General features: G+C 50.0%; 4 protein-coding genes across 4 annotated transcripts in view; 1 reads left to right on the forward strand and 3 right to left on the reverse strand.

Moving 5' to 3' along the window:
- NIPSNAP1 (nipsnap homolog 1) overlaps positions 1–1,093 on the reverse strand; it is a 2,468-nt gene extending 1,375 nt beyond the window's left edge. The window contains exons 1-3 of the mRNA XM_088532196.1: positions 1,025–1,093; positions 94–221; positions 1–6 (exon numbers count right to left, since the gene is read on the reverse strand). The exon at positions 1–6 is cut by the window's left edge and continues 40 nt beyond it. Coding sequence (XP_088388322.1) covers positions 1–6; positions 94–221; positions 1,025–1,092 — 202 coding nt within the window. The 5' untranslated portion in view covers position 1,093. The remainder of the gene's footprint in view (positions 7–93; positions 222–1,024) is intronic.
- Positions 1,094–3,784: 2,691 nt separating this feature from the next.
- Positions 3,785–14,604, reverse strand: MAJIN (membrane anchored junction protein). The gene is made up of 9 exons (XM_010222833.2): positions 14,504–14,604; positions 10,681–10,726; positions 10,261–10,336; positions 9,118–9,243; positions 6,757–6,788; positions 6,335–6,444; positions 4,810–4,864; positions 4,299–4,389; positions 3,785–3,936 (listed from the first exon to the last, which is right to left on the reverse strand). Exons 1-9 carry the CDS (start codon positions 14,602–14,604, stop codon positions 3,785–3,787), a joined length of 789 nt encoding a protein of 262 aa, XP_010221135.2.
- A 1,193-nt stretch (positions 14,605–15,797) lies between these two features.
- Positions 15,798–16,835, forward strand: LOC148593075 (apelin receptor A-like). The gene has a single exon (XM_088532197.1). It carries the CDS (start codon positions 15,807–15,809, stop codon positions 16,833–16,835), a length of 1,029 nt encoding a protein of 342 aa, XP_088388323.1. The 5' UTR covers positions 15,798–15,806.
- A 3,825-nt stretch (positions 16,836–20,660) lies between these two features.
- Positions 20,661–54,005, reverse strand: MORC2 (MORC family CW-type zinc finger 2). The gene is made up of 26 exons (XM_088532283.1): positions 53,894–54,005; positions 48,934–48,987; positions 48,334–48,368; positions 47,745–47,813; positions 43,914–44,004; positions 43,162–43,270; positions 42,294–42,453; positions 42,099–42,210; positions 40,351–40,476; positions 36,364–36,443; positions 34,784–34,866; positions 33,762–33,847; positions 30,425–30,565; positions 29,700–29,854; positions 29,392–29,520; positions 28,320–28,425; positions 26,217–26,349; positions 25,823–25,897; positions 25,331–25,717; positions 24,842–24,982; positions 24,694–24,748; positions 23,719–23,860; positions 23,202–23,393; positions 23,014–23,107; positions 21,766–21,954; positions 20,661–20,978 (listed from the first exon to the last, which is right to left on the reverse strand). Exons 1-26 carry the CDS (start codon positions 53,959–53,961, stop codon positions 20,910–20,912), a joined length of 3,081 nt encoding a protein of 1,026 aa, XP_088388409.1. The 5' UTR covers positions 53,962–54,005; the 3' UTR covers positions 20,661–20,909.
- Positions 54,006–60,948: the final 6,943 nt, after the last annotated feature.

Genomic DNA, 60,948 nt, shown 5'->3' on the forward strand with positions numbered 1-60,948 from the left:
TGTGAACTGCGCGATGGAGGGCGGCGGGTGAGGGGTGACAGGCAGCAGAGCCCCCCTCATCCCGTCCCTGTCCCCGTCCCCTCCAGGGCTCACACTGGATCTTGTAGAGGCTGCTGGTCTCCCTCTTGGCCAGGAGGTTAGAGTGCGCGTCCTTGCGGGGATCCACCTTGTGCACGAAGAGCGAGCGCAGCCAGCTGCCCTCGGCTGTCCCCGCATAGCCCCTGCGCCACGGCCGCCGCTGTCACCGCTGTCACTGCCGGCTCCCGGCGGGACGCGGGACGCGGCTGCGCTTGGCCCGTCGGGCGCGGAAGCAGCCATGGGCTGGGACAGGCAGCGCTGGGGGACAGCGTTGGTGGCAGCAGCCACCTCGGGCCCGCGGCTGGACCTTGGCCGGCCGCGCGGTGGCTGGTAACGCATTAACTGCGGCACCAGGGTAAACAACCTTCTCGAGGCCCGGCCGGGGGTCCCTGCGTGGGGACCTGGGGACAGGGAACATCGGCCCGCGGCAGGGAGCTGGTGGCGGGGGAGCTGCCCTGCACGAAGGAGGGACTTGGGGGAACTGGGATGGAGGGGACAGCAGGGAGGGTAAGACGGAGGGTTGGAAGGACAGCGGGACAATGAGATTGGGGACATGGGCATGGGGGACAAAGGGGACACAGGGCTGGAGGAAAGGAGTGCAAAGGGAAAAGAGGATGAGGGGACAGGGGATGGGGAGACAAGAGAATCTAGGGCATGCCGGACAAGTGGGATAAGGGACACGAGGGGACAGAGATGAGGGGCAAGGGGACGAGAGGCTGGGGAAAAGGGAGACAAGGAGACGATGAGATGGGGACAAGGGGGACGAGAGGACGAGGGGCAGGGGGTGAGGGACAAGAGGGAACGGAGAGACAAGGGGACAGAAGGACAATGAGATGGGGGACACGGCAGACAAGAGGATTAGGGACAAGGGCGGGCAGGGGCTGTCAAGGGAAGGGGCCAGGCCGTGGAGCGGCGGGTCGGTGCCGGTGCCGGTGCCGGCTCTCACCGGGCCGCGCCGCCCGCCCGCAGCCGCAGCCGCCGCTCCGCGCCCCGCGCCGCCCGCGCCGCCGCCATCGTCCCGCGGAGCACCGCCGCGCTGGCCACGCCCCCTCCCCATTCATCCCCCGACGGGCGGGGCGCCGATTGGCCGCTGGCCGGGATTGGCCACGCCCCCCCGCCGCTCCACCCGCGGGGGCCAAGGCCGCAGCCGTTCACCCCGCGCGCGGCGAGAGCCAATGAGCGCAGGGGGCGGAGCCTCCGCGCACCCGGCTCCATGGAACCCCGCCCTAAGGCGGGAGGCGCTGCCCATTGGTCGCTGCGTCGGAGAGGGGGCGGGGCTAGAGCAGGCCCCGCCCATGGGACAGAGAGGCGGGAGGGGAGGGGGCGGGGGCCCAGGCGTCCGGAGCTGCCCCCTCCTCCCCCCGAGGGACCCAGGAGTCCGGGCTGTACAGGGCCCCGCACGGATCCCAGCGCACATCCCGGCGCACATCTCGGACGCGGATCCCAGGGCAGGATCCGCCCCGCGCCGTTACCGCGGCAGGGCCAGCGCGAGGACCTGGCCTTGGACAAATCCCGTTGGCTACAATGTAAAGTGCAGGATTGACTGTGTAACAACGCCCTTAGGGCTCTCAAGCTAACAAAACCGTGTCCTTCCCGTGCCTCCACTTTATTCCTAACCATAAAAAGGCAGCAACGAAGAAATCAGGGAAAGGCCCTTTTTTACTCAGAACTTCAGGAACACTGGGAAATCCTCTTTTCCACATAACCGGAGCCACAGTGTTGTGCGCGTCCTTGTGCTTGGGGCCTCCTGTCAGGAGGGGCCTGGAGAAGGAGGTTTGCTCTAAATGCAAACACACTGGTCTCGTTTTTAATTGCAAACATAATGATCAGGTATAACAATACCTTAGGCTGTTGTGTAGGTATCAATAACTGAAGCAATGCAAGAATATAATGCAAAATATATTCAACTTCTTCACTTCTGCGAGGCATAGCATAGAAATACATCTAATTCCAAAAAAAAATTACTTCTTCTTGGATGGAAAGAGTAATTTCAGACTGCATAAGAATAAGGAAAAAAGAACACATGCTTCTGAGTTGATGTTTGTTTTATCAGAACCTCATATAATGTTTTTAACATGTAAATTCTATTTATCACATTTAAAGAACAAAAATGCAACATTTTTTACTCTTTTTTTTTTCCAAAACCAAGTAACATTGCATTTAATAGTTGAGACAAACAACGCGAAAAGATGAATTACAGAAGAAGAACAGGGACAACAAAGAAACAAGAACTGACATCCACACTACAAGGTTACCTCTGCACCACAATTAATACTTTGACGGTCACTTATTTCCACCAAAAAAACGCTGCAACGGAGAGAAGAATATTCTGTGGAAACAAAACCAGAAGAGCACATTACACACAAAATATTTTTTTCTGAGAAGCTTAAAAGCAATGTTATTTTTGCCTCCCTCAATGACACTGTTCCTGGCATAGCATAAGATAGAAAAAAAATGAAGAGAGGTAACATAAAGACTAACTCAAGCTACAACGGCATAGCCTTAATATTGGCATACAATACAGCCAATATGAATATTTATTTCTTAATAAAACCAAACTGCGACTCATCCACCAGTCACTGTAGTTGTTCATCCTGGTCAGCCCAAATTCATTCCTCAGGATAAGATGGAAATAGATATTGCTAAGGCCACGGCAAGCTGGGGTCAGAATGGGCTAATTGCAAATCTGAATGGGGATCATCTATGAATTTAATAACAAAAGGACTTGGGGGGGGGGGAAGTGTCCTTAAATATTTATGTGGCATCAGCTACAAGTAGCTCAGACTGGCCGACTGCAGAGGTGAGGCAGGAGACGAGCGCTGGGATGTCCCAGGAATCAGGAGATCTAAAGTATTTGGGCAAACTCCTATTGAAACGTGTGTCTGAGGCTGCCCCAGCTTGGTAAGAGCAACGGTGCCGATGGTAAGAACGGCCTGTGCAGTGGCAGGACGCTTCTGCTCAGCTTGCCCTTCTCTGTAATTTGTTGCAACATAAACTGCACAAACATCTCAAGTGGCAAGAAGGCTTGGAGGGTGTTAAGGCTATAAGGCAAAATGCCACCCTGCAGGGACTAAATAACCTCCCAGGAGGCTACTCCCAGCTCCTCCTGCCAAAGGACGTGGCTGGCAGGCTGCAGAGTGCGCAGTTAGGGACACTCTAGGGACATGGTTTGAGGAACTTGTCAGCAGGGAGGTGCTTCTGTGTTCAAGCCTCCTAATGCTGACAGCACTCACGTGATACAACCCATATGGATGTGAGGACCTCAGCCCTAAAGTGTTTTTTTCCCCAAAAACCACCGAGAATGGCACATTTATTAGGAATGGGCCTCTTACTGCAAGAAGAAAGGACATCGGTGAATGTTTTGTTAACATTTAGCAAAAGCCCTATCAACTCTTCAAGGTAATCACCTTGTAAAACCACCTGAACTGACCAGAACCACAACCAGACACGGTCCTGCCAGGTCAAGGGGCTTCTCAGGAGAGCGAATCAGCACCCAGGACATTCCCTGCTACCGCAGCTGAAGGGTCTCACTTGCACCCAAACTTGCTCATTTGACGTTTGCTTAAGGATGTCTGCTCTGCCCAGGAGTGGGTGAACAAACCACAGGAAGAGTTTTCCTTCAAAATTTGGTAAATAAGAAAGAAGGTGACACAAGCAGTTCTCAGCCCTAGCCAAGAGAAAGCCAGTGCTGCCCACGGCCGCAGCGTTAGCACCTTCTGCAGAACCCGGAGAAACTTCTGCCTTTCGATTCGGGATCTGCCTCGTTTCCGACTTGGTCGCTTTGCTGCGGTGGCTGCATTTCACCTGCAGCCGGACTGGTTTCTGCCTTTCTTTCTGTGTTGCATTCCATGGGGAACCCTGTAAGGAAGAGCAGCAAAACTAAGATACCAGCTCCCTCCCTGCACACCCCATGGCCACCCAGTGACAGAGCCCAAGAGCGGGCGACGTGGGCGAGCTCAGACTGGCACAAGGCCTGGCCACTTTTAAGGGAATCGTGACGGATACGGGTTGTGACTGGAACTCCCACCTAGCATGCAGCATGGGTTCTCAGCCTAGCAATGCGGGTGGAGAACTGTGATGCTGAACGAGGTTCTCAGCCCAAGTCATGGTGGTTACTGCATTACTGGGTTGAGATTCCTGCTCTGACGTGCAGCAGTCCCAGTGTGATCCTTGCTGCTTTCAATTTAATGTGACCAATTCAAACATAGTTGGTGAGAAACAATCCGCGATTTCCTTATGGGCATTCTTACGGTTACAGCCTATGGTAGGAGATGCTGGGCTATACTCACTCTCAGTTCCTTTGCAGTAGCTCTGAAAGGAAAAACAAAGAAAAAAAAAAGTGTTACATAAGGTCAAATTGTATTTGGCAAAAGATTTTTGTTTGCTTGCTTGCTTAAAGAACTAAAATGCAAGTCATACTCTCCCATGCCGTGATTTTTTGACTGCGACTATCAGGACTTTCCTCAGCAATATATTTCCAACTCTGCTCCGCTTCTCCTGACGCACTTTGTAAGTGGCAAAACACGTAGCCTGGCCCTTCATTCATTCAGACACCTCCAAGGTCCCCTGCTCCCTGGGTAAGTGCCTTAGCACCGTGTCATTACAACAACTTCCAGTGCATCCTCGTGACACACAAAAAAGATCCTCACACATTCCCCATGTCCTGCTACCTGCCAGCAGACGTTAAGGATCTAGAACTAAACAAATGCTGTTGAATCTTCTGTAACTTACCACTTCAGATCCAAGCTTTGCTTTGTTCGTGCTGTGAACACACCCAGCCCCTGTTCTAAAAAGAAGTCAGATAAATGAGAACTGAGTCTACAAAAAAAAAAAAAAAAAAAAAAAAACACAAGGAAGCAATACTTAAACAACTACCACAAACACTTAAAGATTTTTAGGACCTCTAGGCAATAAGATATACACCCCTAATATATATTCGTGACTCTTATTTCAAATTTTCATTAAAAAATGTACTTACATCAGATGTTAGATTTCTGCTCTTTCACTAAAACATGCAAGCAGTTAGAGGGAACAAAAATATTAATTGACATTGAAAAAGGGATGAGAAGCGTGTTGAGAAAGCTTGCAAAATGCTACAAAGTTATTCACATAAAGAGGAGGTAGATAGCAAAGAACTACAGAAGGACCCTACAAGACCTGAGAGAAAAAGCAGTAAAATAAAAATAGACAACCAGGAAAAACATATATTACACTAGCAGGAATATGAGATGCTTAAAAAAATCCAAGTGTCAAGGAGAGAGCAGAGAGACACTGAGCAGTCACTCCCTTTCCCAGCGCAAGAACCAGATAAACCCATTTGATTAAGTTAACAGCAAGTAGACTCAAAATGAAGAAAGAAGATTTTTCATTCCAACAGAAGGTGACCCAAAAAAGTTCAAAGGTCTTTTAAAAAGCTGTAAAAAAGGTACACGGCTGCCGAAGGAGGCTGGACAAACGCACATAGGAAAAGAGATGCTGGGAGGGTTATTCACTGGACAAACCACATTAACCTTAGCAAATCCTCTAAGCTGAAAGTAATTAGATGTTGGAAGAGTGCCTGGGAGCTCATAAATATTTGTCCTGTTTTTCACCTCTTCCTACAGGTAAAAGAAGAAGTGCTAGAGCAGGAGACTGGGCTAGATGGACCATTGGTCTGAACTACTCTGTTGGTCCTCACGTTAGAAATCGTTTATTTTTCTATTTTTTTTTAATCACATGTATTTTCACCCACAAAACATGAACCAAGTCATCATTTTTTCTTTCCAAACATTTAGCTAAGTCCAAACCTGGGGAAGTTGTGGCTTCTGTGAGAAATACCCTTAGTCTACATAGAGAACTGTGCATTTATTCAGGTAACAAGGTCCAAATTCTGTGGTACTTCTCTTTGCAGAGGAACTGGGAGACCAATAAGGGAGCAGAGCCCCTAGTCCTGGTGTCTACACTTTAGCCTGAAAACTGGATGCAGTTTGGAGAAATGCAGTACTTGAGGAAGGACTGCATGAAACAAATCTCTGCAAGCCTCCCTGTGACCCTCTCTGTACTATTAGCACAAGGAGCTGAACAGGACACTTATATCCTCTATATTACGGCACAGCAACCTGGAAGTATGCAATAACTTTTCTCCAAACATGGGTGATACTGCTTGAATTCTGTCTGGAGAAGAAGGGAGAGTGGGGCAAAGAACTACCCAGTAATGACATATGGGGAAGCTTCATGAGATACTGGAGTGACACATGTCCTGGGGCAATATCCTGACCTGTCCGTATCCGCCGCTGCCCACGAAGGCTCTGCTTCATCTTCCACTCTTCTCCTCTTCACTGATCCTACTGTCTCAGTACTTTGTGCTCTTTCATTTCTTCCCTTGACCTTCAAAACATTGCAGACCTGTTACCGATAACATTAGCTTGGGACTTCTGAGAAGTTTTCTATTTTATAACAAACTCCAGAGTTAATGCACATTAGTATTTAGCAAAAGTATTGATGTCTATATAATGGGAAATAAAATCAAAAGATGAACGTATGAAATAGTAGATTCTTTATTCAAACAGAAGATAAGCACTGAGAGGCCATCCAGAGAATTTTGCTCAAAAGTGATAACTGCATAGCATCACTAACCAAATAGTATCACTTTACATCATACCGTGCTTAAAAACTTAACTTTAAAAATACTCAACTTACAAGCTTGGAACTTCCCCTTTGTGCTTCTTTACCTGTAATTACAAAGTAAAATTTAAAAATGTTAATGTAAATTATAAACTTGGTGAATATTTTCAACAGATTTTCTCTAACAACATATATTTTAATGCTTTGCCTCAGTTTCAGAATATAAAATTTAGATTTTTTTTATATTTAGAAGCAATGCTGAGTTTGCATATGGCAAGTCCAAATTAAAACAAAAATCAGGAAATATAATTATTTCAAAATTAGAATTCTCACCTGTGAAAACATGTGGATGGAATGGCAACTTTGGCTTTTCTTGAAGGAGATGAAGGTTATATTAAAGGATACAGTAATGTATCCCAGGATACCAAATTGGTGGATATTTTGGAAGAGAAAAGGCACTGAAGAACTGCAAGCAACAGTCTGTCTTTTAGGCACCAGATGGAAGGTGTAAGGACAAGTCAAAAGCACCGTGTCTGTAGAATATGGAGCACCTAAACTCAGGTGCATGTGGCAGGTAGGTATTTTTCCAGAAGAAAAGGCCTTGTGAACAGCAAGCATTTTGACCTAATTTTGGAATAGAAATATCGTGTAAATAGCTGGGGAGGGCGATCAAATATCCTACCAAGGTCTCAGGGAAGTGAGTGATTCTCCACGTTTAGAAGTTTTTACATCAACACATGGTATGTGCAATAGGAGATGCCACAACACAAGCAAATGGATGAGACAAATTACTGGTAAGGAATTACATTTTATAGAGGAAAAAAGACTACAATATCTATTAAGTGGTCATAAAGCAAAGATTTCCTCAGGGATCAATAATCAGTTAAAACAGGAAATGGTAACAATAAACACCGAGTTTCCATGGCAGAGGAGGTCGGCTGTGGATCCTGCAGAGATCTCCACTGTAAATTCAGAGCAGACTTTGGAAATGAGATATGACTGGAGTGACAGTTGCTGCTTACACAAAAGACATTATTATCATCATTACTTAGAAAAAAATGGCATTTTTTCATTACAAAAATAGAAAAAAAAAGAGTGTGATGAAATGACAGGTGAAGTTCAATGCCAACAAACAGGTAGCAAAGCAGAAGCAAGGACAAAAATGAGCTTTACCTAAGCACACCTGGGCTCTAGCCCAGCTGCCGCAGTAAGGGATGGAAGTTGGAATCACTGGATGCTGCTTCACACAGGCTTCAAATAGCAGCCGAATGCTCAGCAGGGGTTGAAAAGGTAAATGGAAAATTTTGGAAAAGCGATGCAGAACACACTGCTATGCTCCCCTTCAGACCCATGGCACGTGGGAATAGGCTGGGAATTCAAGATGGTTGCTTGGAAGAGGAAGCTGAATCCTCACTCACTCCTGCTCCTAGGTAAGAGCAGGTAAGATTTGGGGATCTAGCAGCAGGTGTAAAGTAAACTGCGGATTCGTTTACACAATCCATCCTAAAACTCATCGTACATGATGCAAAACGGGCAGGGACGTTTCTGAAGCAGCTTCAGAGCTCCATGGAAGAACAGCACAGAGCAGCTCTCTCTTAGGAACTGCCTCAGGAAGGCAGGGAGCCACCCTGGAAAAGGTGTGAGGAGCAGGAGGCTGTGCTCTGCACTCCGCTGCCCAGGCTCCCCAGGCTGAGCCACAAAGGATCTTCCTGGGGCTTCGGAATTATTCCCTGGAGTCGGTGCTTCCAGAGAACCGGAGACAGAGCAGGTGGTTCCTGGCTTTTAGGGATGGGAAAGACCAGAGCTTTCCTTCAACACTGTGGCTGTTCTTTACAGTTCCTTCTTCAGAAAAGGACCTTCAGCCTCCCAGGGCTTTTTAAGTATGTTCCAAACCCTACTGGGAGTAAGATGGAAATTCATGGAAATTCACCGGTTTAGCCTCTCGTCATCTGCAAGTCCCAGGGTAGCAAAGATACTTTTTCTAAAAATCAGGCAGTGATGGCAGAGAGGAGGGGGGAAAGAAAAAAAAAAAAAAAAAAAAACCTGCAGCAGTAACTGGAGCAGTGCTATTATGGGAAGGTGAAAGTGAGAGGCAGCTTCCTAAGCCTTCTTGTCTGACAAAAGGGCTGAAGTGGAAACCATTAGTGAAGACAAAAGTGTTTATACTGGAGCCTGCCACAGGCAAGAGCTGCAGAGCATCTGTCTTCTTGCAGATGCTGCTGCTCTTAGAGGACTTCCTGGTCAGGTGCCTAGAAAGGGGCTGGAAAACGTGGATACGTGCAGGGTTGTAGCTGAAAGCAGCAGCAAAATGAATTCAGTGACAAAACTCACCTCAGAGCAGAAAACTGTTTTCTTCTCCACGAACAATAATGGCACCATGCTGGAAAACACTAGTTTGTTCTCAGGATTTATCCAGAAATGATGATGCAGACTTACCAAGAGCTATGTTCTGCTGAAATGAATTATCTTCTAGATATATAGTGCAAATGTAGGGATAAGGCGTGAGACACAAATCCCCATATCTGAACATCATTTTTGACACTTGCTCCCACCTGCTTAAATCTGAGCGCGATGTCAAGGCTCAAAGAGGCAGTGCGAACGTCTCAAAGGCCCGGGAGGCCTAGGGCTGCCTCCCTGCAAGGCTTCACAAACTGCACCATGCTAAATGCCTGTGCAAGGGACTAAACACACTCCGTGCGCATTAGCTGTGTGAAAAACACTAGGAACACTAGAAAAACCAAGTTCATTCCAATGGCACCCATAGCCTACGTTAAAGATGTGTTTTATTTCCCTTATCCTTATTGGGCTCTAGCCAAGACATCCTCCCTCTGGCAACAACACGCTGGGCTCTTCCAGTTCTACCAATAAAACTTTCCTGGCATTCCTTAGAGAAAAATCTCCGTACCCACATGGCACAAAGCTTTCACAGAGCTACAGCTAGGTGAAAGTTGAGGGAGGAAGGAAAAAATCTGAGCAGTGGTCCCAGAGGAGCAAGGTACTGCAAGCAAGATAAGGCCAATCGAAGAGATTTGTTTCGCTTCTATTTCTAGACCCTAGCGACTACATCAGAGATGTGACCGGGACAAGTAACTGCTCAGGGGCTCTGGGTGTTCAAGATCTTGTCTGGATCAGCTCAACTACCTCTCCATGTAAAAATCACTCTAGGGTGGTTTTCGCTTCTCCCAGTCATCTATGTATATAATTTTTATGCTACACTATACTACTTTTTATACTAGGGCAAAGTTGTTCAGTCTATAATTAAACATAAAACATTCCTTAACCTTTTTAAACAACATGCTAGTTTTGTTTCTTGCTGCTTTAGGTGGGTTTACTGTCACTCCCTATATACTCTGACTTGTTTTCTCTGACCAAATCTGCTTTGGACACTGAAAAACACTCTTTTAAAACAGTTCTTTGGCGGAGACAAGCAGAGGTGGCTCCTCAGCTAATGTAAACTGTAAAGCTCAAAGACAGTGGACTCTAGTGAAAGACCTGTACACTGCCAGATATGAAAATGGAATTAAGCAATGGAATGACGGAATTCATTGACTTTTTCATTTTACGAGTAAGAAAGGATACAGGGAAAGATAGTGAAGTGGTCTGTAGAAAACGGCTGCAAATCCTCAAGATTTCCAAGGATCACTCGAATTGCTTCCTGCAAACACCGAAAAAATAAATGACGAAAGAATATTAATAAGGCACCTACAATTCTGTAACTTTAATTTTAAAGTAGCTTTAGAGTTTGCGTGGGGAGTAGCTCCTAGATACACAGGAATTGCCCGTTGTCTTCCCCTTCCTTTCCCCACTCCTTCCAAATGACCTTAAAGTACGCCACATCTTTCACTTCTGCCAATTTATATTTGTTAGGACCTTTCTTTTTTTAGTATTTCAAATGAAAGTGTTCGCCTTTTCAGGGGTAATTCTGCATTTCAAAGAGAACACAAGATTTATTCAGCTTCACATTCAGCTGGGGCCCCCTGGAGCTGCTTCATATCCTACCTCTAACTCCTGGGCGGCATTTGCAGCGTTGTCCGGATCATCAGCACTGCAGAACAAGCAGAGAGAGAGTGAGGTCCTACCTCAACCAAGCAGCAGGAGAGCGACAACCACTGCAGGAATTTACACAACAATGAAATGTCAAAATCAGGGAGTGCTCTTGTTACCCAGATGAAATAAATAGCACGTAGATGGATTTTTTAAACATTGGAGACGAGTGCATTATTCTGCAAGAACTGTTTCTTTTGAGTTTCTGTATTTTATGTGTATGTAGATACAGTACCTGAGAGATGTGATCTTTTCAATTTGCAGTAACCACTCGGATGGCTTTTGGCCAAGCTGGACCCAAACTAATGCATCAGTGTCTACTGCTATCCCACTCCATTCAAAGGTCTAAAAGAAGCAACTGGCAGAACTTTTCTCTGCAGAACAGTAGAGAATCCGGACTTCACAGCGCTGCAGTTTGTCACCCCTGTGAACTGCCTGCATTGAACTTTGCTGCCCAGATATTAACTATCCCCTCTGGAGCTATCAGCAGTTTTTGGCTGCTAGGCATTGGCCAGCAACAAAATACACAGTGAGAGATAAGTCTAAAAATAAAAAAATCAGAGTCCACTAAAAGGTAAACAATCACAATAGTGATTTAGAAATAAACAGGTAATAACTAAGCACTTATTGGGAAATAAGTAAGCAGGCTGAAGTGTAACTAGGAGCTGAGGCCGCACAAGAGAAGCCAGACTGGAGAATGAAGTGGCCCGGATTGGCCCGGGGACAACTGCAGGTTTCTGGTGCTGAGACTGCCGGGCTTTGCTTGGCAGCTGGCCGGGGCTTTGAGCCGCTTCCCCAAACACTGGGGTTTGCAGCAGGACAGGTTTTTTCCATTTCCTTTCCAGGACTAACCCGAGGAAAAGCTGGAGATGCCCCCTCACTTCTTTAAAGGGGAAGGGACATCTGGGAGGAGGCAGGGACAACACCGTGCTGGTCCTGCTGCCATCGGATTCCTGTCATACATAGCAGGGACCATGAATTACCAAGAGCCCAAGGTAAATGCCAGCCACCAAATACCTATCTCAGACATGTTCGATACGATCCAGATCTGGCCTTCATTGCTTAAGTTACCGTTAAAATTCTAGTAGAACAAAATTGAAGCTGCCGAGTTGTAAACTTGCAAATCAGGTAACGTGTGAATCCAAACCACAGTTAGAAAAATCCTGCACAAAGTTACAAGAATCCTGGGATATGGTGGGTACCACCCCATCAGTGCTGAGAATTGCGGGACACTGAAAGTGCTTCCTATTCTTCATAATACTCTTCTGCCTCTCTCTTCACAGCAGCTTCTGCAGCTCTGTTTCTCAGACTCCAGAGACTACAAGAATGACAGGGCTACAAGAATGATCAGGGGCCTGGAACATCTGCCCTACAAGGAGAGGCTGAGGGAGCTGGGCCTGTTCAGCCTGGAGAAGAGAAGGCTGAGAGGGGACCTGAGCAGTGTCTAGAAGTACCTCAACGGAAGCAGTGAGGAGGATGGTGCTGGCCTCTTTTCCCTGGTGGCCAGCGACAGAACTAGAGGTAATGGCCACCTGAAGCACCAAAAGTTCCACAGGAACTTAAGGAAAAAATTTCTTCCCAGTGAGGGTGCCAGAGCCCTGGAACAGGCTGCCCAGAGAGGTTGTGGAGTCTCCTTCTCTGGAGATCTTCAAAACCCGCTTGGACGCAGTCCTGTGCCACGTGCTCTAGGTGACCCTGTGTGTGCAGAGGGATTGGACTAGATGATCTCTAGAGGTCTCTTCCAACCCTAAGCATTCTATGATTCTGTGACATTGAATTTGACATTGAATTCATTGAATTGAATTTGTACTTCAAAACTCAAACTAGATCTGCTGGTTCTTGGTGGCGTTTCCCACCGCCTCCCCGGGCTGCTGGGAGAGCCAAACCCAGAAGCAGCAGCCTGATACCCCACAGCTCCTTTGCTCTGCAGGTATCACGCTCCACGATCGGTTCTTTATGGCCCAAAGGAGAGAGGGAAGCTGACAACAATAAAGCAAAGAAACAGCAGCTTTCCAGTCACCAAGAGAAAGCACTCCCCCTCCCCAGCCTGCACATCATGCTCAGCTCCCGTGCAAGGGCTGGATGCCAGGGCCAAGCTTGGCACACACCACAGCACAAAAAGAGACAACTGACAAATTTGCATTGCTTAATGAACACAACGAGGGAGACCTTCCCATTGCCAAAAATCTTATTTTACCTTCTGGGTAAGAGACACGCGCAATAAGAAGGACTGGTGCCATCTTTGTCTGGCAGCCAGATGATGTGCAGGCTCCTATTGCGGTGACATGCTCTGCGTCCCATCACGGGATCAGACTCTTCCAGGCTGCTCAGAAACACTCTGAAAAACCCTACACACAGTGCGGGCAGCGCCTCTCGGGGGGCTGACACTGAGGAAAGGGATTATTCATGGACAAGAGCGACACTCGGGGATCCTCTGATCACTACGCTGTGCCACAAGGCAGGTAACATGTCTTCCTCTCCAAAAACAACAAGGAAAACACAGCAATGAAAAGCAGTAATCCTCCCGGATCGGAGATTATTCCAACAAAGTTTGGGAAGGCGCAGCCAAAGCAGCAATCAAATTTTCCTGCATCCCAAAGTAAAATCATGCTGCAAACTTCCAAAGAGCATTCCTACTTCTGCAAGGGAAAAAGCAGACAAACGCTGCACGCGATCAAACGCAGCCTCGGGTCCAGAGACAGTCTAACTGACGTGATAATTGTAGCAGGTTCTCTTTAATTCTGCTGCAGTTAACAGACGACTTCCACAGTGAACCTGGGCTCTGGCAAAGCCTACGCAGAGCTCGATGCCCACAGAGGATCCCTAATAACTGCTCCGTGGGGAGGCACAGGGCGGATTGCTGCTTCTGGAGCCCCAGCCCTGCCGTGTTCTCGGTGCTGTCGACCGCGGCGGCCCAGCACTGCTCCCTTCCGTCCATGGGTGACATTGCTGCTCCAGCCGCAAGGGTTTGCCATCCTCTGGGAAGACACTCAACCTCAGCAGCTTGTGAGGCTCCGAACGCCCGGGAAGGTGCCACACTCCAGTGCAGGGAGCTGGATCATGGCCCAGAGCCCTTGGGCCTTCGCGCTACTTGCCAGTGTGGGACAGTGACAGAGCATGATGTTTCGCACCAAGTTTGAGAGCGACAGGGTGCTCCTTGGCAGGACACACAGCCTACAACCACCTTGGACTTGATTATTATCCTAAAGCCTGAGCAGCTCTGAGTCCTTTTGTCCAAGCAGCTCCAACCAAGCTGATTCCCAGAGCTCACAGACTTGGGGAATCCTCTCTAATTCAAAATGCGCTGATTTTGCTGATGGAGCCCATGCTGATGGAGCCCATGCACAAAAGCACTGGCTCATCTTCTCCGCACACCTGGCTGACAGGTACAAGCAGGACCCACACCCTCTAGGAAAATATTATTTTGCTTCTAAAAGATCATTCTCTTCCCTTCTGTTACATCTTCCCCTCCCAACCAGACTAAATCAGCACCCTCTGGTTTAGTTACCCTGCTCTTTGCTAACCACAGCTTCCTACCCGAGCCCCACCATGCAGCTGCTGCCTCCTATTTGCTACCGTTTCACCCAAAAAGCCCTTTGCATGCATCAGAGAAGCCCTCCTCAGCCCCTCTGCCTGCAGGAGAAGCTTGAAGCTCCAGGAGAGCTAAACAGCCTATAACAACCCTCAGCCTAACAGCCTGAAACAGCCTAAACCAGCCTAAGGCAGCTGTGACACTGTTTGTGGGTGCAGGTGGCCCGGCCAGTCAGGCCGCGCTCACCTGCTGAGGTTGCCATAACGGATCTTGAATTTATACACGAGATAGCCGGCATGGAAGAACCTCGTCTCTGGTCGCGGGTACGAGAACGGCTTCAGGGACATCCTGGTGGGTTTATGTTCCTGAATACCTGCCCGGGAAAGTGAGAGAATCACCATGATTACTGCTGAGCTACCAAAACCTTTCGCCACAGGCCGCCCTGTCACACCTCACTGTCACAGAGGAGGGGATCTGCACGGAGGCAACTGGAGCTTAAATTACTGATACTGGACAAATTTACAGCCAAAAATACCTCCAGGTTGCCCTGAACACCTGCTGCAAGGGCCCAGGCGGGGCGGGCAGAGCCCCAGGGCCGCCAGCTCCCGGCTCAGCCTGGCCTTGCGCTGCCGCCTCAGGCGCTGCCGCCGCTTCCCGCCCTCCTGGCGGCTCCTGCGGGCAGCCCCTGCTCACGGCGGGACCGGGGATCACCAGGGGCTCCCACAGGCTAAAGCCCCGCTAGCCGGGTGGTTAAAGCTGCGTTTGGGGGCAGAAACACTGCGGGGGGAGCTGCCGGCACCCATTCCTCATTGCTGTGGGAGCAGTTCCCTGGCTGCCTCAGGGCCACTCACGGCCTTTCTGTTCCTTCTCCCCACAAGCACCGAGTGCGGAAGGCCGCAGCTCCCTAGGAAGCCATGGGGATGGGAGGCCCCCAGAGCGCACAGGGGCCACGGCGGCCCAGGCTGGTGGCCCCGCTTGTGGCCTGGCGCTGCTGGCCGCATGCCAGGCCAGGTCCAGCCCGGGCCAAGCGTCCTCTGCAGGGCTCTCTCGAACAAGGAGGGTTTTATTGGGCGCCGGGGAGGAGGGATGGGAAGGGGCACGAGCAGCACTCAAAGAGGGGCTCTGATGTGCGGCGCGCAGGGAAGTCACCTCCGGACGCGGCGCAGATGCCGCCGGCTCCACGGCTGCCGACGACAATCCCGGCTGCTTCCGCCCGTGGTGCAGCTGGACGGGGGGGACACGGCACCGGCCTCGCGGGTCTCGCTCAAGCTGGGACTGAGCCGGGGGGGCCCCCGAGTGCCCGTCTGGCGCCCTCGCAGTCCCTGTGGTTGCCCAGGGCCCCTCGACGGTCCCCAGCGGGGCCAGGGGCCGCGGGGTAGGCAGAGCCGCCGCCGCACCCCGGTGTGCGGGGGGGAAGGCGGCGCCGCTGCCCGGGGTCGTGCGGGGCGGAGCGGTCCCCGCTCCGGGGGGTGTCGCGGCGGAGGCGGCGCCGGCGCCTCCTTTATAGGAGCGACGGCGACATCGTGGCGGAGAGGGCGGCAGCAGCACCATGGAGTACGAGGACTACTACTACGAGGAGGGCAACGGGACGGAAGAGGCGTGCGAGTGGCAGGCGGACTGGGAGGCCTCCTTCTCGCTGTTGCCCGCGCTCTACATGCTCGTCTTCGTGCTGGGCCTCTCGGGCAACGCGCTGGTGCTGCTGACGCTGTGGCGCGGCGCGCGCGCCCCGCGCCGCCCGGCCGACGCCTACATCGGCAACCTGGCGCTCGCCGACCTGGCCTTCGTGGCCACGCTGCCGCTATGGGCCGCGTACACGGCGCTGCGCTTCCACTGGCCCTTCGGCGCGGCGCTCTGCAAGCTGAGCAGCTACCTGGTGCTGCTCAACATGTTCGCCTCCGCCTTCTGCCTGGGCGGCCTGAGCGCCGAGCGCTGCCGCGCCGTGGCCCGCGCCGCGCCGCCGCCGCGCGCCGCAACCGCCGGGGCGCTGGGGCCGCTCGCGGCGCTCTGGGCGGCGGCGGCGGCGGCCGCGCTGCCCGCGCTGCTGCTGCGCGAGGCGCGGCGCGGGCCGCGCAACCGCACGCTCTGCGACGTGGAGCTGGGCGGCGGCGGCGCGGCGCGCGCGGCCGCGCTCAGCCTGGCCACCACGGCGCTCGGCTTCGCCGCGCCGCTGCTGCTCATGGCCGCCTGCTACTGCTGCGTGGGCGCCGCCGTGCGCCGCCACCTGCGCCCGCGCCGCCGCCTCCTGCGCCTGCTCGCCGCGCTCGTCGCCGTCTTCGCCGGCTGCTGGCTGCCCTTCCACCTGCTCAAGAGCCTCTTCGTGCTGGCGGCCGCGGGGCTGCTGGAGCTGCCGTGCGCGCTGCTCGCGCTGCTCTCCCGCCTGCACCCCTACGCCACCTGCCTCGCCTACCTCAACAGCTGCCTCAACCCGCTGCTCTACGCCTTCCTCGACGGCCGCTTCCGCGCCCAGTGCCGCCTGCTGCTGGGGCTGCGCGGCCCGCGCCGCCCCGCGGCCGCCGCCTCGGCGTTCAGCGGCGCCACACAGCGCTCCGAGGTGCCCTCGGGGGGCACCAAGCTGTAGTGGTCCCCCCGGCCCAAATAAACGCCCTTTCCGCCCCGCAGCCTGCTCTGTTCTTCGTCCGGCTCCGCCCCGAGGGGGCGGGCGGCGACCCCGGCTCGCCCTTGCCGCGAGCGGGCACCGGCCCGAGCTCGGGGCCCCGCCGCGTCCACGCTGCCGTCCCCGGCGCGGGGCTGTCGCTGGCCCCGAGGGGCGGCCGGGGCGGCGCGGAGTCGCCGGCGGCTGCGCTGCCCGCAGCGGCGGCGCGGGGGGGTCCCCGGCTGTCCCCGGGGCGTCACCACCCAAATGATCTTTCATGGAGCGGGATAGGTCCTGCGGGGAATGGCAGCGGCCCCCCCACCGCAGCACCGCAGCCGGGAGCGCGTCCTCTCCGCTCCGGTCCTGTCACCTTGGTGCCACCACAGGGTTTCGGCATCCCTGCGGGCACAGCCTGCCAAGGCGGCCCCTGCACGAGCCCTGCCCTATCCCTTAGGGTCACATGCTGTCCCCTGCAGTGCCAGGCGCCAGCGGGAGCCCCTCAGGCATCTGGGCGTCACACCCAGGTGGCATAAGAGGGGACAAGTGCCACCTGCCGCAGGGCTGCCTGGTGGACGGGTGCGCGGGCGCCCCTCTGCCTTCCTGCTGGTTTAGAGATCGGTAACTCCTCATCCTCAGGGAGGATGAAGTAGCAGCTAGTCCCTCCTGCCGCCCAGTCCTCAGTGTCACCCCCCGCAAGGCCGGGGCTGCACCTGCAGCGGGGGACCCTGAGCACCTGCGTTCGCCCCCTCCACCCTCCCCGCCCCTCGCCCTCCCTGGGGGCCGCCGCCACTTCTCTGCGAGCTGCAGGGGCTGCTCTGGGGGCTGGAGGAAGATGAGGGGCAGCTGGGGAGGCAGCAGACGCGCCCGTACGTGCGGCCGCAGCAAGCTGGGCTGAGCCCCGACGCACACGTGACACCTCAGGGCAGCTGCGCAGGGCGGCGGGGGGAACCTGTCTCGCCCCCGCACACACACGGGAGGGACAGGAGGGGACACGAGCCAGGCGCTGACAAGGGCCCTTGTGTGCGCGCAGCCTGCGGGCAGCGGCAGCTCCCTTCAGCGCAGCCTGGAGCCGCCAGCTGAGCCTTTGAGGGCCCCGGAGCCGCCTCCAGGCAGCTGTGGCGGGAGCCACGGCTGGCAGGAAAAGGAAGAGGCTCCAGCAGATGCCCCGGCACCAACAAAGGCCCCGGGCAGCCTGGCAGGGCCCGGGGATGCCTCCCCCGGCAGCGCCGTCTCCCTGGAGACCCCCGGGCCGCGTTCCCAGGCCCCGGCCATCCCTGGGCACAATGAGGCACTTCAGGAGCCGGGGGGCTCTGCGGGGGCACCGCACACTCCTCTTCTTTCCCTCACACCTGCCCGGGGCCGCTGCTGCCCCCGGGGAGTGAGGGCTCCCCAGCGCTTTGCTGCGTAGAGGTGCCCCAAAATGCGCTCGGTACCTGCTGTCCCCCAAGCTGGGGGTCGGGATACGAGTGCAGAGGGAGGCGCTGGGGCATGTTCCCAGGGTGGCCTCACCGGACGGTCCCTGCTGTGGGCGCAGGAACAGCCCCAGGTGCTGGGCAGCCACCCTCATCCCCCTCACAGGAGGGTGCCACACGGAATTCCGGAGGTGCTGAGGGGGTGGAAAGCAACTGCCTATTGAGAAGCATCGAGGATGAAATGCCAGGCTTGGAGAAACCAGGACAACTTCCCTGGTGGGGAAATTCCCTGTGGGAGAGCAGGAACGAAGAGGGGAGGCTCCAGCACACTGCAGGACAGGCAAGGCTTTGGCGAGGCATTGGCATTTCCCTCACCAGCCCTGTGCAGGGCTCCTCCTCGGAGCTGGGACAAGCACGTGCCTGGCTCTTGGGGCAGGGGAGGCCGCTGAAGACACCAAAGGAGCCCCGGGACACTCAGCCCTTCCCCAGTGCAGTTAATCAACCTCCAGAGGCCCTTCTGTTCCCATGACTTTTAAAAAGCATTAGTAAAATCTGTTAGAAATGCTAACTAAAGCTACCACAAAAAATCAAACCAAAACAGGTGCAGAGGAAGCCTAGAGGGAATATTGAGAATGAAACCTTGTTTTATTAGCAGTTAAAAGTTCCTGGCTCACTCTCCCTAGCAATAGGGAAGGTAAGGGGGGACAATTGCTTTCACCAGTACAATTAAAATGTAATTCCACGGAAGAAATGCAAGTCAGTTAAAAATATTTGATGCAAGATCAAAGAAATTAAGTGCCATAAAGAAGTTATGCCTGGAAAGTTTCCAAGAAACAAGGGAACAAACTTCTACCACCTCTCTAAGAGGAGGAGTAGGATCAAAGGGATTTGGGAAGCTCAGGAAATCTGTCAGAAGAGCGGTTTTCCCTGAATTGTGCACTCCTGGAGTGGCATCACCTTTGAGCTGTGTTTTAGTTAAATCTGGTCCTTCTGAACATCTGCTGGTCACTTGGAAAGTGCAAAGATTTCCCCTCAACTCAATCCATCATTGCATTCTCGTGAGGAGTCCTGTTCCCCTGGAGCACCCATGCGCAACCACCATCCGCCAACACTTTCAAGGGGGAAGGCTGGTGTTACCTGATGAAGCTGGTAAATGAAATGCACCTTCATATGAGTAACACCGCTGCTCTGTCCAGTAAAATTTACTAGGGGCAGGAAAGAGGTAGGAAGGGGACCTTCTTACCTTGGTAGGATATTAAGGCCCATGTCCTAAACGAAACTCTTAAATTCTGTGCTATTGGAAGGTCCTGGCACACAGATAATAAGCATCTTCCTTCTTTTCTTCTTTTCCTGTGGTTTGTTTCTTCAGTACTTTAATAAATCTTTAGAGTGTGAGGTATTCTATGCAATATATCTTTAATGGGGGAGTATCTGCAGAAGAACACGGTTACATATTCCACTGTCTAAGAACCTCCGCGGTCTGTTTTGTGTTCCTAAGGCCTTTCCTCAGGCCTGGGTTGTGCAGGATTTGGGTTGTCCGAGCATCAAGTTCACAGACGTTACGTCCAGGCAGAGAGCGTTACTGAGAAGAGCCCAGTGATGCATCCAGAGTTGTCTTTGCCTCGAGCGGTCTGCAAGGAGCTTCCGACAGGGAGAGCACGAAGGAGATTCCACGTTGCGACCCGCGGCTGGATGCAACTCTGTGGTGCAGGGTCCAAATCCGTGTGCTTCAACCCAAACCATCTGGGAAGAGCAAGCTGAGCAAAGCAACACAAACCTGAAGGAGTGACATCAGAACAGACAGTCACTTTATTTCCAGCTGGTCAAGGGCTTCTTCTCTCCTGGCAAATTATGCCTCAGAGAAACAGCAGCAAAACTGTGCAGTAAGGTGACAGCTAGAAAAGAATTTGAACTCCAGCCTTTTCTCCCTCTCATGATCACAACTCGCCACTTGCGGCCTAGCAGGAGAACAGATTTCTTAAGTGACCCTCATCCTCAGACAATGAGGATTCTCAATCGCTCCACCTGCTTGCAGAAGCAGGATGTTCAGCAACTGCACTACTTCCCATCTGCTTTGTCAAAACCCTCAAGATTTCATCCCATCTCCTCATGCTCACGCAGAAAACGTTTTGATCTCATTCGTGTAGCTCAAAACCTGACCTTACTTTCTCCAGCCCAAGTTGGTATCTCAAATATCTCTGTCCTGACCTCCTGTTCCCCAGCTCAAGGCCTCAGTAATTTGAAGTCATCAGATTCTTCCTTGAGATAGTCTATGAGGCAGGATTTTCTCCTCCTTCTGGGGTCAGCAGATCAATATATTCTACATACAAGTGTACTCACACTTTCATCTCACTAAAACCTTCAGCAACTCTCCTGTCATTATCAGGCACAGTTCCCATTTCTTTTAAAAATAAGTATTTATAAACAGAAGGAAGAGATTTGAACTACAATGTTAAAAACGTTCCTGCCAACAGCACGGATGTCTTTTTCAGGTATAGTCATGAGAACAAGCCGTACACCAACACAACACAATGACAGTCTAAACCCCTCTGCTCTCCTTGGGTGCCACAGTCCTTCCACTGCAGGAATCTGCATCTCTGCTCGCAACAACCAACTCTGCATTTCTCCAGGGTCTGTAATGGGCTGCTCAGTCTCCTTTGGTGATGAGGTCCTCGATATATGCATCCAGTTCATCATCTGTATTAATATCAATGTCCTGTAACCAAAAGCACATGAAATGCCAATAAAAAAGTGAATCATGAAGGACAATGTAAGCATGGGAAAAAGTAAATCCTTCCCAAACAGCAACCAAACATCCTCTGCAGCATCAGTCATGACCAGCCTTTAGGTGCTGACTGCCAGCACTCGCCAGGAGCGACGTTTTAGCTCTGCACTTACCTGCTGTGAAAGCACTAGAGGCTTCCCCCTTTATCAGAGCTTGGCTGAGGGACATGTGGCCTGCAAACCACACGCCCATTTGGTGCTCAAGCAGTACAATCAAGTAATAAACCTATTGTGCTCATTGGGGCCAAGTCAGTACTTCTTTGAGCTATAACACACATTTTCCCAATAGCAAACAACTGCTTCCATCCGCTTTTAACTTTTCCTTTGGGTGGTCTTAATTTCAAGCAGTGTGGCAGAAATTCCCTTCATAACACTTCAATACCATCTGCAGAAAACTGCCTAGGAAATGCCCAGGAAATTTCTCCTGCATGCGCCTGTGTTTCACTGAGTAAAGTAAAAAATAGAAATAGCACATTTAAAGCACGTCATGAGAAAGGTCAGCTATGAATATGAAAACTCATGAGAAATAGACCTAGATCCCAAAGTTTAGGCGAGCACAGCAGCACTTCTGATGGTCTGTGCCCAAGTTAAACTGAACTGAGAACGAGCTGAAGCACAGACAGGACTGAGACATCGCAGGTGTCTGGACTGGGCTCGGGCCGGTGGGGACAGATGCTCGTGCTGAGGCTGCTCTGGTTTGGCACCCTGCTCTCACCCACCTCCTGCACTTTCTGCAACAGGGCCACAATGTTAGTCCTCAACTTCTGCAGCTTCTCTTCTGTTTCCTTCAGCTTTTTCTCTGCGTTGCGGAGATTTTCTTCGCTGGTTTTGGCCCGGGCATCGGCACGTGTCTGATAGGAATTGCACAGGTTCTGCAGACCTACTTCATATTGCTTGAAATATTCTTTCTATAGAAGACAAAAATAAGAGAAAATACATTAGCAAAAAAAAGCACCAGGTGTCAAGGGAACCTCCAGCACATGCAGCTTCTCAACAAATCCAGCTACTGCACACTGCGAGTGAACTACACAGGGCCAGCACTGCTCTCTGGCTAGTCACCACTCCACACTAACATTTCTGATTTGCTTACTGTAAGAAAAAAGAAAAAATCACATAGTTTTTCCTATTCCTCAAAGAGTAGAGCTGCAACAAAAATGACTACGTTTAGGTTAAGGACGTAGTACTTCTAATAGTGTGAAAGCACATCTATGCTGTCGAAAGAGCAGCACAGCTTCAGTACACAGCTAACTCCCCCAGCACAGCTTGCTGCGAGGTGACAACATCTGCTAGATGCACATTAAAATCTACACCACAGGGCAACATATTATGTGAAAGCAGCATGCTAAATGGACTAACCAAATCCACAGACAGAAAAGAGAGTGTGTGTGTGTGTGTGTGCATGTATATATATACATATATGCCATATATACATGGGAGGGAGGAAGAAGGATCCTTTGGTGACTACCAAATACACCAAATCACAGACAGGCACTTCTGCCTCTCTGTATTTTGCCTTTATCTTGTCAGCTTGGTCATCTGGAAATGAAGTGGGGTTGGGTCCTCTCTTACTTCCCCCATTTTTGAGATTGTCTCTAAACTGCATTTATAAGGTTGCAGGCAAGATTAATAGATGCGCCTACATCCCACTGCTAAAAGCCTCTAATCCAGACTGTCTCCTTTAAAATCTTAACAGTAATGGACAAGAAATCAAGATAGCAGCCAAGAGCTTTCTCACACAGCTGCAAGCTTAGAACACCTCTCAGCATCAGACAGTCTCTTTTGGAAGGATGAGGGCACATTCACACCTCTCCACGTGTTCTCAGCTACACTGGTCTGCCAAGGACTCTAATAACCCTTTGAGAGAGTGTGACCTTGCACCCACAGGCTGCATATTTGCAGTAAGAATGGAACGTGTGCATGCGTGTGTGGGGATAAAAACCTCCTTTTTACAGGCGTCCTGGACTCACCAAGGGAAATGCCATCAACTCCTCTGAGCTCATGGAACTCAGCTCCTTCTTGGAAATGGGAAAATTTGGAGGTAAGAAGTACCGCAAACAGTTCCTATACAGGAGGGAAAAAGCCAGAATCTGAGTTTGAGATCCGTTTGAAGACCAAGTCAGACAGCAGCAGCTCAGATGATGCACCCTGAACCCACCGAAGGATTTGCACTAATAAGTCGACTGTTTCTTGGCTGCTGCTGGGCCCAGTGGTGTCTGGCTCAATTCTGGCACAGTCTGAGGTAGAAGGTTCAGCTGCAATAACCTCCTCTTCCTGCTGCGTGTCTGGAGTCTGGTACTCTGGAGAGGGAGGCTTCATTAACCTCACATCCTCACTGCCCTTCTCCACCCTGCAGAAAAAAAAAAAAATCCAAAGGAAGTCACATACCCTTTGCTAAAATCCTGTCCATAGCTCCATCAGAACCTTTACAAAGCCATCACCCTAAAGAAACCTCTAGATTACACAGTGTTTCCCTCCACAGGAACTGTCAAGGTGAGGGGAGACCATCTTGAGCCTGGAGGGTCCATTGGCTGCAGAGCAGCAGGATGGTCCTGAGGATGTGGCTCTCTAAGAGGACAGCAACAGACTGGTCTTCAGTATCTATGGAAGTAAGACAGGATCTTCTACCTGGAAGCAAAACAAGTTCCCCAAAGCCAGCAGCTGCGGATAGTTACCAGCGGTCTCTCGGTGTGGTGTCTGTAGGAACATAATCAAACTTCACCTTCCAGCGCACAGTGTTCTGGCCCAGCTCCACGGCTGTCACACGGCCCGTGAACCACTCCCTGTTCACACGCACCTCCACGTGCAGCCCTTTATCTGAGGGGAGGAACACGTTAAAAGCGTTGGCAAACACTTGGGTTCTGAGAGCACATTTGACATCATTGTCAAGAGAACAGAGACACCCTCAGCTGGGAGCGGACCTAAACTCACAGCAAATCCTATACGTGAAGGTATGAACCATAAAAACTCTGTTGTCATGAAATTACATTCCTGCTTTCTCTCAAATAGGACACTAATGAGCTAGGAAACAACATGACATTTTCAGACAGAGGGTTGGATGTCCTGCAGGCCAGGCTGACATGCATTTTTCAGGCTTGTAGTGGCTGCTAGGACAGTTTTCCAGGCATTCCTCGTGGATCACTTTCCAGCAGCGTTATTGGAATAAGCTGCAGGAACTAAAGAAGCTGCTCTAGCAGAAGATGCAACATCATCCCAGCTTTAATCTTTCCTAGGGGTGTTCCAAACCTCTTTCTCAGCAGTGCAGCACATCTAAACACAGCCCTCAGCATTTCCCTGCTAAGGAAGCTCCACATTCCCCTTGGAAAGGGTGAGCATGATTTGTGTTGCAAACATGACCCTACTCCATGCAGCCGACTACCACCCTAACTAATACAATGCAGCCCTCATTACAGATGAGGGCCTCCTGTTATGGCCTCCTGTTATGTCAAGGGAGTTTAGCCAAACAATTTTGCTTTGTGTGAACTAAAGTAGTCTAAGAACTAAAGTAGTAGGCTCCGGGACCTAACTTTATATTAATCCCCAATTTAAAGGTTATTACTGAAATCACGTTTAGCTGGTGAGCAAGTTCCGCAACACCCATCCTTTCCACCATCCTAGATACTGGAGGGGTATCCAGGTTCATTTCCCACCTTTCTGAGCCTTCTTCAGCTCTGCTAGCTCCTCTTCTCCTGCGCTGTCCGTGAGCTGCAAGCAGAGAGCGCTCAGATTAGGTTTTTCCCCAGTAAGATTATGAACGCTGTCAAATACCTTCTGCCGGGGAAACCCTGCAGTTCTCACCTCCACCACCACTTCACTTGATTCCTTCTTCTCCTCTTTCAATATCACATATTTGCCTCGTTTAGTCGTCCTCTTCTGCTCCACGTCTTCCTCAGACCCATCTTCTGTGGCATTTAAAGTCCTTTTCCGCGTGGTGGAGGCCTGCAGGAAACAAGCAAGTTGTGGCTGCAGTTCAAGTATGCCAACAACCCACATTTTCCTTTGGTCAAATAAGAGAGTACTCAGCATCAGTTGTCCTCAGCTGAGAGCTTAGGTCAGTTTTTAAAGGTTTTGGTATGTGTCATGTGACAATATAAATGTTCATTCCCACCATCCCACACGATATTTATGGCTGGAGAACCAGCCTGGTCTCACAGGGATGGGATGAAGCAAGTTTTCACAAGGACTTTCCTGCTCAAGTAATACAGGGCAGACCCCATGTGAACAGGGCAAGACAAGCCATGCAGAACAGCAAGAAATGAGATGCCAGTTTTCATTCCGGATTCTCACCTGGGTAGATCTGACAGCAGCTGATTTCTTTCCTGGCACTTTTGCGGTTTTGGGACTCGATGTCTCGCGTGGGCTCTTGGGGCTCTGTGGGACGGTGGAGGGGGACTTTGCTGCTGCTCCTGATTTGGCATGAGTTCTTAAAGTGTTGTTGGACTTGCCAGCTGTGCCAGTGTGCTGGGGTGTCCTGGAAGTACTGGCCTCCTCCTTGGAGGACACGCTGGCCACTTCGGGCGTGCTAGTGCTTGGCTGAGCTGGAGAACTCTTTTTCTGCTGACTGGAGGACTTTGGAAGAGTCTTGGACGAGGGTGGTCTGCTGGGGGCGTTTTTAATTATGTCAGGTAAAGGAGGAGATCGAGGGCGCTGCGGTCTGGTCAGTGGCCGAGTGGTCTGGAACAAATGTGGATAGAGGACAGGGAAAAATGGAAGTCTGGCTTGGTTTTGCATTGCAGGAGAGTAAAAAGACTACAGTGGCATTGCAGCTCTAGCATTTACCTCTCCTGCAGGCCGTGTGGTCACCTCCAGAGGCAGTTTCTTTAAGTCAGCTTGAGATCGAATTGGAGTGGTTTTCTAAAAGACAATCAGGAAGGTTATCTTTAAAAGCTGTCAGTACTTGCTTGAACCCAAGCACCTAAACAGATTCCCAGTTTAAAATGAAGGCTTCTGCTGCGCTGCCAGACACATCCTTTCACCAGGGCATCAGCAGTCAACACCTCTTCCAAACAAAATGTGCAAGCTGAGATGCTTCTTTCCTGCTATTAAAACCACCCCACCCATTAATGCCACACAGCACACGTAGTATTAGAGGCTGAGAATCATTACTCAGCCTCATCCGTTTGCATTAGGAGGTCCCTCAAAGTTCCACTTAGCTGGAAACCTCCTGATTCACCTGCAGAGCTTCCAGCTTCTCTTGCTGCTGGCGGATCTTCTCTGACAGTTGCTTCTGCTTTTCTTCTGGTGACTTCAAATCTTTCTTCAGACTTCCCAGGGGCACTTTCTGCTTCTGCTCTGCAGCTTCACATCTGGCACCAAAAGAATACAAGACAACCTCAGCAAAAACTGAGAAGTCTTGAAAGTCCCTCACACACTATCCTGTTTGTGGTGATTTTCGTTTTATTTACAAAGGAAAAGCTTATTACCAGCTGCTTGCAATTAAGTTGTGTTGCACCCTTCCTTCTAAGGGTGCAACATCTTCCTTTGCAAAATATCTATAGGGGTATTTATTGCTCTCATCATGTTTTATTTATGGCATACAAAATAGTAAGTACCCTACTAGCTCAGGTCCTGTCAGAATCCTACCTGGAACAGACCTTGAGAGAGAAGGAAAGAGGGGCATAGGAGATAAATGAAATTATGGACTTCATGTCTAAAACAGGGTTATTAAGGAGTGTCCTTTAAGAGCACAGCCCTGGCATGACTCAAAATCACTGATGTTAAGCAGGTCCCCTGTCACTAATTGCCTGAGTTGCACATCAGCAGGATTGCACCACTGTCCTGAAACCTGCCCCAGCCTTGGGGCAGTGCCACACCGTGCCAAGGCAGCTCCCCAAACTGCAGCCCTGCACCCTGCTGCCACCGAAGCCACCGGGGCTCTCAGCACTGCCACGAGTGCTAATCAACAGCCACCGCATGGGGAAAAGACCCTTGGGCTCCTCTGCACCAGGACCCGAACTGGAAGATGATCCAGGAGCATGATGAGCTCTAAAATGAAACAAGCCGAGCCTGACAACACACGAATTATACTTCCAGTCAGAAGAAAAAAAAATGGAGCTAAGAGGGAGCAGAGTTAGCTCATCAGCTCGGAGGGAAATGCAGAAACACAGGGACTGCAGGAAGGGACAACCTTCCTGCAAGGAAACCCTCCTACCTCATGTGAAGGACATCAGTACCCTCTCACCATCAGGAAGGGCATGTCAGCCTGCTCAATGCAAAAATGCTCTTGCGCTCAGGATTCTCCCAGAGGGATAATCATAAGATTCCCCCTTTCAAAGCAGCAGAAATCACCAGAAATTGAGATCACCTCTCTGGGAATCTTATCTGTGCCTACCCTCTTCCCAAAAGGAGGATTTGGTTATGATACCAAGTGTGCAAACACTGTGTGAGCATCAAGTTCAACTCCCCAGTAAAGAACACATGAATGCAGAATATCCTCTCCAAATCTCACCATTAAAACATCCTAATTAAGACTAGTCTTCCTGTCCATGGACTTTAATACTTTGATTCCAGCAAGCCTGGTTACCATCCGGTAACTTTTCCCTTTGGCTTTAAGCATTGAGCCAAGGCACCTAAATGACAGCCTGATCCGCTTGCTTCTTCATTCAGTTAGGATATGAACGAAATTCTGCCAGTATTGTTTTGCACAGGAAAAAAGAAGGAGCCTAGAGCAATCACATTTCTCAGAAATCAGTAGATTTCACCTAAATTTTATATATTTATATATTTTATTAAAAGGTATATATTTTATATAATTTTTTACTTTTTAGAAATATAATATTTTTTATAAAAATCTATATAAAATATAAATGTTATAATTGTGAAATCTGCCTTTGGCATACGAACTGCTGTGCTTTTCTATCAGCTCAGTCTTTGTTGGGCTCCCTGCAGCTCAGAGGCCGTTACTGCAGTCCCAGTTTGTGTTCATTGGGTTACAGCAACAGCCTGTTCTTATTCTTTAATTGCTGTCTAGACTGCCTACATAATAGTTTATGTGGATAAAATAAGGCTGCAACTGTATTTCCAGTGACTACCAAAAAAAAAAATCAAAACAAAAAATCCCATACATAAAGGAACTTAATTTACTCCGTCCATCCTGGTGATTATGTCAGCTCATACAGTGTGGCAACACCTATGTCACCAACACTCACTCTGGGAACAGTTCAGTCTACAGCTACAAAGTGTTCAGCTACCCCCTTAAATTATCCTAAAGGAAGAGATGACCAAAAAATACAGATAAGGAATGCAGCAGAAAATCCCTGTATCAGCCCACTCTTACCTGTCCTGTTCAGGATCAGGGTTCATGGAGCACACCCAGCTGTCAGGATAATTCTTCTCCACTGAACTCAGCTGGAATGGGAGTGTCCGCCACTTCAGACACACATCTGTGCAAGTCAGAAATGCATCTTAAGCCATAAAATCAGAACTTTTATACAGCACTCGAGTCCATTTAGCACTCAATGACAATATTAATTTCCAAAGAATATCTAACGACAGCAGGGCTAGTGACAAGGAAAAGGTAGGAAATGAGACACAGCCACAGGCCGCTGTAGCTCTTACTGGATTACAAAAGTCAGATCTGTCCATGACAGATTTAGATGTCCCAGGTTAACACACGGATTTGGCTTCCAGAGCATTATATGACAATTGGGAAAACATTCGTGTAAAAATGAGTTTTGTCTAGAAAATACAAGTATTCTCAATTCAGACTCTGGAAAGACTTTACAGGCCCTGGCAGATGTCAACAGAAGACTCAGTGAATAATGGCAAAGTTCTTCTTACTTCGGAATAACTTGGAAGGGGTGAGGAAATTGTCAGGATATGAAAACCTGATAAAAGACTGACCATTTCCAAAAGACTAGTGCTCAGATTGCTTGCTACACCCTCATCTGCATCATTGGAGTTTGGTCTTCACCAAAACACAAAGTGGCTGTGCTGGCACCTCCCTTCTCCCAGAGAGGTTGGCAAGAGCCATTTCAAGGTGCGCAAGAACTCACATGACGTGTGAAAGGCTACTCTAAATGATTCCCTTCTGTGCTCATATCTAGTGTTCCTCAATAGCCCAGTTCATCAAAAAAGGAAGTTTCTGATCTTATTTTAGCTTAGAGACGAGTGCCTTTGGTCAGTCCCAGCTGTGAAAAAGCACAGCTAAAGAACATCACGAACGTGGAGGGGAGGAACCTTATGGCAGGATGTCCAATGCCATGAGGCGCAGGCAAAGGGCACTCACAGCAGGAGAGAGGCCCTCTAAGAAGAGGATCTCGGAAGCCTCCTACCATGAGCGTCCCCAGACCCAGCCTCAGTGAACACTCTCCCTCCTCAGTGAAGGGCAGCCTCCTGCTCAGACTCACCGCACTGGATCGTGGTAGGGATCTCCATGGCTCTGCGGCGCTTGTAGCGGAGTTCACTAGAGGGAGGCTGGTTCCAGTTCGCTGACAAATAACCAAATTCATCCCAGAACTTGATGATACCCCTCTGGGCTGCAAAACAAATGAACAATTGCCCATGCATTGTGGAGCCATAACCACAAAAAAAAAAAAAAAAAAAAAAAATCACCTTCACTCTTGGCTGCCCTCTCCCTTGATAATTCCCTTCCAGCTGCCAGAGTTTTCCCTTCCAGCCCCTAGTAACTGTGAAGGGGATGAAGCAGCTTTCCTACCTACGGCAACGTCCTTCCAGTACTGAGCCAGGTGCTCTCCCATGGCCTTCAGCAAGTGCCGATACTCCTTGGCATCGGCAAAGTCTTGTTTATTATGGGTTGGCTCCAGGACCAAATAGGGCACGTCCACCACACCGACCACTCCACCACAGGCCCTGAAAGCAGACGCAGTTACCAACACGGCCAAGCTCTGACGGGGCCACACGGCCTGTCCAACGGCCAAAGCCATCGGAGGCAATACTGAAGCAGCAGGTTATGCCCGTGCAGTACCATATTTCAGTTATCAGCTTTCTAAACTACTCAGATTTGGGCCGGCATTCCAAAAACACACCCAATGTGGGGTCAACCGCCTCCTTTGCTAGACTGATCACAGATAAGTTGGGCTATTGACAACAAGTAAGTATTGCTACCTGTGTTCACTGTCAGCCCACGGAGGGAGTGTTCAGATTGAGCACAACAGTTTTATACTGCTGCAGGTATGAGCAGCATCTTGACAGAAATATTTTTTTTTCTTTGCAGAACATTAGAAATATTGGACAATATATTTCAATATGTTTTGTTAGACTCTAAACCTTTTCACTAAAAGATAACAAAATGACTGAAGCCTCAAGCTCACAAAGAATGACGATAATTCCTTACAGGAATAAGTTACTGCACAGCCTAAGTCACATATAAGAAAACGTCAGGCTTAAACAAAGATTGCTAAAAAATCTCCAAAAACTCACATGCCACCCTCCAGCTGGGGGCCCACCTTCTCATACATCTTTATGAGTCGACTGCAGTTATAAATGAACATGCCATCCAACTCACGCTGCTCAATATTCACACCAAAGATAAAATTCAGTTCTTTGGGTTCCTTCAGTGCCCTGGAATAAATCAAAATAGAGCTTCAGAGATGCAGCACAGAGACTAGATCAGGCTAGGGTCCATCTGTTCAGCTAACTGTTGATCTGCATACCCCTGCTCTTTCATAAATGGATTTTGCTTATTTCAGAATTATTTTTTTCCAAAAAAAAATTTGACTAGAGATTTATAAAAACACTATTAGGTACAGACTTATGCCCTCCAATGTGAAGCATAAATTTGGTTAGTATGTTCTAGATGGGTACCTCTACACTGCAAAAAAACACAGAAATTAGGATTTGGATATAAAACTCCCATCTCAATATTTAGATTCTGGAGAAGTTCTCAAAAGTGCAAGTTTTGTAAACTCAATTGCACCAAGCCCCAAAAGCTGGGGGACTGCAACACATAAGCGAAGCAGAGATTTTCTCTTCTCAAGATACCAGGACAGCAATTTGCACGACTCCTGCCTCACCTGTTCCACAGCTAACTAATAGAAGTTGGTCTCTGTTCTGCTCGTGAGCACATGAGAGTTTCTGAACTTGCCTCTTTGATTTTCTGGAATTGTAGCTCCAGCAATAGAGAAATCCTTAATAGACTTAAATCTCTGTGATATAAAAAAAGTATTTTATAAACAGAACTGCTGCTCTGTTACAGACTATGTTCAAATTATGTTCCTTAGCTTCTCTCAAATCCCTGTTAAGCATTTTTTACAACGAGATTCTTCCACTTTAGCCTGAAGGTTGCAGCAAACACAAGCCTCAAACTTGTAATAATTACAAGTTAGAGTCAATGCCACTGTTCTTCTCATTCCTCTTATTTTTGACTTCCTATTTCTATTTCTTAAAGTTTGCAACACTTACATGCTTTATCCCAATTAGGAATTTGGCCTCTCTTAAAATGAGCAATTGAAGATATTTTAAATTCTTTAAAATGATCTGTTGACTGTTTACTGCAAATATCATAGTAAGAGAAACCAAAATGCATATCTGCAACAACCTATATGGTAATCTGCAGTTATACGATGGAGGTCTCTCAACGTTCAAGTATCTCAAAATAAATCCCTGAAATACTTTAATTTCACGTTTATTATTTCGTTTTCATAAAATGCTTTTCTTATACAAATGTATACAATCCCCTGCCACAAATTCCTCTAAAACTGAAGTTCCTTCCTACAACTGTAAGGGCCCCCAAACTGAACCACAAAGATTAGAAAGCCCGAAATCATGAGGCAGCAACATTCCTCCTACTCTGCTGCCATATGTTGGGATTTACCTTGCATGAAAGCAAAGTTCAGAGACGTGTCTGTACAGGGATGTGTGGAAGAGGGACATTCAGCACAGCAGGCCTGATGCGCTGGTCTACAAGAGGTGTTCAGCAGAACAGAACCGATGTGCTGGTTTGCAATAACATTTTTTCCTTTTTTATTTTTTATTTTTTTTTTAACAACAGACATCCAAAAATGTCTGTTTTGTTAGCAGAAAGCACTGCCACCTAGCTAGTGTCCAATCAGTCACTCCGTAAGCAGCTATGGACTCAGAGATTATTCTTTCCATGATAACCAACTTACTGGGAAGACACTTGGAACAGCAGCTTTCACTAACCTTAAACCTACATGTTTGCTAAAATGTGTTTTGAACCCTGTCAATAGGGAAACAGGGCTGGAAAGGATCACTTGGGTCTCACCTGATCGAGGTGGACAACTTGGGGCCAAACCATGGACCATTCCTACCTCAGGCAAGGGACTGAGGCTAGTTTTCTAAATTTTGGTGAAGGATGCAGGGCTTAAACCTCATGTAGACATGTGCAATCAGGAAAACGAATTATCTTCCAAATCTAACTGAATTAAAATTGAAAATTAAAATACAAATCCCAGGCAGTTGCCTATGATTATTAGGGCTGTACTATCTGCTCCATCTGCTGGAGTCATCACCTGAATGCAAATTGGCTTTGGGAGCCTTAGACAGCATTTGTTTCAATAACACACACGACATCAGAGAAACAGTAGAAAACTGTCCTACGGCATCCTCTGAAACTCAAAAACTTGAATTTGAACCAGTATCTGCAGCTCTTTCAGGAACTTCTTTTGTTTTCTAAAGTGGAAGATTATGAAATAGTCTAACCCTTTGAGAAACCAAAGATGAATGAATCTAAATCTGAATATATATATAGTTCATCTCTCTCTCTCTCTCTATAAGGGAATATATATATGATATATATCTATATATTTGGATTTATGTATATATCTCTATGCTTATACATGGAAATATATCTATATATTTAGATTAGGACAAAGGTTTTCCCTTTGTTGTTAGCTGCCTACATCTATTCTCATCACATATTTGACACTTCGCTAAATACAATCTTTTGGAATACTTACTAGAAGGGTTTTTCCCAACCAAGAGCTCATTCAGATTTTGGGGCCTCCATATTCTTAGAATTAAGTAGCAAGACCCGTTGAACAAATTTAATTTCATTTTCTCACTCCCGTTATAGACACTAAAGGGCACACAAATGCTATCCTCAAACTTAAAGCTCTACGTTCACCATTGAGCTTTTTGAAGAAAAAATGTTTCCTCATTGAAAGAAGGGTGGAAAGCCATTCACAAGCTGTTACTGCATGCAGTAATAGAAACTAAGATTTAAAAGATGAGTTATACACATGGAAATGGAAGAAAATGACGTCTCAGTTTCTACATTCTCCAGGTCATATCTCTACTACTTTTGAGTTCAAATCTTTTTCTTTTCCCCTCTTCCCATGAACATCAGAGGCATTAGATCCATCTCTAGGATCAAGCCTGGGAAGCTCTGACCCAGGCATGCAGGAAAATCAGCATGCAAAACACACTGTGGGATATGTATATAAAATGACATGCAAATCCCATTTTTTCCCAGACTCGGTGTTTAAGAAATTGAGTTCCAAGCTATGAAATACATAGGATAAGTCTGCAGAAAAAATTGCATACAAAGTGAAACATCCCTGAGAGCATGTGAACAGCAAACTTAACTCATTACAATTATTTCTTTTGATTTCACGGTATGGCCTACAACAGAATTTAACAAGTTTTTAGAAAATCATTTCTGCTCCTCTAAAAGGTAAAAAGAGGCAAAACTCAAAGACTTCATTCAGCAGAAAAAGGGGAAACAGCAAAAGCAGCCGGAGGAGCAAACCCGGGAGCGCCCCGGTCGCGGTGCCGAGCAGAGCCACCACGTGCTCACCGCTGCTTCGCCTCCTTCATCCTCCTCTTGACGTCGGCCTCCCTGCGCAGCGCGATCGCCGCGTTCTGCGCTTGGCGCAGGGTCACCTGCAGAGAGAGATCGCACAGCAAAGCTAAGATTAACTCATTTCTGCATTGTTCCCATTTCTGGAAGATCACAGGAGCATTTTAAATGTCAAGAATTCATTAAGTGAAGGGCAATAATTAGCAACCCTTTACATTTAAAGCAGCACCTGTTGCTAGATCATTTAAACAGCTACACAGTTAACTGGAAGAAAATGCCTCTTCAACAGCAACCACAGGGAACTGTGATTCCAGCGGTGCAGCCAAAAACATTCAAATGCTGTTTTTTTTTTTTTTTTCTCTCTCTCATTACATCTCACTAAACAGTAAAGTGGTTTTAAGCAAATGTTGCTTGCTGAACCATCCGGCTTTTCCCGAAATCCTTCCTACCTTCCACCTCCTGGCTAGATCCAAGCCAAGCCTCAAACACCTTTCAAGAGCCTGTACCATCACCACAAGCTCTGGCTCCACAGGGAAGGAAATAAAAAGCAAATATGCCCAAAAACCCACCACCCCAAAGCTCTTGCAACAGTTTGGGAAAGCTCAAGAGCAAAGTGCAATGGACATAAGAGGGAACTGACCAAAATTATCCGATTTTATTTCTATTCAAATACTTCACATTCCTCATGCTGCCTCTTCAGGGAATGGTAGAAACTAAAGTATCTTTGCAGTAAGACTCCAGCACTGCTAAAGAGCTGCCTTCCCAACACAGACATGCTGCCGTGCGTGAGCACCGCAGTGCCAGCACGTTTTCATTCAAAAACACTCACCAACCTGTGCATGTCCTGGGGTCACAAACCATGGAGCTGCCTCGGCCTAAACACTGCTGGAATGTATCTCCAGCAGGGGCATTTGCTCTACCTGCACATCACAGGTGATCAGCACAGCTCTCTGCTCCAAAACAACAGGCAGGAACCTTCCTCCAGCACTTAAAACTCACTGGAAAGGCAGGAGCCTCACCCTGGATTCCCGCGCGAGATCCCCTCCCAGGCGCAGTTCCAGTGCTCGGGCTTTACTTTCTGCCTCTCGAGCCTTCTCCTCCGCTAAAACACAAGGGAAAAAATGTATTAATCACACAGAAAAGACACCACACTGTAAGGCATTCACTTGAGCCAAGAGATTTCCAGAGGGCCCTTGCTGGATTTACCTCTACAAGGGAGAGGTGAAAAGGCAACGCGAGGAGGATAAAATAAAGTCTGATGTAAAGAGAGGACATTTCATCAGAGATTGCAGTCAACGCTGGCACAGTAACAGGTCTAAACCCTGCAAAAGCAGGTTTAGGGAAAGATCCATGAGGAAGATGGGGAGGGAGTGGAAATGATAAGGATGCACGTGGCCCTGCCTGGTCTGCAGAGAAGCAGAGAGGAAAACCTCACACCAAGTTCAGACTTGAGAAGGAAGCACAAAGAGGCAGTTCACTTGGCCAGACGATGAAGGGACTATCCTGAGAAGCAGTTTTATTTTTAATAATCACTTCATTTTGCCTGAAGGAAGCCAAATTTGGGCTACGCTTAAAATAGGACCTAGTGCTCTGAAAACCTACCACTCACTCTGATCTCCAAGTTCGGCAATGAGAGAAATTCTTTCTCTTTCAGACTATCCCAAAAAAAAAAAAAAAAAAAAAAAAAAGCCTGACAGGAGGCATGCACCAATTCCAGAACACCTTGAGCAGTCACTCGAGAACACTCCCAGGGAAAGTGGCCCAGGGAGCAGCCCTCCATCCAGGCCACAGGAAGGTGGCAGCAGGGCTGCAGCCACATGGTCTGAGCGCTTCCCTCCCGGTCTCCCAGCAGATTCTGGCTGGAGACACCCAGAGCAAGGAAACGAAGCAGCGGAGCAACAACCTCCCTGATGACACACAGCACCTGGGGAGCTCATCAGTGAAAAAGCCACCATGCCTTAAAACTCCAAGACTCTTCCTACCCTATGGGATTTGTCCATCAGGAATGGGAGAGGCTGCTTTGTGTGTTAAATTTATGCAAGTCTAACAAAGTTATTTGTTGTATTTTACATGCTTATGTAATGCCTATGTGCTAAGATATCCAACAATGTCGTTTTATTTCCTCTGAAAGCTACAGAACTTGAGAAGATTGGGCAGACAAAACATGCCTCAGAGAAAGCAGGATGCCCTTGTGCATGCAGAACAGTCACTGTATTAACTGATAAAATAAAAATCTAGTTTTGAGCGACAGCCTCAGCAGGGAAGGAACAGAAAGAAGGGGAGGAAGCTGCTACTGATACATAAAACCTGGGGGGGCAGAACTGTGGGCTAACAAGGAGGCAGCTTAGCAAGGCTCCATGTATAGCAGGGGGAAAACCTGTAGGGATTGTCCTGGATATCTGTTCCGCAGAGGAAGTGGTCTTAGGGAATGATGCAAGTTCTCCCAGTGCGGTAAGACTGGCTCATGTGGAGTTACACTATAAACAGACTTCCTGGACATTCCCAGCAATCAGAAAAGCAAACAATGTGGGGTCCTATCAGCAATGTAGGCTCTTTCTCTACAGTAAAACCAGGATTCATGCATACCCCGAGGACTCACCGATCCTGGCCATGTGCTCTGCTTTCTTCACCTCTTGCTCTGCACGGGTCTTGAAGCGGTTTGAAGTATATTTGTACATCCTGTAATGACCAAAACTTACTCATCAGCAACACCTCAGCAGTCAGGTCACACCACGATTCGATCATCCCATAGGAAACGGCGTCTCCACACGCTACTCTGCTCTTCTCAAAAGATTCAATAAGGGGAGAATGAGGTTGAGTAACTGGGTGTATTGGTTTAGCCAAAGTTTAAGGCAGAGATGCTACAGCAGTAACAGCCATCACAGCACCTCCATTTTCCTAGGTGACCTGGGTGCAACATATCCCATGTTCCTGTTGAAAATCCCAAGGTTAAGAGGACCAAACTCTTTAAAAGTGGCGAGGTGGAGTAAATGTATTTGGAAACCTTCTCAAAATCCTCCCCTTAGAGATCAATAACACTTTCTATCTCAAACAACTGTCCAAATGTGCAGTATCACAGTGCTCGTCTCCAGGCAGTGCCTCTCAGCCCTGCAGCTTACCTCTAAGAGGAACAGATCTTCAGAGAAAACTGAGCACAGAATTGATTTCTCAAGAGCTCCATCCCAACGGGAAGCTTCAGAATGGCTTAACGTTTGGCAAAGGCCTGAGCAGACCTTCAATCCTTGTTCTGAAGTTTCAGGACGTTTTCCTACGCCACCCAATCTGCTTACAGCCCTGCTGACCACGCTGGAGCTGCATGGGCTTCGGCCTCTTTAGATTGGATCAACTACAAATCATGACCTAACTGTAGGTATCTCAACTGAGAGGAAGCCTCAGAAGATGTGAAAGGCCCCGAGCCCATCCCAAATTCCAACCCCCAACAAAGCTTTCTAGAAAAAAAGAAAACCTCTCCTGCCCACAGTCAAAGTGCTTATCCCTGGAAATGTTTCCACAGCAACGGGGAAGCGTATAAGGACTTAAGGCTTAACTGGCCAACTCACTGACGTAGCAGGGATCACTTTTAGATGGCAGTAAGAGACAAGATCTCTCCAAACTGCCGATAATCCATCAAGACCTATAACTAACCACACTGCATAGATGAAAAAGGAGTTAGGTATTTTTCTATGGGTGGTTATATACAGATGCAATACAGATGTCAAATAGTCTAATTATCAGAAAACCTTTATCCCTAAATTCAGAAAGTTTACATCATAGTCAACTTGATTGCACAAATTGTGCACTAGATGCACAAATGTCATCTGGCACATAAAAGTTGTTAACTGCAAGGTATTTTCTGCTATTCATAAGGCCCTGCTTATTGGCAAGATATGCAGATAGGCACCAATTCTTCCAAGAAATATCAAAAACACTGTTAGGAGAAGGAAAATTGGGTTTGGGGTGGTGCAATCTCTTCAAATTCACTTAAGGGTGATTTAGACTACCTGGGCCAAGACACAGAACACGTCCTGAGAACCAGAGCTGCCTCCAACATGTTGGCACAAATAGATTGCCTCATTCGCACCCAGCCTTCCCGAGCACAAACAGGAGAAACAGGGTGAAGGTGAAAGGCCTCAACATGCCCAGCTTCCGAGGCAGCGAAGGGCCGGAGCTGCTGCCTGCCGAGCAGAGGGGCAAACAGCTCCTGGATTTTGTACCCAACTGCTGGCAGCAGAGTGATGAATGCGAGGAATTCCCAGCCCTCCCGGGTGCACCGCCAGCCTCAGCTGCCTGTTGGGTGTCCAACAACCCAGGACGTGAAGCAGAGGGACCACCAGCCCCTAGAGCTGATTCCAGAAACACCGTGCAGACCGCGTCAAGAAGGAACAACCCAGACATCAGTGTTTTATGGTCTCTTCCAGTGCCAAAGGCAGCACAGCCAGGAAAGCCCATGTTCAAGTGGTTTGCAAGAGCGGCTGTAGCAAACGAATCTGTAAACAGGGCAAGATGGATCTCGTTTATCTTCTCTGTAGGCCAGATTCCAGCACGATGTGACAGCCCCCCTCATCCTGCAGACACTCATTACAGCTGTCCTAGCACATCCTTCTCAAGAGAGGCTCTTGCATGTGCTTCAGCAAATCCCAGCAACGGCCAAGGGAAGCAAAAGAGCAGAGAACTGCAGCAACAGCAGCACTGGATGTCCGCTACGATCTCCGACCTTTCAGTTATCTGAAGATAGCATCAAGGCTGACGTGCAAAACAGCGTGACTACATTCAGCTGCCCTGCTAAAGCTCACGCAGTCACGGCGGGAGGAGAGGTGAAAAATCCCTCAAACTGCAAAAGCAGCTCTGGGGAGGGAGGGAGGGCACAAGGCAAGAGCAAACTGGCACAAGAGCAGCTTGCCCCCAACGGCAGGGGCTAAAGGTTCCAGAATGGCATCAAGGTCCTAATGTCAGGTTCAGAGAATCTCCCCTCTAAAAACATATTTTATATATATATAAAAAATCAGAGTCCTTATGTCAGTTCAGGATGGTTGTATTAATTGTATTAAACGGCAGTACACGCAAAATCCAGTAAGCAGATGGATATGGGAATGCATGAGCTCTAGCTTCAACTCTAAGGTGATGATCCAGGCACAAGCAGCCTTTCTCATCAGGTTCAGAAAAAACATAAGAAATCACAAATAGCTGCAAAGAAATAGTAACTTTGTCCACAGAATGGACTGGTTTGTCATTTCTCCTGAAACACATCCTGGGAAAGAGACACCCAGGGGAGAAGAACTGCGCATGCATCTGAAGGAGAAAGACCGAGCCTTGACAAGCTGTGGCACAAGGGCTGCACCTACCAGAACTGCCACGCTGGTTCTCAGAACCAACATGGAGGGCGGGAAGGTGCCAGTGGCTCATCCCAATGACCACGTGTCTTCGGTATCCCCACGTCGCGCGAGGGGCAGGAGATGAGAAGGAAACTCCAGCACACTGCCCAGAAGAGCCCAGCAGGGTTACGGCTGCCCCGTGCAGAGCCCTGCAGCACTCTCAGACCTGTTCACAGTCTCTGCTTCTGAGCCACAGAAGCAGGAGTTTCAGGTGCTCCAAATGTGACTCACTTGACAGCTGCCCAACAGGAAGGTGCTACTTTCCAGAAACAAGGAAAAGCAGATCCAGAAGTGATGACGGGGACCCTGACCAACTGCTGTTTGAAGTGTCTAAGACGACTGTCTCTTTCCAAGAGAGAACAGTCCTAAGGTGTAGAACAGAACCAAAACCTACACTCCTTTCCAGGCATTACTACCAACCACTCCTAGAGAGACAAGACTGGGACAGATGAACCTCTGGTGTGACCCAGGACATGTCATCCTATCGTGAGAAGGCAGGCAGTGAGGAAGCCCTGTCTTCGGATCTCAGAAGCCAGTCTCTGATGAGGTAAAAGCCTCTGTCTTCCTCCTTCGCTCTCCGTCCCTGGTCCTTTTTTGGACTGTGGCATAGAATAAAGCAGGCAGAAACTCACGAGCACAACAGATTCCCTACGCAGGGAATGAGGATTTAGCAGGAGCAAATCATGGACCAGTGTAACTGCCCTCTACAACAAAATGTCTGGCCAGGGCAACTTGGCGGGAGCTGGGATGTGATCCCCCTTGCCTCGTAAGGCTTTGATACTGTTTTTCCACATTCTCACTTAAAAAGCTGGAGAAATATGAATTTGGTAGACCACTAAGCAAGCTGAAAATTGGCCAAGCTCAAAAGACAACTGGTGGTTTGACATGTGACTGTGGGCAGTAACAAGTACCCTGCAGGGGATATGGAATCCACACTGTTCAGTACAGCCCCAAAAGTTTGATTTTGAACAGTCAGTATCTTCACTTTTGTGTTTGCTTTCAAAGGGAGCCAAATTCCACAGGTAACTGGTGCAATTTTCAAAAGCACTAGATTTTCCTGCAGCTACCCCCTTTCCTACAATGTTCCCATGCTACCCCCTTCTCCCACTCTGTTTCTGTAGCTTTAGCAGGGCATTGCACAGGATAGTAACCTGGTGAGCAAAACAGCGACCCTTCTACAAGGAAACACTCAGGGTCTGGGTCCCGACACTCACCTCGGCTTGTACAGGCAGCACGAAAGCCTCTTGGTTTGCACCTTGTGCCCGTTGATGAAGATGCGCATCCTGGGGTCGATGTAGAGCACCGCGGCGTAGGCGCGGAAGGAGCGGCGCTCGGGCTTCCTGCAAGAAAGCAGCCTCGGAAACCAGGCCGTTTGCACAGCAACTCCTTTGGGGATTAGCAGCAGACCTACTTTCCCAGCTGGGCCACACAGCCCAGAAGTGATGACATCAGCTCATCCCTTGAGTCATCCCTCCCTCGAGACGTCACCTTTGTCTCCTGTGGTCTGGATTCCTTTTCTCCTTCACCTCTTTTCCCTTTGCTCCTCTCCAATTTAAAGGAGCCCTGATAAAATCCTCTCTCCAAATCAAATGAATGAGCTTCTCCCCTCACAAGACCTACCAGAAGCTCAGACCCCACCTGGTCAGCAGAAATGCTCCCCTGCCCCAAACCCCTCATGCTGATCAGCACCGTCCCTGCACTTGGACACCTATGGCAGGATTCATTTCGCTCAACTTCACGCGTTACTGGCTGAGCTTTTAGCATGAGTCTCCCTTTAAAATCACTGGAAATCTGAACACAAGCAGCTACTTCAGATTTACCAAAGTTAAAACTGCAAGCAAGAGAGCTATGTGAAAGTTTGATTTTCATCACCATGTGGGTAGAATAAGCGTGGCTTTTCTTTCATTTCCTCACTTGTACCTTCCACAGGGATTTTTAAAGCTATATTTTAAATACAGTGACAAAAGATTTCCATGCACTTATTACTGCAGCTTAAACAAGGTCTGTGGTTATAGCTGGATAATAAAAGCACATCTTGCCAAAGAGTGTGTTCAAGCTGTAACCTGGAGCACCGAGCACTAAATCAGCACCAGCATCCCGAGTTGCTGGAGGTAAGAGTGCGCTCCAAAACTGCCCCCATCAAACAGACAGTATCAGCAGGTTGGGGACATGGGCTCAGTCTGGTAACAGTGATGACAAAACCAGTGTGTCTTCAATTGAGAAGCACATTTGATCCCCACCGGTCCTCCAGGAGTTTGTTGCACCTTTGTGCTCAATAACATGAAGCCATTACATTCAGGAATAACCAGCTCCCTGGTGTCCAAACCTGCACTTCTGTAGGAAGGGAGCAATATAAGGAAAGAGCCCATAATCTTACAAAAAGACCAAAAGTAGGGTAAACAGAGCTCTGGGATTTAATCAATCATTTGGTTGTTTTAGCCTAGTTTCTCCATTTCTTTCCAGGCTGCAAGCGAACAGAGCTTCCAGAAGGCTCAGAGCAGAATTCCTCCCCGATGAGCTAAGCAAACAGTCGGCTCTGGCGGAACAGAGTCCTCTGCTCCTCTGGCTGCCCTCTGGGCACATCCTTCCCCCTCCCCCTAAAAGGGGGCAAGGAGCTACCCCTATACCCCAGAAGGACACTCATGGTTTGATGGGTCTAGAAAATTAGTTCTGTAGCTCAGGGCTCCCTTGTTCTACAATAGCTAAGAGTATTTTGTTGGCTGCTTTCACTGGGCTGAGACAAGCCAATGCAGAAATGCCCACCAAGAGCACTACCAAAAGTCCGTGAGCTGTTTGTAACTATGAATTCAAAGGAGAGAGAAAAAAAAAAAAAAAACAACCCTCCTAAATACTCCAACTCACACTCAGTAAAAGAGTTCTAAAAAACATAAGCAAACACAATGTACCCAGCAAACCCTAAATGCCATTTCATGCCAACAGCTGTAACAGGAGCTCCACTTACGTTCCCTCTGGCGGGGTTTCTGCCATCTGAATGTCCCAGGGGTCAGAAGTCACATCCAGCTCTGGCTCTCCATTATCCATTAGTTTGAGGTTAAAGATGATCACCAGGGTGCCTGAGTAAGCAGTAAAGTTCCTCAGGTGAGCCCCATCCAACAGATTAATCCCTTGCCCACGAAAAACACCGCGTACACATTACCTTTTTCACCACGGATCTTGTCAAACTGCTCCATCACTTCCTGCTCCGACTTGAAAGGGGAATATTTGTAAATCAGCTCCGTCTCGATAGCAAATTTCTCCATGTTGTCAGTCATGGGCTCCTGGTTCCGTGCATTCCAGGTGGGCAAGGGAACGATGACCTGCACATCAGGTTGGAACAGGAGATTTAGACTCGCACCTTGAGTGCCTTAGGCCTGTGCTTCAGGCCTAAGTGAACATATTCTTTCTGATGGCCCCCCAGTATTGCACATGTCTTTCCTAACTTTTCAGTGTTTTGCATGTTTAAAATACTCAAGGATCTTTCTTTTCCAACCTCCTGGCTACCCTTCTACTACATCTAGTCTTAAGATAAATTCTGGCACCTCAGTGATCATCTTTTAACCTCAAGCTAATGTTAGACACTAGCACAACATAAATTCAAAATTTTTAGTATTAACTCTGCCAGCAAAATTCTCATACTTAAGAATGCTTTCATGTTTCATGTTAAGAGTTTGGATATACACAATGTTGGAAAAAATGTGAAAGCAAAGACATGTAGGGAATTCCTGACCTACAACAACTTCAAACACCACCTTTGATTCTCTAGTAAAATTCAGATTGAAACAGTAAGTTTCAACATGTCTTGAAACCAAACGTGGTGGGAGAAGCAGAATGCCAGGAGTCTTGACACATCCTGAAATCAGGATGAGGAAGACCTCAAAATCAAAAGGTAAAGGCCTGCAAAGGCATCACCAAGAGAAAATTCTACATGCAGGACCACAGTGGAAATCAGTGTTGGCGCATTCTTCTCAGAGAAGTTCACATGAGGGAGCTTTAGCGCCTCCTGTCACCACAAAGGACGTGCCAACCTCATCAATGCCCTCTTCCTCGTGGAATGTCCGGGACAGGAAGAGGCAGGTCAGAGTGTTGTCCTTCTTCGTGAACAGGATAAAATCCTTCCCAATCCGCATGGAGCCCCTAGAAACAATTTCAGATTATGTTACACTGAGTTAGAAGATGTTTTGAGGTTGGTTTCTGCGAGTTACATTATGAACAGGGAAGTATCCATGGTTTTCTCCCATTATGTTCAGTGATGAAATGTTAAAACCGAATGAGACAGATGCAGCATCATTTGCCCTAAACAACTTGTTCCTTTCAAAAAGGCACCTAAATCCAGATATTTTAACAGATCAAGAGTTCTGTAAATTCATTCCCTAAAATATTTAACACTACTCATAGAAGAAAAAAACAGAAGTATAAAGAGTCAAATTATGAGAAAAATTCAAAAGAATTATTTTTTTTAATCTAAAAAAGACAACTATAGTGAGATGGTATAAGAACCTTTCATTATAGGACTACTACTACAAAAAAATGAAATACTGCTACTGGCTCTGGGTTGACTTTCCTACCACTGAAGAAATCAAGATGATGCTCACAGTTACGTCTATCAAGCCACAGTATCTAGCATCCCTTAACAGGCTAGCAGCTCTTTATATGTAATTTTGATGTTATCTGCATGTGCTATTCTGGGGTGTAAGTAAAAGCATCTCCAAGCAAAACCGCCGTTTCCCAGCCCCACTCAGCCCTCGGGAATCTCGGGGGCTGGCTCGGTTGTACCTACGATTTCAGGCCGTTCCCGTACTGCCCAATTTGGGTCGACTCCGGCGAGCGCTTGGCTGATTTTCCAAACTGAATCACGCTGGCAGCTTCATCTGCGGCAGAAGGCAGGAAGCAAAACCAACGTTAGTTTTAACGCACAAAATATCCAATCTTTTAGATAAATTTATTCGGGATTAGGAGGTGGGGGAAGACACCGTGGGAGAGGCTGGTAGCTCAAGCCGCAGCCCATCATGAAGCTCCACCACACAGCTCTAAAACCTGCATTATTCAATGGCACTTGTGTTAGTAGAGGCTCTACAGAGATGCCACCAGGCTGACCAAAGGAGGCTGATGACTTAGATGAGGCCGATGCCTCACGGCAGGGCATGAAGATGTCCTTTTAGGGAAGGCTGAAACAGCACGACCTGCTGCATCCCCCACAGTTATGAAAGCGCTCACAAACCAAAACCAAAAAACACCGCCCAGAACCTCCCCAGCTCTGATTCTATCACTAACACGAGCGCTCTGAAAACACTAATATACAGACAGTGCTATGAAAAAGGGGCATGAATGCAGGATAATCACTGATCACTGTTTCCATCACGGAGCTGAACTGAGCACTACAGATAATTAATACCCTGCCAGAACAGCAGCTCCTTTTGCCAGCAGGCTCCTGCAGTGCCGGCGGTTGTGCCGTACCGGGTGCGACGGCAGCGCTCGCCAGCACTGCCACAAGGAACTGGCGTTTTCCTGGCACGGGACAAGGAGAGGACGTGACCGCGTCGCAGCTGGGGGAGCTGCCGCTTCCCGCTCCAGCCTCCCTGTTGTGCAGGGGCTACCGGCTCTGCAAGACAATTCCCCTCCCTTCCCCAAGCCATCACCTTGCTGCACAACTTGCCGGCAGGAACCAACTGCAGCTCCCGGGACGGGAACACCAAGTCCCTGAGCAGGAACCTCCTCCAGACGGGAAGGCTCTAAGGACACTCCCAATGAACGGCGCTCCCTCTTCCTGGGAGAATCACCTGCACCGAGGCCTGCGAAAGCTTCCTGAGGCAGCCAGCCCGCGCGGCTCGGGAACCAGCCCTGCTCCATAGGAAACCTCTCATGGAGCTGCACTTCCAAATGCCCTTTCCCAGTGAATGACATTCACATGGAAAGCCACAAACTGCACCGAAAAGTCCCCAGTGAGCTTGGCTCACTGGACTTACACAAAAGGTCCGTAATTTGTTTGAAAAGCAACTTCTGTTTGGGTGGGAGTACTTGCTTCTCTGACCTGGTCTCCCAGGACATCAGCTCACTACGCTATTTGCACCACAACCAAAGCAAATATTGGAGTTTATCTCATATCTGGTGTTCCAGACACAATTTATTATGATGATTATTATTATTGTGTTAGCTTAAGCCTGGACAGACAGGGGGATAGAGCTCTAAGAAGAGCCTGTCACTGCTGTCCTTTAGCAAAAGACCTCTCCTTGTGAAAAGCTGCATCAACTTCTATTAAAAAAAAAAAAAAAAAAAAAACCAAAGAAGCCTAAAAATAGAAAAGGGTAATTGTCCAAAGCATTTCCCTTCTCTCGAAGGTGAACATATGGTTTATCACTCAATGTTGGCAGGCCCAGACCAGTCTAAAAACATTCTTTATTGACACAGCGACATAACTGACCTCTGCAAGAGGGGTCTAAAGAAGAGTAAATGAGTTTCATTGCACCAGGCTTTCTATCTTTGGGACATACTTAACCTTTATCTACTCAGGAACCAACGTACAAATACATTTTTTAAACTTTTTTGTACATTTTTTTCTCCAGCTTTAGCAAGTTAAGGCTCTAGAAGGAGATGACTTAATAGAAGTGAGTGGACTATTTTAGCTGCACTGTTTTGGTTTTATCGTGTCTCGCAGTTGCTAGACTTAAAAAACAAACTCCCTGGCAACAACCCGTGGTTTGATGTCATCTACAGCAAACAGGAGAAAAAAAAGTAATTCCAAGGAATTCACTGAAGATGGCAGATTGCTCTTCAAAGCACAGGGAAGCGAAGCAAGGGCTCAGATTAAAAAGAGGGATTGCTATAAAGAAACATCCAACAGCTAGGGATGAGGATGGTGGACAGGGCTGCTTGTGTCCCAGCTGTCACTCCTGGAGAGGAGCCCACACTTCCAAGGTCTCTAGCTGAAGGGACAGCAAAGCAGGTACCAATCTGAGCTTGAAAAACCATCCTTTGCCTTCTACACATCTGTTTTTTGTCAGATTTGCACTGCAGAGACTATTTGCAGCATAATTATTGACCATAGGCTCGAGAACATCTCTGAGCCCAAGTAGCTTATTTACAGAAATATAAAAATAAATAAACAGGGAAAGTTGGGCTGGGGAAAACCAACCTAAATCAAGACCATTTCAGATCTAGCTTCCCTTGGGACAGGGGGAAAGGGGGGAGAAACTCAGAAATCTTTGGCACCATAACAGATACAGAAACAAACCAGTTATTTTGGTGAAACGAATGAACACAGAGAGCCACTGACAGATCCCTTTGGAGCAGGTTCCCATGAAGACCAAAGATCTCCCCTGTTCCCAAGTTTCCCTCAATGTGTGCTTTAAGTGTGCCAAGTAGTTTCTAGAAACAGTTTCCCTTGGGAAGAGCATGAGCCACTGCGCTGGGATGGTTCTCCCAAGGGCCACAGCCCCGACACAGCAGCATATGCTCACCCGTAAACCGTGCTAGTACCCACTAACATTTACACACAGGTTTTCACCGGGCAGAAAATATTTACAGGAATAAAAAAGCTAATAAAAATAACCAAGATTTTAGTACTTGATTGGCTGCATTGCCTAAAATGGAAGATGCTTTTAAACTCCCGACCTTCAAGCTATATCTTAAGAACCAAGGATTGGGAATACAATTAACACTTTCTGAAGTAATTTTCTTCAAATTGGCTTTTGAATCATAGAACTTTTGCAGTACCAAGAGCCCAAGCAGCAAGCAAAACTTTTCAAGCCTAAGTGCCTTCAGCGGGGACCAGGCACAGAAGGGGCAATGCTGATTCAACCATGTGCCATGAGATGTAGGCTGGGGTTTTCTGTTTGACTCACCTAGCCCCCTGTGAAACAAGCCAAACGTTTGGATCACTGCTGTGATTCCAATATTGCACTGGGGGATGCTATTTTTTTTTTTTTTTAAATAAAAACCTGTTCTGTGGCATTACTGACTCTCTGGTCTTTCAAGAGCTCTTGACTCCGTACTATGAAGACGGAAAGACTGGACTATAAAGGCTGAACCCAAACGTATTCCGAACCTTGGGTCAAACACTATGAAGAGAGTCGATGCATCAAGTTCTAACTGTAATTCTCCCGGGAGTATTTTGACACATGTGCCTAATTTTTAGCAATGCCCATCGCTGCTTGGCCTAGTGCTTTTCTATACCCTTTCCTGCCTTTATCAAGTTGCATGACCAAATCAGGAAGTCCAGTGTGGAAAAAGACCAATACGAGTGAAGAGCAACAAGGCAGGATGACATCCCTAAACTGCTCCTGAAAGGCCTCTTGTTATTTCAGTAGTTAGAGCTCACAGATATCTGCGTTTATTTACTTTTTATCCTCCCAAAGGATGCCTCAGTCACAGGCCAGGCTGACTCAGCTCTATAATGCAGCAAATTGATTTCTATTTTTTTTGGCTAGAGTAATGTGTCACAGAGGAGATGATTAATTTTATCTATGATAAGGCCTAAAAGAGTCAGTGCAGAGCCAGGAACATGTATACCCCCTTGGAACTTCCCCTTTTCAACACGGCCAAGCGACCAACTCTGCTCAAGCCAGAGTGACACTCCAGCTTGAAAATGCAAACGTAACCTCCAGGCACTTACTTGAATCCATCCCTGTTCCATCATCCAGAAAACACAGCATGAAGCCACCTCGCAGATCCTCCCGTTGCTCTGCAAGAGACAGTCAACACTCCCACGTACAACGGCCAAAAGTTCCATAAAATGAGATCCAATCAAACAGCCTCTATAACCGGGGTAGCACAATAAACGGGACTTTTCCAAACCTAATATGGCCAAACTCCAATAACCAGCAGTTTTACTCAAATCATCCTTGAACACTAAGAAAAGGGCACTACATTTTTATTACAGAATGACTAAGAAATTCTCCTGCACTTTATCTTGTAAATATATGCTACAAAGTGTATTGTAAAGTCAAGCTTCTTTAGCCCCCACTATAAACAGTCATTCAACTTGGTGTTCACTTGACCTCAGCTTAAGACTGAAATGACTTTTTGTAGTATCGTGCTCAATTTGGGCAGAAAAGCTGCTTTTCAAAAGCAGGTCATTGTAGTACAGCATAAACAGTCATGGAGGAAAGTCTTATCCTTTTGGGTGGATATTGCATCCTAAATCCGAGCTCTAACTATTCACTTACCCGCAGACGCGTAAGGAAACTGTAAGAGTGACTTACCAGTATAAATGTCTATTCTTGTGGCATCTGCATCTCTACAAATAAAAACCACAGTCAACACTCAATTTTTAAAGGAAGTGAAGCCAGAAGTCAGTGCACTTTGCAGCACAACATTAGAAATTCAGCACAAACCCCATGATTTCCAAGTGGGACCTCTTGGGTGCTCTACAGGTGACTCCACTCATTTTCAACATCCTGCTTCTGACTTTACTTTCATCCTCTCGCCACCCTTGATACCAATAGCCAATGTTATGTAAGCATCTTTAATTCCAGCAATGACTATTTTACCAAATCTTCAAAAGAAATAAAGTAAAAACTAGAGTTTTACTTGAATCCATTTCATGCCTCCTAAGCATTACTGCTCCAAACTGAACTATTCTAGGATTTGTTCCAACTCAAACTGTCACAAATCCTGGGGCTGGGCAGTGCAAGAGGATCAGCTGAAACAGCCATACTCAACTACAGTGGTTTTTGACTATTATTTTATGTTTTTCGTAAAGCTTCCTGGAAATAACAAACTGCTGGAGAACCTGCCCCAAGCACAGGCCTGTTCCGGCCCCCGCAGCGGGACGTGCTGCGGGAAGCGGCTCCGGGACGTACCTGGCGTTATCCACCAGCTCAGCAAGGGCCCCGAACAGGAACTCGTGAGTAGTCCTGAAACGAAGCACAGACACAGCGCGGTCACCGCAGCGCCGAGCGGGCCCGACGTACACAACAACCTCCGCAGCCTTTTGAGCAACATTCCCTGATCCGCGTCTGCGGCACCACGGCCACCACCGACACGGGGCTGCTCCGCTCGCCTGCTCCCTGGAGGCAGGGCCCTAGCAGAAAGGCTGCCCGGTCACGTTCGGCCAACCTGCTGCTGAGGAAACACCTTGTGGTCAACAAGGGCCTCATTAACAGGTATTAAGAACATTATTGAGTGGAAGCCTATGAACCAGTCAACAATTCATATAAAACCTTAATTACTCCTCAGTAGGCCGCCTGGTGACACCTCAACGGCGCATCTACCAGAACACGGCGGATGAGCAGTGCGTGCAAGGTGCAGCTCTCCAACACCCTCGCACAGCACCGGAGCCATTCCTGAAATCCCTGGAGCTGCGGGACGTCCCCTGCAGCTACACACGTTCCCAAAGCCACCAAGAGATCGGCTGCTCCCCCTGTATCACATCGGCTACCCAGTGCGAGGCCACGCTCCTTAATCCCCGTTTGCCACAGGCTTGAAAACAGTGGTTAGCTTCCAGGCTCCATGAGCACTGACATTAGGCATGTGCCTAACCTCGACGGGAGATGCACAGCATGGAAACCTGAAAGAGCTACCGGGATCTTCTGACGTCCCCCGACACCAAACAGAACCTGTCGTACACCCAGTTCATTGGCAGAGATTCCAACCGTAACAACTATTTCAAATGCAGATGGACCATACCCTTATATCCATCCTCATATTAACTGCAGCTGCAGGATCTGAGAACTGTCTGTTCTCACCAAATCCAGTAATTTGATCAACTGGGATATATATATTTTAATGGAACTGGCTGCTCCTCCAGGACACTTTATCAAGAGATTGAATGCTCAGAAGTTGCTGTTCTATCTGCCCGCTTCAGCTGGTGTGAAACCTCCTCAGATAAACCCTGCTTTGTTGCTGCTCACAGAGGGGCCAGCACAGAGCGTTGTTTGGTTGTTCGGTTCAGACCTGCAGCTCTGGAACAGAGACGAAGGCCCTTCCACACGCGAAGCACCCGGCTGTCCACAGTGCCAGCACCGACCGGGTGAACATTCACATCCACGGCAGTAACGCAGCTCTCGGCAGAATGAGGCAAACCAAATTTCAAAGGTATCCCTGCAGCCATGAAAACCAGCTTTTCTCTGCAAGCTTCCACTTGCCAATGAGCAGAGATGAGAGCCTGAGGGCAGATCTGTTTTGAAGAGTATTTTCCTCCTGAGCAGAGCCATCAAAGCGCTTCCAGAAGCTCCAAGCTGCTGCTCCCACATTTCCACACACCTTCCTGGCCTCAGATCTCAAGTATTAGCTCAGGAGCACTCTGTAGTTCTGCATCCCTGAAGTTTATTTAGAAAGTAACCCCATCACAAAAAGCCACAAGCCAAGATGTTTCAGCACTAGTGACTGAGCTTCGTTAGCAACTAACTTGCGTCATTAGGAAACTGCACTGCAATTTAAGGAATGCTTCAAAAGAAGGGAAAGATGCAGATGAGTTACACAGAGCAGTGCCTACAGAAAGAGGCTGGAACAAAGTAATTTCCACCCAGAAGGGCACCCCACTCAACCTGGACAGCTCTCAACCCTGGAACCCCTCGTGCTGACACAGGCCAAGACAGACCTTGCTGAAAGCAAGTGAAACTGAGTCCAGCTCTTTACCACTGCTAGATACAAATACACTACAAATACACCACATAAAATACATTATCTTCAACACCTGACCCAGAGAGTCCCAAATTACCTAGCGAATATCAAACCAGAGGCCGCACGCAGTGGTCGGCATGATTTGACCTGTTCAGCTATAACTGAACCCACGCTGCTGCCTTCGCACCATCGCAGATGAGCAAGACACCAAACGCGCGTCCTGAGCAGTGACAGGTCCCCTCGCCTCTGTGGGAAAGCCCGGGGTTTAATCCCACACAGGGCAGCTCCCAAAGCACCAGCTGAGGGTGAAACGGAGCCCACCGGTGCTCGCACAAAGCCTGGAGCCCCCTCACTGGGAGCCAGCCCGGCGCCCAAGGCTGCATTAACCCGAGGCAGCAGGAGCACCGGAGATCAAACTTGCTGATCACATTGCTGGTGTAGCGAAACACACGCAGGGAAAATGGAAAGAGGAATCCGCGGAATTGGTGACAGCTCCTCTTAGCAGACATGGACAGGCCCGGAAGCCTCCTCCTTTTTTGTGTTTCATTCAAGGCAGCTCTGTGCCAGAGTCCGAGCTTGACAAAGGAAAACAGACCAGGGGAGTTGAACGCTGCCAAAGCACATACCCAAATCCTGGTGCAGGAGGTCAAGCCGGACACCTCCAGAGAACACAGAACGTTTCTGCGAGCCCCGGGGAGCAGCATTTTCCAGGCTCCCGAGAGGTTTATTTTGCGAGTGCTTCTGAGAAGATGCCTCTGCCTGAACCCTGCTGGACTCCTAATCCTACAAAGTCAGACGAGTACCTAACTACTAATGAGAGACAGAAGACTTTATCTTTGTTCTCAAAGATGCCACATCTGGCAAAATAATTAAGCTAGGAACTTGGCATCCGCGTCACAAACAAGAGCTCTTCTCTTGCAGTTGTATTTTAACTTCGCAGGCCAGGTCAGGAAACACGCACAGAAAAAAGAGCAGAGCGTGGGCCAGTGCTCGGAGGCTAGGAGTTCATCATCATCATCACGGTCGTTATTCCCTGAGGTCACTGCCGAGCTGCTCGGGAGCCCTGTCGTTTACGTGGAGTCCTCCTGCGCCAGCTGTGGGTAATGGGACAACCCCGACTGCAGCGGGAACGCGGAGCTCAATCACACCCTAACTCCTCCCTGGGCACCGCTCTCGGACAACAGTATCGGTACTCAAGTTTCAATATGCACCTTTAATTATGCCTTAAATATACTTAAAAAGGTGTCAGTTGGGTCCAGAGACCCCCAGTCGTTTGTACAAGTCTCAATAAATGACTTCAGAAGTGTTTTTAAAGTAGCAGCATTTCGTTTTTTTAAGGGAAAAAAACAGCCTCCACACAGGCAGCTTTGAGAAGCCTCCAAAAGAACAGACCTGTAATGTTCATGCGCTTACATGGGACTTCTTTATTGTAAAAGCCAAAAGGACCTTCACAGCTCAAGTACTCCAAGTTTCATAAGAGCATTTGGATGAATATCTGTGGCACTAGAGAAAAGCAGGAGGCGGGGGGGGGGGGGGGGGGGGACTAATTGAAGTCATTCAAGCAAACATACTGAAACCTGCCACCAGGCATGGAAGTGTTAAGCTATCCTAAAAATCAGCTACAAGCCCTGAAGTGTGGGGACCATGAAAACAGCCTTTGAAAAGCTCTCTAGATTTTAGTCTGTGTCAAGTGCATTCTATTTTTTCTTTGCTTTGAGAACCTAGAAACGGAGCAAAAGTCAATCAGGGTTTCCTTGCACAGCTCCACAGCTGGGAGGCTGATGGTCCGCTGCAGCTTAAGCTCCTTGACCATGGGAGCACCTTTATCACTGAGGTCAGCCCAGGACTTCTCAGGATACCATGGCAGGAGAACACCAGCTGAAAGACAACCAGGAATCCTGAGGGGGCTGTTTTGTTCCCCTGCACACAAACTTGTTAAACATATTTCCACCGTTTCCATTCCTTGCCATTGTTGTTCTTCCCAGGGAACCTGTGATTAGGCAGTGCTCCCTGCAATCCCACTCTTCACTCACAGTGGATCGAGTGTCCTGACACCGGCCGATACCTACTCCTATTGACCTATAACCCTTCCTAACAAACTCAGTGCGCTTCCACTTTGCTAAATCCACAGCATGAACTGTCTAGAGACTATGGCGGCAGCACAAGATGATTTTGATGCTTTAGGAAAGCAACTACAGCAGTCACAGAAGGCGAGACTTGTGCAGCACAGGCCTTAGCTCTCGTCTTGTGAGCAGAGCCTGGATTCCCATGGCCTGCAGAGCACAGCACTGCTGACAGTTTTGCCACACAGTTATTTTTTTCATATTTTTTCCATCCATAAAAGCACCTGCCGAGGAGCATTTTATCAAGGAAGCACCAGCAGTTCTGTGTTGCCTGTTGTCTTCGGGCACCAGCCTGTGGACTTCGTAAGCAACTACTGCAGGCTAAGCCAGGGGCAAAGGCAGCGGATAGCAGAGCCACGGGTGACATCAGGCTGTCATCAGTTTCCTTCTCCTGTGCAAAAACTTGGGTTTCCTCACAGTGGAGGGAAATGGAGCACAATGCTCCTGCCATAAGAAAGGATGTGAGATCCGGCAGCCCAGGCGCTCTCGCAGCCGAGCTCTGCACTGCCAGCAAAAACACGGCAGCTCCACACCAAAACCGAGCTGGGTGCTGCTGCCGGCCGCTGCACTGCGTCCTCCTGAGTCGCCCCCGAACGTGTGGGGATATGGCAGCACTTTCTGCTCTCCTATCCGTGAAGGAAGCAAGAGTCAGTCTTCCAAGAGATGTTAAGGACAATGCCATGGCAGGTACTGGTTTCCAGGCGATGGAAGGGAAGCAGCATGCCCTGGGCCTCGGGCCCCGCTCCTCGGGAACAGGCCGCTTCCCGAAGCTCCTCCATGCATGGCAGGACGGGGGCTCGGCAGGCACTTGTCTCACAGGGACACTTCCATGGCTCGATGGGCATTCCCAAGTGGCTGAAGCTCGAGCAGCCAGAACACCGCCTCTTCCACAGAGGCCTCATTCTGCAGGATCCTGCGGTGGCGGCGGCTCCACGCTCCCGTTCGAGGTGCCGTGCGTGGGGCCTGAGCAAGGGGAGGCCGGGGGTCCCCGGGAGCCTCCACCACGCAGCCCGGCCGGGCGGGAGCAGCACAGGGGCCGCCCCCCCGCCCCCCCGGCGCGCGGCCCGGTACTCACGAGTTGGTGTGCAGGTACTCGAAGGTGAGCTGCGCCCGGTTCAGGCTGCTGTAATTAGCAAAGGCCATGGCGGCACGGGCGGCGCCGGCCGCGCCCAGCGCCCTCAAGAGCTTCCCCTTCCCCCGCCCCCCCCACTCCGCTTCCCGCCCCGTCCCACGGCGGCGGCGGGACCCGCCGGGACCCCGCAGCACCGCCCGCTCGCCCGCCCGCGCCGGCCGCGCTTTGTGTGCGGCGCCCGCCCGCGCCGCCGCCGCCGCCCTCCCCCGCCTCCCGCGCGGGGCGGGGCCTGCGCGCCCGCCGCCCATTGGGCCACGCGCGCCGCGTGACCGGCGGCCGCCACGTGACGGGCGCGCGGGGCGCGCGAGGGGCGCGGGTGAGTGCGGCGCGCGCAGCATCCCTCGGGAGGCGCCGGGGGGCGGGGCCATCGGGGCGGGGGGGGGGGGGCGCGCGCGCGGCGCCCGCGCGGTGGGCGGGGACCGTCCGGTCCGATCCGGTTTGATCCGCTCTGATCCGTTTTGATCCGGTCTGATCCAGTCTGGCCCTGCTGCTGCTTTCGGGGCTCTGCTGAAATGAGGGGAAAATGGCGGGGAATGGGAGCAAAATAGGGGGAAGCGTGGGGGAAAGGGTGCCCGCAGGCTGCAGGCAGTTGCTGAGGGGTTGTGGTGGCCGGTCCTGCCCCTCTGCCACCCCCCTGTTCCCCCATGGCTGCGCGGAGCATCGGCCAGCGCTGGGTTTGATCTGGGGTGAATCCCAGGCGCCCACATCAGAGTGGGAGAGGCTCCTTGCGGTGCCCGAAGCGGGACCTGAGCGCCACACGGGGGTCATAGAGCCTCGAGGCACCTGCGTGTGGTCCTGGAAGGTCTCAGCAGGGCTGGAATCCCATCCAGACGCCGTCTCGGCTTGCGGCACGCTCAGGGTGAGCAGCCCCTCCGAGCCTGCCGCTGGCAGCAGCTCATGGTGGTGAAGGGCCTGCGAAGTCAGGAAGAAGCTGATGGATCTGCTCCCATTGACTAAAGTAGATTAATAAAGAGGGGGTCACGAACGTTCTTCCCTGAATGCTTTGATTCATCCTGAATTCCAAGGAGACTGAGCAGAGCAGGGTGTCCTCCTTGCCTGTGGCGCAGGTTTCATCCCCAACTGAACCACAGGCAGAAAAGTGGAGTCTCCAGGGCCAGAGCTGTTCTGCTAATGCTTGAATCACCCGGTGGAAAAGCGTCTCAGATCCTCCTCCGGAAGTGGCCTTTAAAACAGCATGGTTGCTTTTCCTGCATCTCGGAGAACAAAAATCTGAGCTAAGGATCCCAAATTTGAAGGAATTTGGGCAGTGCATAAAGTGAGGCGCTTCAGTTCCTCTTCTCAGCTCCCGTCCTGTTCCCAAGCTCCTGGGAAGGTGGCTCTCTGCAGCTCTGCTGCATGAGCACGTAGAGTGAGTCCGGCTGCCCCTGCTCGTAGGTCTCTTCCACAGGTGCGTAAAATAAAATGTGGGCATCGGAATCACCCTCGAGAGGCACTTGTGGCAGTGGAAGACACCAGAGCTTGCCATGGTGCGTGTAACCATCTCAACAAGTGACTTGGGCAATGGTGAACTCGTCTGGCCTGTGCGTTTATGGTGGGTGGTTGTGTTCCCCCATTGGAAAATACTGGTATAGGTTCTGTGTTCAGGAAGACACTGACTGTCACAAAGGAGTGTGTAGATGGAAACAGTTGGCAGAAGAGTGGAAAGGGGAAGAGTAGGGAGATGCCCTGATGTGAGGAGAGGGGGGCGTGCAGCAGAACCTGCCAGAGTCCCCTCCCGAGCCTGAGACCTCCTTCTTTCCAAGAAGTGGCTGGTGGAAATATTCCGTGGCCTTTACTGAAATGAAAAGGTTCGCGGGCTTCTTAGCCAAGTGGCCAATTAGTGAAATGCCTTTTGTTCATGAGTAAATAAAGACGTTTTCCCTTATCTCCTTTTCTGCACCATGTGGACTGTGTAACCTGTTGTTTCTTGTTTGATTTAGCACGTCACTCCGAGCGGCCCTGGCAGACCTGCCTAATATGGATGGGGCAAGTGATTCCAGCCTGGCAGGCCTGTGAGCCGCTGAGAACACGCTCCTGTGGGGACAAGTTCGTGAAACCTCCGAGGATTGTTGCGCCTGGAAGCAGCATCCAGCCGTCCGGGCTGTGCTGCGCATGCAGAACGCGTTGCCGTGTGGGCACAGCTAACGTGGAGATGTTTGGGGAGACTCTGCAGGCTCTTCTCATCAAAGCCTCTTTCCGTGCTGGCTGTCGATGGATAGGGAGAGTTTTGTGTGCTGTGAGCGCTGCAGTGAGCGAAGTCCCCTCTGAACACGTTCATCCCCCCGAGCCTGAGATGGAGGTAGAAGAGGCTTGGCGGGATGCGTCCCGCTGCTGCTGGCGAGGCTTGGATCCAGGCGGGATGTCCCTGCAGTCCCCTCCGCGCTGTGGGGAGCCGACAGCCCCACGCACGGCATGGGCTCAGCCGCTGGGAGAGGATCCACAGAGCCGCGGGAGCTGCTCGGGCATGTGGCTGTGCTGAGGCCAGCGGGGAGCGAGGGGCATATGAGGCATGAGAAGACTCCACCAAAAAGCGACTGCGGTGTCGGGACACAAAGCAGAGCAAAGCCAGGGGAGGTGGCTCTTGTCTGTTTCCCATCAGCTTCGCCCTGAAGTTACTTCTTGTTGTGAAGATCTTTCCTGCAGTCACAGGGGGAGGCAGGAGAGGAGGATCTTTGAGAGAAGATCAAGAGAAAGCAGTCGTGGCTCCGGCGTGCTAGCGAGGCCTCGGCAGCCCTGCGATCCTATGCAGGGTCTCCTGCAGGAACTCCGGGGATGTCCCCACACTTGTGTAATGCATCCAAATGAGCAAGACGGAGGTGGAGCCCTGCAGGACGGCACCAGCATTGAGGAGATTGCTGCAAGGTGCAGCTTGCTGGCCAGCCCTGGCCTGGGCTTTTCCCGAGGGGTGCCAGAGAGAGAAGGTGCAGGCGGAGCAGTGGACGGGCAAGAGGAGGCTGCCCCGAGAAAGGGAGCTGCTGAAGAGGCGACTGGGACGCGGGCCCTGCCCTGGCCGGGGAGTGCCCAGGGCCCGGAGAGCGATGCTGGCCAGCTGAGATCGCCCAGCACGTGCAGCAGGACTGAAAGTAGCAGTGCTTGACCCTGCGAGAAATGAGAAAAACCAGGGGTTGTTTAAATGGGAGGGTGGGAAGAGATGCCAGGCCCAGAAAGCTAGCATGGCCAGGAGCAGCACAACGAACCTGCTGGGAGAGGCCCACGGCCTCCTCCCCCTTCTTCCCAGGGTCTTTCCCTTTCCTTTGAACCCTGCCAGTCTGTCTGTCTGCTCGCCCATTCCAAGCATCTCTGTTTTCTGCTGGTGCTCTCTGTGCCACACATCGTGTTTGCCTGTTCCCTGCTCGGCCTCACTCTCCAGATTCCAGCAGCCGAGGTTGGAAGCTGATTGGACACGAGGGCATTCTGTGTCCCCTGCAAGGTGCCTACGGATAGCAACGCTGGTGTGTGTGACAGTGAGAGATCTGTGCCCCATTTCCACCATCCTCACAGCTCTCCGGAAGTGGGAGGTCAGCACGGAGAAGGCAAAGTCTGCTCAGCCAGACCCGATGTCCAGAGCCTGTGGCGGATGGCCCGAGGCCTGGCCTTGGTAGTGCCTGTCCTGCAGGGAAAGGTGCTCTGGGCTCCAGCAAGAGGGGAATGAGGGCGAGCTGAGAGCTGGGCTTCCAGAACAGAGCACTGCCAGAGAGGAGGGGAAAGAGCAAGAGGAGAAGAGAACAGAGAACAGAAGAAAGGAGAAGGCCTTTTCTCTCTGTCCTTTCCCTCCCGCTGCCCGTGGAAGCTGCAGTGTGTGGTGCCTCCGCAGGCCCCTACGTGCGCTTGGACCTGGTCATGGCAGGAGCACCCGGGGGTGCTGCAGGATGAGGACAGCTGCGGAATCGCCTCGCTCCTTCCCTCCGCATTCCTTCAAAGGCCGCAGCCATGCGGGCTGTGCCAGAGGGCCGGGCAGCTGGGTCACCCCTGCCTCTCCCCATCCGTCACCAGCCACGTTCCAGGCCATCTCCTCCTGTCCCGGCATGGTGTGTCCTTGGCATACCAGGCGTTCCCTTGCCAGATTTGCTCCCGCGCTCGCTGCAGCCCCAGGACCTGCCCGTGCGCCTCAGTGCCACCAGCTGCCGTCCTCATTCCCAACCCTAAATGGGGAAGCTGCCTGAGAACGGGAGAAAGCTTCTGCATCAGAAATGACTCAGGACCTTGGTATATTACGTTTTCAAATATTTATTTCTGTGTTCTTACAAATGTTTTATTTGAAGAAAAATATTGTAATTGGCCAATATTCCGCAAAATCTAAATATTTTGCTCTAAGGCAGAACTTCCTTCCCCCACTTCAGAGATTTGCTGCTTTGTGGCTGCACAGACAATGCTCCAGGCACAACGAGGCCGTCCCTGCACTCCACTCTGTTTACATGTAACTGCAGCCTTAATCCGAGTCCTGTAACAGCAAGGGGGAAAAAAAGAGAATTCATCCCTGCTTAATCCTCAGAAATAGCTCTTGATGGGACAATCTTTTCCATGGAGAAAGTGGAGGATGAGAAGATGGTGTGTGAGAACAAGAGGGGACAGTCCCCCAGGGCTTTCCGCAGGCCACTGTGTCGTGTCTGAGCTGCTGCAGCCCAAAGAGGAGCTTGGCGATCCCGGGAGCTCGGCATTCCCGCCCGGATCAGGGTGGCGAGGAGCACAGCACAGCCGTGGCTGCCACGACCTTGCTTGCATCTTCTTGTGTACAAGCCAACATGGGCGTAATACTGAAGCTCCGTGTATCACCCAGAGGTTCTTCTGCAACCCACCACTTCCATATTTTATTTTGCATTGAGTAAGAAGGGAGTAGAAGGAGGATGTCAAGTCAGCGATGCCTCAGAAGAAAGCCTATGAAAGAGCTGCAAAAATGGTGGAGAAGAACAGTATCAAGAGAAAGATTTATTATGGAAAACATTTAGGAAAACATTTGATGTTTGCGCACAGGCGATGGCACATTGCCAAAAAGTGCAGCTACCCCCAGTGTCTGCCCCACAAGGCTCAGATAGCACCAGGGGCCACAGCTCGTGCTATGGAAGGGACATGGATGGGAGAGTGGCTTCCACAAAGGAACGACCAGGACAAACATGCATGAGCTCTGGAATACAGCGCCGAGTCCTCCTGGTTCCTCCCAGCTGTCCCAGTGGAGAAGGAAGGAAATGATCAAAACAGACCCTAATCTTCAAAAGTTTTACGGGATGAAAGAGATGAAGAGCCTGTGGCTGCTGCAATGCTGCTGGGAGGGCAGGAGGCCGCGGTGCAGCGGGGCCTGCGGTGCCACCCACGAGGACAGGCCCATCCCGGCTGGAATGCGGCCCTGCGCTGGCGATTGCCGCGCCGAGGGGAGCCAGACCCTCTGCCGGGCACAGCATCACAGGGACAGTGACACGGGCGCGTGGCGTCCACAAACAACGCACCGACGTGTGGCTTGGCTCTGGAGTGAGCTAAGCTCCGGGTTTCCTGGCAGATGCCCTGGCAGAGGTCAGGGTTGTTCCCCGTCCTGCTGCAGGCCCAGGAGATCCCCGCGAGCGCTGAGCTGGGCAGTGCACAGGGCAGTCTCATGGGCTCTGACCTGTCCCCACATGGCCTCTCTTCTACAGAGTCACGGAAGAGCTGAGGTCGGAACCTTTGGGGATCATCGAGTCCAACCCCCTGCTCCAGCAGGGACAGCCAGAGCATGGGGCACAGGGTGGCATCCAGGCGGGTTTGGAAGATCTCCAGAGAAGGAGACTCCACAGCCTCTCTGGGCAGCCTGTGCCAGGGCCCTGGCACCCTCACAGCAAACAAGTTCTTCCTCACATGGAGATGAACTGCCTGGGGTTCAGCTTGTACCTATTACCCCTTGTCCTGTCACTGGCCACCACCAAGAGCCTGGCCCCATCCTCTCTACACTCTCCCTTCAGATCCCTTGAACATGTTGATTAGGTCCCTCTCAGCCTTCTCTTCTCCCAGCTCGCTCAGTCCTTCCTCATACAAAAGATGCTCCAGTCCATCATCTCCGCTGCTCTCCGCTGGCCCCTCTCTGGAAGCTCCACATCCCTCTTGTCCTGGGAGCCCAGAACTTCCCCAGCGCTCCAGGCGTGGCCTCCTCTTCCTCCTTTACCCGAAGCTGTTTTGTTTCTCCCCAGCCTGGTGGAGACGCCGCGCAGGCAGTGCTCCAGTGATGATGGCCAGGTTGCTTTTAGCCACACAAACTTTAACGTGCAGGTGTTTGCTCAAGAAGGCAAAATAAACATGCCCAGCTTCCCGGGGCAGGAGAGCAACGTTCCCAAGGGAACATTCCCTCTGTATCCACAGGAGCCCTCTGTATCCCACAAGCCAGAGCCTCTTTCTGGGGAAGGGCCTACAAGGACCACACAGCCACATGTGTCACCAAGGGCCTGGGAACATCAGCGTGACGCAGGGAGGAGGTGCCAGCTCCTGCCCGGCAAGCTGGAGTGCCTGCACAGATCCAGGGGAGCAGATCCAAGGGGAGCAGGGGAGATGGTCCCCTGGGAAGGGGCACCTGGCCCATCTGCCCTCCCAAGGTGGCTTGTGCCACGGGACGGGGCCAAGTGGGTGCAGTTCGCGGGATGCAGTGGATGCTGCCCCTGGGACTGGCCAGCTCCAGGAGCAGAAGGGCCTCCGTGGAGCGGCGGTGACCTGGCGCCCGTGGGCGGCAGGTGTGCCCAGGAGCAGGAGATGAGCTCAGGGAAGCTCCCACGTGCCGCGTCCCGCCCGGGAGGCAGCCGGAGCAGCGGCAGCACTGGCTGGGCCAGCAGCCAGGCAAGTGGGCAGTGTTGGGAGAGCAGGGAGGGAGCTGCTTCCGGCAGGGAAGAGGAGCTCGTCCCGCCTAGGAGCCTGCGCCGCAGCCCAGAGTGTCGTGTCCCCATTGTGTCCCCACGTCTGTGACCATCAGGACAGGCCAGGAGGCTGCGGGAGGCTGGATTCCCTGTGCCCCACGGCCTTTCTGATGGCCTCGTGCGGCCGCGTCC

The sequence above is a fragment of the Tinamus guttatus genome, unplaced genomic scaffold, assembly GCF_059628265.1.
Source record: "Tinamus guttatus ecotype Peru unplaced genomic scaffold, ASM5962826v1 Tinamus_guttatus_pri_ptg000459l, whole genome shotgun sequence".
NCBI classification, from domain to species: Eukaryota; Metazoa; Chordata; class Aves; order Tinamiformes; family Tinamidae; genus Tinamus; species Tinamus guttatus.

Bases quoted from the DNA above. Each gene is read 5' to 3' on its own strand.
- MAJIN (XM_010222833.2), bottom strand. From the start codon at position 14,604: ATGTCCCTGAAGCCGTTCTCGTACCCGCGACCAGAGACGAGGTTCTTC. The intron at 10,727-14,503 runs GTGAGCGCGGCC...CTTGTTCTGCAG, and splicing joins CGTTATGGCAACCTCAGCAG to TGCTGATGATCCGGACAACG. The intron at 6,789-9,117 runs GTAAGTCTGCAT...TTGTAATTACAG, and splicing joins TCAGCAGAACATAGCTCTTG to GTAAAGAAGCACAAAGGGGA.
- LOC148593075 (XM_088532197.1), top strand. From the start codon at position 15,807: ATGGAGTACGAGGACTACTACTACGAGGAGGGCAACGGGACGGAAGAG.
- MORC2 (XM_088532283.1), bottom strand. From the start codon at position 53,961: ATGGCCTTTGCTAATTACAGCAGCCTGAACCGGGCGCAGCTCACCTTC. The intron at 42,454-43,161 runs GTTGGCACGTCC...CCTGATGTGCAG, and splicing joins AGGAAGAGGGCATTGATGAG to GTCATCGTTCCCTTGCCCAC. The intron at 34,867-36,363 runs GTGAGTCCTCGG...CTTGTGTTTTAG, and splicing joins AGAGCACATGGCCAGGATCG to CGGAGGAGAAGGCTCGAGAG.